The following is a 72,089-nucleotide window of genomic DNA, read 5'->3' as shown; positions in this document are numbered from 1 at the left end:
AAAAATGTTTGTTTATTTATTTATTTATTTATTTATTTTGAGAGAGAGAGAGAGAGAGAGCGTGAGCGGGGGGAGTGGCATGTTGGGGTGGGGGTGGGGGGGAGAGAATGTCAAACAGGCTCCATGCTGGCAGTGCAAAGCCCAATGCGGGGCTCGATCCTACGAACTGTGAGATCATGGCCTGAGCCAAAACCAAGAGTCGAGGGCTTAACCGACAGCCACCCAGGTACTCCACATTTAAAAAAAAAAAAAAATTGAACAGTAATCATTCCCAAAATGCCAGGCTCATCAGTTCTTAGAAACAATTTTAAAATTGGGCTTTGAATCTGACAAAGCCTTAATAGCAGCTCCAATGGCACTGGTTTAATTTAAACTGACAATACGTTTTTTTTTTTTTTTTTAAGTTGAACATTGATTCTCATTTCAGCTCTGTTTTTACGAAAAGAGTAAACATTTTGAATATACTAGAAGAAAAATACATCAGTGCAAGCAAAAACAGGCTTTGCTTAAAAAGTAGTGTGAGACACCATCACCCAGAAAGATATTTGTCAGAGTAGTAAATATTCTTGGAAGATAATTTTGTGAGGGCTGACGCTATTATTTTAAATGCTTTTAATGAACATGCCTATAGAAAATTAGGGGAGGATCGTGGAAAGAGGTAGACAGACAAGGTCAAGGCTTTCTCCTATCACCCACTAGTCATTTGACTTTTGGTGAATCACTGTGTACTTCCTCGTGAGTAAAATCAAGTACGCCACGCCCTATTTTGTGAGGAGTTGTAAGAGATTTAAGTAAAATAATTCACAAAAATCATTTATCACAGAACTTAGTATACAGCTAACCCAAATAGATCATGTATAGTTGCTTTTATTATTTTTTATATATCATGTCCTAATAAATACAAATTTGCTTTTTTGTGAATTTTAGAAATGATAAGACAATTGGAGCTATTTTCTTCTATGATAATACAAAGGAGTGAGTTGCTTCTATGTATTTGACTTTTTAAAATTCCACCTAGAAGTGTGATCATGCAGTGTTTTCTTTCTGTGTCTGGCTTTTCTTGCTTAGCATAAGGTTTGTCTTCCAGGTTCATCCATGGGGTAGCAAATGGCAGAAACTCCCTTTTTTAGAGGCTGGATAATATATCATTATTTATACGTTTGTACTTATAGACGTGTAAAATCTCACAATTTCTTTTTCCATTCACCTACTGGTGGACACACGGTGTTTTCCCCCGATCCCTTGACTACTCGGAATAATGTTGCAATGAATGTAGGACCACAGATATCTCTATGAAGTACTGATTTTATTTACTTGGGGATTATACGGAGAAGGGTTGCGGGATCCTATGGTAGTTCTAATTTAGTTTTTTTTGAGGAACCTCAGACTGCTGTGTTAATTTACATTCTAACCAACAGCGTGCAAGGAGGCCAACTTTTCTATATACTTGCCAATAAGTGTTATCTTTTATTTTCTTGATAAAGGCCATCTTAACAGGTATGAGGTGATATCTCATTGTGGTTTTGATGTGCATTTCTGTGATGGTTAGTGATGCTGAGTACCTTTTCTTATTCCTGTTACCCATTTTTTATGTCTTCTTTGGAAAAATGTCTATTCAGGTCCTTTGACTATTCATCCATAAACACACTTCTTTGGAGAGTAATTGCTTCTAAACCTATTTTGGTTATGCTGGAGTCCTTTTGATTACTTCTACACTAGTGGCTTCTCTGGATGATATCAGTTAATATTCCTTCCTCCTGTTTGTTAAAAAACAAACAACCACAAAAAACACCCCAAATCCCACCATTTTACCTTTAGTGCTACCTGTTTAAAATATTTTAACTAGAAATCACCTCAGATATTTACACAATTTAAAAAATACTAAAATGTCATATATATACATGTATATATATATATATATACACATATATATATATACATATATATATATACTAGAAAAAGTCAGGCTAGAATTAATATCTCTTAAATATTATATAGCAAGATCTTTCCTAGAACTTCTCCCCAGGAATAATATTTTTGATTGAATGATTTGGGAGAAAACATTAGAAAGAAAAAATACAATCTATGTAATATGCTATGCTAAAGTAAAATTATTATATGAACCTACAGCATTATAAAAATTGGTGTTAGTTTGCAAAATGTGTTTAGTAAAACTGAGGCAGATGTTTTTTGCATTGTGAAATTATTACAACAGTAACCAAAAGTTTGTAGGAGTTCTGGTAACTGAATTTGTAGAATCAAACAGAAAGCAAAAAAACCCTGGAAAATTAATAATATGAATTAATTCTAACATTTAGCGCAAATATGTGTTTGGGAAAATTATTCTCTTAGCAATCTTTATTATCAACTTTTGTCCACAAAAATTGAAAGACACAGAGATTTCAAATATAAATAACTTCTAAGTGATACGAAAAGCAAAAACAAAAGCTCATGGAAAACTGAAAATCTTCTGATTTTATCTTTTAAGTTCTAGTGTTGAACATTTTCATGTTTTTGATTCTATTGTACAGTGTTTTCACATTTTTAAAACACCCTACCATTCATTACATTGACAGCACCTTTAGATAGTTTATTTTCAGGAAAAAAATTTACCTTATGCACACATTATGTGAAATTTCTGCTGCTTACAAGTAACAGGTGTTACCTTTCATTATTCCCACTTTGTTTCACAATTTTTAATTCTATAAACAATGTTTTACCAACTGTCTTATAACATAGAAGACATAGGTATGTCTTTTACAAAAAACAGCACTTTAAAGAAGCCTACTGATCTGCTATTTCTCTCCTTTGAACAAGAGCCTGAAAAACCAAATTCGAAATTTTGAAAAATCACATTCTTTCATCCATGTAATGAAAACAATTATGTAAGCCATCCTTACTAGGGCTTCAAAAACTGAAATTCAGCACTTAGATCTGAGATTCATTACCTTATAGACCTAAAGGGACCTTTGATGTTACACTGCTCTATTTACGAATGTCTTGGGGCACTTTTGAATTAAAACAAAACAGCCAACTCACTTAGTTGTCTTTTCAAAAAAATAAGAGTAATGTTATCTCCAAGAGAAGGAAGTTTTTTTAGTTACTACACACAGATCAAGAAAATATTTTTGGTGGATTTAGGCATGTTTCAACCAAACAAAACATGAATATTAGACATTTGGCTTTGTCTGTTGATGATTGCCTTTTAATTTTAGAAATCAGAAATCTTTTGGAAAAAAGAAATCAGAAATCTCCTTTTTTTATCATTATAAGGGTGATTTATTATGTTTGTTTAATGATAATATTGTATATTTCTGTTTTAATTATTGTTATTCTTCTTTTCACTATTTTTCTTAATAAACCACAATTTCTTTTACTTTCATAACTTCTAATATTTTGAGATGTAATATTAATTTATATTAAAAGCTGATTTATATGTTTTAAAAATGTCTTAGGCTTATATTTCTGTATTTTTAAGCTCAAATATAAAATAGTTACTTTTTAAAATTTAAATTCAAGTTAGTTAACATACAGTGTACTGTTGGTTTCAAGAGTAGAGCCCAGTGATTAATCACTTCCATATAACACCCAATGCTTATCCCAACAAGTGCTCTCCTTAATGTCCATCACCCATTTAGCCCATCTCTCCCACCTCTCCTCTAGCAACTCTCAGTTTGTTCTCTGTATTTAAGAGTCTCTTATAGTTTGCCTCTCTCTCTGTTTTTATCTTATTTTTCCTTCCCTTCTCCTATGCTCATCTGTTTTGTTTCTTAAATTACACATATGAGTGAAATCACATGTTGTCTTTCTCTGACTGACTTATTTTGCCTAGCATAATACACTCAAGTTCCATCTATGTTGCTGCAAATGGCAAGATTTCATTCTTTTTGATTGCCAAGTAATATTCCATTACATAGATACAGATATAGAGATAGATATATAGATATAGATATAGATATAGATATAGATATAGATATAGATATAGATATAGATATACAACATCTTCTTTGTCCATTTGTCAGTTGATGGAAATTTGAGCTCTTTCCATAATTTGGCTATTGTTGATAGTGCTTCTATAAACATCAGGGTGAATGTGCCCCTTTGAATCAGCATTTTTGTATCTTTTGGATAAAAATGTCCCAACAAACAAGACTCCTGGGCCAGATGGCTTCCCAGAGGAATTCTACAAGACATTTAAAGAAGAGTTAATACCTATTCTCAAACTGTTACAAAAAAATAGAAATGGAAGGCAAGCTTCCAAACTCATTCTATGAAGCCAGCATTGCCTTGTGTCCAAAACCAGAAAAAGACCCCACTAAAAAGGAAACTTATAAGCCAATATCCCTGCTGAAACTTGATGCAAAAATTCTCAACAAGACACTAGCAAATTGAATTCAAGAGTACATTAAATGAATTATTCACCATGATCAAGTGGGATTTATTTATGGCTGCAGGGCTGGTTCAATATTTGCAAATCAATCAAAGTGATATACCACATTAATAAAAGAAAGAACAAGAACTGTATGATCCTCTCAATACATGCAGCAAAATCATTTGACAAAATATAGCATCCTTTTTCAATAAAAACCCTCAAAAAAGTAAGGATACAGGGAACATACCTCAACATCAGAAAGGCCTTATATATGAAAGACCCATAGCTAATATCATCAATGGGGAAGGATTGAAGGCTTTCCCCCTTAGGTCAGAAACACAACAGGGATGTCCACTCTCACCACTGTTTTTCAACATAGTACTGGAAGTCCTAGCCTCAACAACCAGACAACAAAAATAAAAAAAAAAAAAGCATACAAATTGGCAAGAAAGAAGTCAAACTTTCACTCTTCACAGGTGATGTGGTACTCCACGTGGAAAACCCAAAAGACTCCACCAAAAAACCATGAGTACTGATACATGAGTTCAGCAGACTCGCAGGATATAAAATCAATGTAGAAAAATTGGTTGCATTTCTATACACCGATAATGATGCAGCAGAAAGAGAAATCAAGGAATCGATCCCATTTACAGTTGGACCAAAACCCATAAGACCTAGGAATAAACCTAACCAAAGAGGTAAAGATCTGTACACTGAAAACTATGGAAAGCTTATGAAAGAAAGTGAAGAAGACACAAAGAAATAAGGAAACATCCATGCTTGTGGACTGTAAGAACAAATATTGTTGAGATGTCTATACTACCCAAACGATCTACACGTTCAATGCAATCTCTATCAAATAACACCATCATTCTTCACAGAGCCAGAAAAGAGTCTCCTTAATGTTCCATTCTCCTACTTATACTAAAATCAAAGATTAACATGACTTTCACCAGATTTACACAACTCAAGATTAAATTGAGGAAAGATGGCTATAATTATATTTCTATAGTGAAGGAACTTATCCTGATATTTTTGAAAAATCCTTAAATTCTACCAGAACCTAACATAAAGGCATAGAATACATTTCTCCCTCAAAGCTCTCAAAAGGAACTAAGACAAATTATATCTTGATATCTCATTTCTAGGTTCCTGGCTGTGAGACAATAAATTCCTATTGGTCTAAACCACTCAGTTTGTGGTACTTTGTCCTCACTGGTCCACATTAGTCCATCAAAGCGAGAAGTTAGAGTCTTGCTTTGTTAGATATTTTAAGAGATCTTATAATTTGGTTTATGAGTTCATCTCATATTTAGACAAGAGTTATAGATTTATTTTCTAAATTGTGTTAATATTGATAAAGTTTTATCAATTCTTATGGAAGCTAGGGAAGCCAATTTTATAGAGCAATAGAAATGGAATTGTCAACATGTATTAAGAGTTGTCAATCATTTAAAAATATAAAAAGCATTAATTACTCCCATTAGGTCTTTAGAAAAGTGTAGTTGAATGTCCAAGTGATTTTGTGACTTTTTTAAATTTAGTGGAACAGGCTTTTCATGTTTTTCTTTATTTTTTCCTTAAAGTTGTAGCAATCACCTATCTTTACCCTTATTTAAAAAGATCCGAAGAGACACTAATTTTGAGTCATTTTATCATTGAAAGTGTTTCAATCTACAAAAGTTAACCATTGCATACTAGAAATTTGGTTTCTTTCTATTCAAAAGCTTCTCTTGAAAGAGAAATTTATATAGGTAAAAAGACAAACCATATAACCAGAGAAGATTCTACCAATGATTAAAAAAACAACAAAAAACATGTTACTTCTTTGTTCTCATATGTCAGGAAATATCAGAAATTTAAGACAAACACAGATACACAAATTAAATAAAGACTAATAAGAAAATGGGTCCAGATTTCTTGTCCAGCTGACAGAGACTCAATTTCTGACATCTACCACATGTCAACTGCATAATTCAAAAATCAGATTTCACCATGGTTGTCACCAGAAACAGACTTGATTATAAATAGAGTTACTGAGTAGAGCTAAAAAAAAAAACTCAGTTCTCATTCATGATATTTGCCAAAGGACCTAAACAAAACAAAGCCTAAGGCTTAGCTGGCATAGGTCCAGACAAGGTAAACCATCAAATTTCACATTTCTCTTGGCTTTCATGGCAGAACAGAGGTATACTATCACCTATGGAACCTATAAGAATGACTGTCAAAGACGATTCAGAGACAAGTGCAATTAGAAAAAAACATCTTATGAAGAACACAAGGGAATCAGATTGCAAAAGATTTGTCAAATATAAAACACAACAAAGAAGAAATATAAATTAAGATGATTAATGAATGTACATTCATCAGCTCATGTTGACAAACAGTAATTTTTCAAATTATCATATATTCATAAATAATGTGTCTTCAAATATCAGGACATCAAGAATTAATGATAAACTTGTCTTTGTTAGGAAGTCCAGTGTAAAGGAAATATTCAAGATTTTATTATTGTGGGGACAAGAACCAATCAGAATGACTTCTTTATTTTTAGCTGATCATAGATATCCACACCCCCCCCCCTTGATTGTGGTTTGTAAAGTATACAGTAGTTATATTAAGTGCAGGACAAAGTATTGGATTTTATTACCTCACAACCCACTACCTCTACTCCTTAGGCAAGTTTCTAACCTTCTCTGTGCTCCAGGTTTTTCACCTGCAAAAGTGAATGGCAAAAAGATTATCTTTCTCAGTGAGTTGTTATAAGGATTAAATTAGTGTTCAGCAAGGACTGCAATATAGTAAGCAATATAAGAATGTATGTCCTTATTGCTATTATGTGGATGGAAATGAGCCAATGGAGAAGAGAAACTGATGATGCAGGAGAGGACAACTTCTGCGGTGATGTCCTTAAGTAGATGAAGATCGGCAGATGGGATCTAGTGCCCAAGTAGAAACAGGGCGGCGTGGATAGGGACATAGAAGATATGTCCATATAAGCATGAAACAAAGCACGATACGTGGGTGCAAAGTATACAGGAGATGTGGTAGAGGGGACTTTTCTCCAGACTGCTTGCATTTTCTCCACCAACTAAGAAGCATCTGGAAGTGAAAATAAGGAAGGCTGTATTAGAGGAGGGGAAGGTGTAATACTGCCATCTCAGAGACTAGAGTAAACTGACAGTGTAGTAGGACTCTGAAGGCAGAATCTGAAATACCAAGGATTGTGGCAGAGAAAACATTATTGACATAGTCTGAATATGTTATTTTTATGTTTTTTATGAGGTTTTAGATTCAAGACCAAATTCCACTTTATGTTGGACTTAAATCCTGTAAACCTTATAGAATTCCACCTTATAGAAGTGGCTATTATAATTTCTATTCTTTCTTGTATAGCATTATCCATTGGAAGATTTTGGCTACATTTCTAAAACTTCAAAAAAATTTCAGTGGATAAAAGCACATTATTTTATACGTATACCTGCTTTATGGATATCCATGAATTTGGTTTTAATGGTAAAATACAACAATAAAGAAATTTAGCAACAGTGAGGGGCCCACCTGAGCTTACTGGTTATTAATGAAAAATGAAACCAGTCACACAGGTTCTATGAATAAGAAGACATTAGATACTTGGACCAAGATAGAGCTGAGAAAGTTAAAGTTACATACAAGAAGTTCACATAGAGGTGAATTATATAATCTCAGCTGGATAGAAGAGGAAGCAGGAATATAAGTGGGTAAAGTTCAAATATGTTAGGATCAACGGATGATAGAAAGGGCTTAGTTATTGACAATGGCCTGTTCTGGAAGTAAGAAGCTGAGCTAAGTTAGGGGATGATATTATGGAGAAAAGAAGGCAGGATCTGGGAGAACTGTATGTTGGATGAGTTATCCATATACATGTGGGAATATCGCCATCTTTATTTCAAAATAAAAATATGCAGGTGTTGGTGGAATCACATCTTTATGCATCCCTAACCTTAGAAAATGCGGTTCGGCTTATATTTTTATTTGTTTTTATTACTATCAGCTCCAGCTATGCCAGTCTTTTGAAAAGGAAAATTCATAGTGAGGTAGCCTTTTCACTCTTAAGATGGTACAGAGATAATAGTTTTTGATGTAATGAAGACTATAGGATGGAAATGAGTTCTGGATATTTCCCTCTTAACACTCAAGTCGTTCATTCTCAATGTACCCTGTATCTGTTGTCAAGTGTCTTCTTCAATCAGACAGTCAAGTGTCTTATTCCCTCTGAGAATAGTAATTCATTAATTTATTCTCCCTAAAGAATAAATTGTGAGGAGTTTGATATTTTTTAAGGACAGTAATTTGAAATTGCCATTAATAGCAGAAAAGCACTGAAAACCATAGGAGAATAGTAGAAAAAATAGTGATAAATCTCCTTGGGCTTTAATTTAAATTATTTAAAATGTTAAAAACAGATTTCATAAAATTCCTCTTTTCTTATATGAAATAGTATTTGGTAGGTCACTGATTATTTAGTTTGTAAAATAAAAGCTATGTAAAGCATTTCTAAACTTGACTAATGAAAAGAAATATTATAGACTCTTATAAGAAAAATATTGTTTGAACAAGATCATTTTACCTATCTGTAGTGGTATTCTTCTCTCTACTTTGCTAAAGAATGACAGAAGAGAAGCCTGCACTCTTATTAGATTTTGTACTTTCATGTTCAAGAACCTATTCTTTGAAGCTGAATCTGAAATATAAAGTATTACTGCCAAGAGCATCATTGGCATAGCTTGGACATTTTGTTTATATTTTCAGAGTGGATTAGATTTGTGCCCAGTTTCCACTTGGTATTGAAAATAAATCCTGCCAACAGCTTCGAAGAACTGACTGTAGTGGATTTTTATTCTTTGTTTTCTTGTCTATATTTAATTAAAAACAAAGCAGTTATTTATCTACTGGGGCGTATTTATCCAGTGATAGTCTTTAAAAAAATTTTTAACCTTTATTTAGTTTTGAGAGAGAGAGAGACAGAGCATGAGCAGGGGAGGGTCAGAGAGAGAGGGAGACACAGAATTTGAAACAGGCTCCAGGCTCTGAGCTGCCAGCGCAGAGCCTGACGCGGGGCTCGAACTCATGAACCTCAAAATCGTGACCTGAGCTGAAGTCCGATGACTTAACCGACTGAGCCACTGAGGCGACCCCAGTGCCTTTTACTCTTCTTTTCTTTTAAGTTTTTATTTATTGGTCTTTTATTCTTCTTTTCTTTTAAGTTTTTATTTAAATTCCACTTAGTTAACATACAGTGTAATATTAGTTTCAGGTGTACAATATAGTGACTCAACACTTCTATACATCACTCGGTGCTCATCACAAGTGCCCTCCTTAATCCCCAATGCTTATTTAACCCATCCCCCCCCCCCATCTCCCCTCTGGTAACTACAGTTTGTTCTCTATAGTTAAGAGTCTGTTTCTTAATCTGCTTCCTTCTCTGTTTTCCCCCCCCCCTTTTCTTGTTTGTTTTGTTTCTTAAGTCCCAAATATGAGTGAAATCATATGGTATTTATCTTTGATTGACTTATTTCACTTAGCGTAATATTCTCTAGTTCCATTCATGTTGTTACAAGTGGCAAAATTTCCTTCTTTTTTATGGCCGAGTAATATGCCATTGTCTATATGTACCTGACCTTCTTCATCCATTCATTAGTCGATGGGCAGCTGGGCTGTTTCCGTAATTTGGTTATTGTAGATAATGCTGCTATAAACACTGGGGTGAATGTATCCCTTTGAATTAGTATTTTTGTATTCTTTGGGTAAATACCCAGTAGTGCAATTGCTGGATCATAGGGTAGTTCCCTCACACGATATTTTAACTACAAACTTAAGCTCTTTAAAAGTAATTGTATCTGGGGGCGCCTGGGTGGCTGAGTCAGTTAAACGTCCAACTTCGGCCCAGGTCATGATCTCACAGTTGGTGAGTTTGAGTCCCGCGTTGGGCTCTGTGCCAACAGCTCGGAGCCTGGAGCCTGCTTTGGATTCTGTGTCTCATTCTCTCTCTGCCCTTCCCCCACTTGTGCTCTGTCTCTCTGTCTCTAAAAAATAAATGTAAAAATATTTAAAAATATATAAAAAAATAAATAAAAGTAATCATATCTGGCAACAAACACAGTACTTTCCATATGTACCTAATTAATATGCTGTAATTTGTGTCAGTGCTGAAAAAAAGGTAGAGGAAATGTTGGCAGAACTATAAGAATTTCTGTAAACAATGACAGTTTATAGAACATTGTAACATTATAACTTCTTCATGCATAAACGTATAACATTTAAAATTAAACTGAGCTGGGGCGCCTGGGTGGCTCAGTCGGTTAAGCGTCCGACTTCGGCTCAGGTCATGATCTTGCGGTCCGCGGGTTCAAGCCCCACGCCGGGCTCTGTGCTGACAGCTCAGAGGCTGGAGCCTGCTTTCGATTCTGTGTCTCCCTTTCTATGCCCCTCCCCTGCTCATGCTCTCTCTCTCTCTGTCTCTCAAATATAAAATAAAACATAAAAAAATTAAAGTAAATTAAACTGAGCTACTCGTAAGCCATGAAACTGTTCCAATACCATTATGATGTTGCAGATGTTATTTTACTTTAATAATGGTGAAGTAATGTGAGTCATGATTTCATAACTAACTAAGCAACTTTATTAAGATAGCATTTACTGGATCTTCATATGCGTTTAAAACAAAGTCCATTATCTGGGGGTGCCTGGATGGTTCAGTTGGTTGAGCATCCGACTTTGGCTCAGGTCATGATCTTGTGGTTGACAAGTTCGAGCCCTATGTCCAGCTCTGTGCTGACAGCTCAGGGTCTGGAGCCTGCTTCGGATTCTGTCTCCCTCTCTCTCTTCCCCTTCCCCACTCATGCTCTATCTCTCTCTGTCTCAAAAAATAAATGCATATTAAGAAAAATTTTTTTAAATAAAGTTCATTATCTTGACAAAAAGGCAAAATTAATTCTTGTCTGCATCCCCATATCATAATGGGCTTGACCTTTTGGGTCTTGTTTGATTAGAAAGAACTAGGGGCATCTCAGTGACTCAGTGGGTTGAGAGTGCACTTCCGGCTGAGGTCATAATCTCACGGTATGTGAGGTTGAGCTCCTGGTGACAGCATGGAGCCTGCTTGGGATGCTCTCTCCCTCTCTCTCCTCTCCTTGCTCTCTCTCTCTCTCTCTCTCTCTCTCTCTCAAACTAAATAAATAAAAACTTACAATAAAAGAATAGCAAGCATGTTTTAAGTGTTAAATGGTATTATTAATTCTTTTAAATAAGTGAAGTAGTTGATAAAGTTTTCAACAGGCTAGTGAAACAATCACTGACTTTATTCACGTTTACTCCTTCTCCGATGTGTCAATCAGTCTGGTTACACAGAGTTAAAGAAGATGCGACACTTCCTCCCATGCAAAGAGTCCTTTATAGGAATGCATGATTTGCGTAAGTATGCTCTTTTCACAAGGAAGTAAGGCATTTTGCCTCTTGAAATCTCTGTGAAATGTCATGGATTAAGTTTGCCTACAGCAAGGACAAAAACCTAAAATAAAAAGAGTTTTATTTCATGAAATGGCCCTGTCTGGACAATAATTTTCTCTTCCATATTCACTGTATATAAGGAATCTCTTTTATGCATTTTATTTCTTCTTTCATCTTCTGTATGAAGCCAGGATTGGCTACCATATGTTCACTTTCTGTAGGTAATGGGCCAACCCTCTCAGCAGGTCCTTGAGTATATTTGAGCCCCTTTCTTGGTTTCTTATGGCACACTCTGGGCTGTGGACAGAGAACCACATTTTCCCAAGATCTTCAGGAGTCTTTGACATAATCTGAAAAGGTGGCTTTCCCTTTTCTGGTGAGAGCTTAGAAGAAATTCCTCTTCTATCTCATTAAAAAAGTGGACATCTACTCTCTTGCTGGAGGTAGAGAAACATTCACATTTCCTTAAACACAGTCAAATCTGTGAATTCAAATCTGCTTAGTTATCTTTTTAAGGAGGCTGATGAAATTAGTTGTTATATGAGAATCACGGTTGGCGACAGGTTGATAGCGATAAGGACTGGAGGGAAAGTATGACTTGCTTCTTAATTTCTACTTTTGATCACCATGAAGGAAGACGCTGTAATCCATATTACACTTTGAAATCACGGCAGACAGAAATTCATAAGAGGCCTCAAATAGTACTTTCACTTGATATCAAGTGTTATACAGGAGGAAAACATTAGCTAATACAATAACTTCCTAAGTTTGTTCGTTCCATTTTTCACACACCAGTTCTCTACCTACATAGCACAGTACTGTTTTAATGGCTCAGTTCAACTTTTAACAGCTCTCACCAGCGTCATGAGCAGCTAGAATTAGAAGAATAGAGGCAAGAAACAAAAATATGTTTGTACTGCTTTCATTTTTACCTATGTTACCTCTACTGGTGCTTTTTATTTCTGCACGTGAATTTGAGTTACTATCCAGTTTCATCTTATTTCAGTCTGAATGTGAACAAAACTGGTGTTGCGGGCTGAATCATATTTCTCCAAAATTTGTATATGGAAGTCCTAGCCCCCAGAATGTACCTCAGAATGTAACCATATTTGGAGATAAGTTATTTAAAGAGGTAATACAGTGGGTCTTAATCCCATATAACTGGTGTTCTCATAAGAGGACACTTTGACATTAATCCAGTGTTCCTATTGCTTTTATGGAGGGGAGGATTTTAATATGAATGCCAGCTTGGGATTTAAATTGTCTCTTCAATGATTTTAATTCTGCTTTCTCCCCAGCACCAAGGCCAAGACAGGCTGTATGTGTGTGTGTTTGTGTGTGTGTGTGTGTGTGTGTGTGTGTGTGTGTAGGTTTTATTTACTGTTTGCATTCACTTTTAAAAGAAGGCTATAACTCATGAGATCCACATGTATGCATGTATATTCGTTTATCTGCATTTTCAGGAGGGAGCACTAGGCTTTATCACATCTTCCCTTTTTCCCTCAAAGCCAGAAAAATGGAAGGTCAATGCCACAATGATTGGGCCCCTCAACACTTGCTTTTTTCTCTAAGCTTTCCATTGATTTGACTTCTGTCCTTTATTCATCCTTCAAATTCTTGCCATTTATGCAATCCTCTTACTAGGTAAAGGGCACTTTTTCCAGGTTCAGAGTTGACTTGTTTAGAGCTGTTCAAACTTTCTCATGCACCAAACTGTCAGAAGTAGAAGTCAGAAGTAGACCTTTATTTTTAATGAACAATATTCCCTAAAACTTCTCCTCTCTTGTTTCATCTCCCAGTAGCAATAAAACTTTAAAATCAAAGTCTATAAATTAATTTTGCAGTGATACTTCTTTTTCACTTGGCATAGTGTTTATGCCAATGCTACTGTTCAGAAGCACCAAGCATTTTCCATTTACATTTAGTTATTTCCTCTAATCTTTAGAAGAAAATCACTTAAGTAAGGAAGGTGTCCTTGACTTGATCGGTTGCATAGTGATAAGTAGCTATGACTAGTAGAAAGCAATCTTGGTCAGAGATTAAATGTGGCCATCGTCACTTACATGTGTACATTAATATATTCATGTATATTATACTTTTTGCTCACTAGACAAAGATAAGCCAATATTACATTTAGATATTCGTCTAGTCCAGAGGTATAAAATTTTATTTATTATACATATCTTGCCACTTTTGCTTTTCACGGACATTGCAATTATAATAGATCAATCTTGACTGTTTTACCTTCTATATTCAGGCATGGCCTTCTAAGCCTTCTTAACATGGTATACCGGGTGGTCTCTGGTAATTGATCATAGTTGGCACAACATGTGAAACTGCCATCCATAATTGTTGACTACCATGTTAGCATTTAGATTTTAAAATTCTGCAGAGAATGGCTCCTGGGTGGCTCAGTCGGTTAAGTATTCGACTTTTGATTTCAGCTGAGGTCATGATCTCAGGGTTCATGAGATCAAGTCCTGACAGCACAGAGCCTGCTTGGAATTCTCTTTCTCCCTCACTCTCTGCTCATCCCCTGCTCACTCTCACTCTCTCAAAATAAATAAATAAACATTTAAAAAAATTCTACAGAGAAATAACCAACTCTGTTAAGGTATCTAAAAACAAAGTCATCTCAAATTGTTAAAACCAGAACTATTTTATAAAGGTATTTTTACTCCTATTGATTTGTCATATTTTGTCATCATTTTTTAAGATTTATTTGTTTTTGAGAGAGACATAAGTATTTAAAAATTATATGATATAGTCTAGCTCTTTCACTTGTAATCACATATAATGAAAACTTCTTGGTTCAAGTTCCTAAAGAATGAACCCTGGGTGACAGGTGTTGGAATAGCTTGGCAATGAAGGTCCAATGCATATTGTTGCCAAGTCTGGGAAAACTACAAATTGGCACAGAGTTGAGTCTGAGATGAGAGAATTGGTATTATAAGAGGCACCTAAGATAGATTGCCAAGATTTCATTTGAAGATGCTGTAAACTTTGCAAAAGAGATCCTAAATATAGAATTGTAAAGTTAAGCATGGGTCAGGATTTAGGAAAATAGCCAAGGTAGGAGGAGATCAGATTTTCTGCACTGCCTTTGTAGGGTGACTGGACTTACCTAAATGATACCTCTCTTAATGGAGATATGCTTTTAAAAAACCATGAGGCACTTCATAGCTTTTGTCCTGTAGAATCTTATCTTAGGCAACATTTAGAATATCCTTCATAACATATCTCATATATAATGTGTAAAAACTCTTTGACAGTACAAAATATCATCATTTTGGAGGCACCTGGGTGGCTCAGTCGGTTAAGGGTCTGACTTCAGCTAAGGTCACAATCTCACGGTCTGTGAGTTCGAGCCCCACATCGGGCTCTGTGCTGACAGCTCAGAGCCTGGAGCCTGTTTCAGATTTTGTGTCTCCCTCTCTCTCTGACCCTCCCCCATTCATGCTCTGTCTCTCTCTGTCTCAAAAATAAATAAACGTTAAAAAAATATCATTTTTATTTTACAAGTTTATCCGAGTAGCTCTGCTACATGAGCAACAAACATCTCATCACATTGATGGATGTGTTAAATAGAAACACGTTTGAGAGCTTAATTACTCTTCTTCTCATATGTAATTAACTAAAAGTTATTTTCAATTTTGGCTCCTGAAGTATTTACATTTTTTTAAATGTTTCTTTATTTTTGAGAGAGAGAATACGAGTGGGGAAGGGGCAGAGAGAGACACACACACACACACATAGAATCCAAAGTAGACTCCAACTCACTAACCATGAGATCATGACCTGAGCCAAAGTTGGACGCTAAACCAACTGAGCCACCCAGGTGCCCCCAGAAGTATTTTGGCTTGTCAAGATTCTATATGGTATCACTATGGAAGGCATTGCCTCTTCTTTTTGACATTTTAAAATTAATTATTCTCCCTCTGGTTGGTTGTGTTCCAAACTGTGGTCCTGAATCTCAAAATAAAAAATATATTATTGAATTAAAATATTAGATATATGAGATCAAATCCAGATAATATTCAATTATAGATAAGTCAGTCAGATAAAGACAAATACCATATGATTTTATTCATGTGGAATAAAATAAAAACAAAACAAAGAACAAAGAAACAAACAAACCAAAACCAGACTCTTAAATACAGAGAACAAACTGGTAGCAGAGGGGAGAGGAGAGGGAAACATATCAGTGAAGAGAAATAGAAAATTATTGAGTGTTTCCATGATGGAGCATTGTGATGGACTCATTTAATTGTGAAAAAAAGAGACATTTTCCCTGCCTTCGCAGAGTTTATAATCTAGTAAAGAATACGGAAAATAAAACAGATAATTACAATAAAGGTTGATGTCAAAGAAAAACAAATCTGGATTCAAGTAAGTAGAGTCTTTATTAAAAGGATAATTGCAATAATAGGACAGAAATACTGTAATAGATGTAGGGAGACTTTGGCAATAGGGAGAGACTTCTGACCGTAAGAGCTAAAATTGTTTCAAAGGGCGGGCAGAAAATGGCTTTTCTTTTATTCAGAGGAGTAGTAAATAAGGCAAGAAAGAGCCAGGTAGGGGGATGGGAGTGAGGAGGCATGATTGCAAAGTAGATGTTTTTTCCCTAGGATCAGTGATTCTATCCTCGGGAATTCTTTAGAGATCCTTTAGAAAGGACTGTTGTGTGTTCCAATGCTCTAGGGCGGGCCAAAGTTCAGGAGTCTGGGGTAAGGAGAGAAACGATTAAAATTTGGTCAAGTTACTGGACATTTTGTTCTGACTGATCAGTACAAACAATTGAGTTCCTTGGTTTTGAAACAAAGAATGGGCATTTGGAGGGGCTGTGTCTGGCCTTTCCCTATGTAAACAAGAGGGGCTCTCCATGAGTTTTAAATAACTCATATGGGTATGTGTAGTTCTTTGCACTAAATCATTTTCCAGAACACAAAGGGTGGGAGGATTTATTTAACGGTCCCTGCTTTCCAGGAACACGGTACTCAGGTAAATTTGTTCCTATCATTCTACATGGTCCATAATAAAAACTACACTGGCAGAATTGCAGAGTGCTATGGGAACACAAAGAGGAAGTCTGGGAGGAAGTGAGTCTAAACTCTGATTCTAAGAATCAGTAGGACTTAAAAAGGACAGAGGGATCAATGAATTAAAAGGCAAAGTGCAGGGGTGCCTGGGTGGCTCAGTCAGTTAAGCTTCCTACTTCAGCTCAGGTCATGATCTCGTGGTTTGTGGGTTCGAGCCCCGCGTCTGGCTCTGTGCTGACAGCTTGGAACCTGGAGCCTGCTTTGGATTCTGTGTCTCCTTCTCTCTCTGCCCCTACCCCACATGTGCTCTGTCTCTCTTTGTCTCTCAAAAGTAAATAAATGTAAAAAAAATTGTTTTTTAAAAAGGCAAAGTGCATATCATTTACAGGCAGAATAAATGACCTTGTAGATGGCCTGTTTGAAAGAATGAAAAATACTTTCTCCATAGATTCATGAACTTGCACAGTTAGGTTTCCAGTTTGTGTGTGTGTCCTTGCAAATATAGCTTGATGTAACCAGAGGCATTTGGGAACCAAGGAGTATTTGATGCTCATCCAGAGGATGTAGTCAACGGCAGGACTTCAGGCCCTGGTAATGAGGCTGACATGAATTATATGGGCACCAAGGCTGAACATCAAAACACAGCCCTGTGTTAGGTAAAGCGAGGAGCATATGCATGGCTGAGACACAGGCAGTAAAGGCAGAAAGTAATGGAATTTGGCTTCTCCAGCATCTTAACTCCTGAATCTGGGTGGGAAGAGTGTTGGGGAGAAGAGCACGCAGTTTGGATCAGCAGATCCCAAGCCTGGGGAAAACAGCAACAACAACATTTATTTCAAGACATTTATTGTACTGTTAGGACTCTATCTCCTAAATGGTTTCCCACTTCACTCGGATTTAACCCAGGATTCGAGGCAGCATTTTGCCATCAGTGATGATGGTTAAGCAGAGTGGTGGACAGTTTGTATGTATTATACTCATTCAATCCTCCTGCCAACTTTTTGCATAAGCACCATCGTTACCTTCCTGTATTTAGTGGTAAAGAAAGTGGGAACGGAGAGATTTAATGACTTGCTCAGTGTCTCTGGGTCACTAATGATGGAGCTGGGCTTACAAACTCAGGCAATCTTGCTCCTGACTCAGCTCTTTAGTGCCACAACCATGTTGCAACTGGCATCCACACGCCGTGTTGACCAAAATCAGACAGACAAAGGGATTTACTCTGGGCTTGTAGAGATGTGATCTAGTCTAAAGATGAGAGCGCGCCTTGACTCAGGTCCTGGGGCTCTTTCCCGAGGTCTGTGACTCAAAATACACTTACTAGAACGGAGGAGAGAAGACATCAATCCTTTCCAAATGCAAATGGTTCTTGATTGATTTCTATGTCATCAAATCTTCAATGCTCATTTTTCAACTCTTTTCTGGCACCAAGACGAAGATAGAAAACCTTAAATACCCCTAAAGAGAAGATAAAAAGCACTGGGAAGAGAAGAATGCAACAAGGAAGGACTTTCCCCTCTCCCAAGTACAGTCTAAGTTGGGCTCAGTTCGACGAGTGAGTCTGTAGTCAGTTTGCTGTATGTCACAGCTGCTGCTGCTATGAGGGATGGGATGGATGGCCCTATCTCTGATTCTCACAGTGTCTCCAGAGTAGTAAATCTGCACTGATATGTGTTATCTGCATTCAGTTCCAACAAACCTTCAACCTTTTAGAACTCTGAAATAGTACTTTGTGTCTGAAGACAAAATGTCTTAGAATACTCTTTCCCTTTGGATTTTTATGGAAGTCAAGTTTTGAAACACCTGATCCTTCAGGAATTACAAGGAGATGCATCGTCAGTCAACTGACTGAGCTACCGACTCAGTTTGTTTTTCTCTTTCCATGAGACTCTTGATTTGAGAATGCTTGAACACAGTCCATAGAGTTCTAGTGCATTTACTTTGATTTCATAGCAACTTTGATCTGGGGGCATAACAAGAGGGATTCTGTCAAAACTTTAAGAACTCCTTCATCTAGCAACCATTATATCCCTTTTTCCCACAAACATTGTTTTAATATTTTTCTACTGAACCTACTTTTTATTTAGGTCTTAGAAAAATATGATGTCTGACCTTAAAAACCAATATAAAAATGTGATTTTGCCCATAGAAGAGCCATAGAATGCACGATCACAGGGAGGCTATGTTTGTGCCAGGTAACTCTTTTATACTTTGAACTTATTTCTGGCCCTCATAGGCATAGCAAAAATGCTTTACTGTGTCTTTTAGGTGACTTTACCATTCTCACAGAGCTTGTTAAATATCTCTGCCTTTAACAGCACCCTGCCTCAGGAAGTTAAAAAAAAAAAAAAAGTACAACCAAGTCTGGCAAAATTACAGTGTTGTTGCAGGTGAAGCAGTCCTCAGCTGTCAGCAGCTCAAATTTTTTAAAAAATTTTTTAACGTTTATTCATTTTTGAGAGACAGAGTGTGAGTGGGAGAGGGGCAGAGACAGAGAGGGAGACACAGATTGGAAGCAGGCTCCGGGCTCTGAGCCATCAGCACAGAGTCCGATGCGGGGCTCAAATTCACAGACAGAGAGATCATGACCCGAGCTGAAGTGGGACTCTTACCCAACTGAGCCACCCAGGCACCCCTCAACTGTGTTTTAAAACTAATATTTATTTGCAGAATTACAGAAAAATATACGAAAGAATGTAATACACATTTAGCGACTGTACCTAAATGAACAGTTGTTAGGATTATATTATGTTTGCTTCATGTCTTTAAATAAAAATTATATTTACACATGCACATATATTTATATAAGGTTGAAATTTCATATATCCTCGATTTCCAAAATTTCCCTTCATCTCCATATCCCCAGTCCCCTGGTAACCACTGTCAAAAATATCATGAGTTTCCTGTGAAGCCAGTTTTTATACGCTTTCATATCCCTACAGGTGACTATAAACAAGGCATATTTTTGCACGTTTTGGCTTAAAAAAAAACCCAATACATAAATTGTATATATCATTCTATAATATTCTTTTTCTTTCAACATTTTGTTTGTGAAATCTGTAAAATACTCCAATCTTTTTACAATTACTAATCTCTTTAAAACAAGCACCGATAGTAGTGTTAATAAATGGGCTCTGCAATATTATTATTACAAATCGCATTAAGCGGGTAGATTTTCTGCAGGTAAGAATTATAAAAAGAACATAACGGGAAGTGTGGCCGAACCACGGAGCCAAGATGGAGGGGTACAGATGCAGTGTTCCATACTAATGCTAATCATTATAGAAATGCTGACTTGAAGGATATTTTAGAGGCCAGCTGCTCAAGAAAATGTTACTATGCTCTAATGGAGGGAATCTCCTGGGGTAGTGATCTCAATTTGTCATCTCCTGAGGCTGGCTTTGCCCAAGTTTTGAAATGAGAAAGACATAATTGAGAGTGGCTGTAGCCATCTTGAGACCACCACGGGGCACGTTGTATGAGCCCCCAGTTGGCCACCCTGTTTCGGATGCTGTCCTTTGGAAAGCATGGTGTTAATGGATGCAGTTTTAATGTGAATACTATTAGACAAGGCTGGGGGCTGTGCAACCCCCTGTGAAAAAAGGATGTCAGGCCATCTCAAAATATCAAGTATTTGTGAAAACTTACATGTACATATTATTTTTACCAGCTGCAAATGTATTTCTACAGATATAATAGGGGATCTCCGTTTGCCTGAAGTTCCATTTTCTGCCAAAATGTTGAGAGATGCACCACTCGAAGCAGTGATAGGTGAATGACCCACGTCTCATGTCTCAGATGACCTTAAGAACTCGAAATTGAACTTTATCCTTTCTTGGCCTTTTATAAGAATTATCTACTCAGATTGTATTCTCCTTGAATTTGAATTGCTGAAATGCGGGAGAAACAATAAACCTAAATCATTTACTACAGTTAAAATTTCAGGAACTAAAATTTTTCGTTTGAATACGGACAGACAAGAGGGTACCCCATCCTTTTTCACAGCCCTACAAATTTCTATCCACCCTTCAATACAACATCTCACATCTAAACTCTTTCCTAAGAGCTGCTGAAGTCTCTCCTGCCCATATGATGTGTGTGCTACTTCCTTTGGGCTCCTGTTGCATTATGTTATCTTGTGAAATTTTTATCTCCTAACAGTTTTGTTTTCTGTCTTCAAGTTATTTACATATTGTGTATAAAATATGCATCTTATTCTACTTTAAATTACTTGTGGGAAGGAACCCCATCCATTAATCTTTGTATCCTTTACAGTGTTTAGCATAATACTAGACAAGTAGTAATGACCTGGTAAATAGGAATCAAATGTACGAATGAGCAAGTGAATGCCTGAGGATAGGTACTTTAACAACAGTAATCTTTAAATACATGCAAAGTATTTAGTCTTCTTAAATAAATAATTTTATTCAAATTGATTACCAGGTTAAATATACTATTAGACACTCCTAAAAATTAAAAAAAATTTTTTAGATGTATTTATTTTTGATAGAGAGACAGAGCACAAGTGGGGGAGGGGCAGAGAGAGAAGGAGACACAGAATCCAAAGCAGGCTCCAGGCTCCGAGCTGTCAGCACAGAGCCCGACGTGGGGCTCGAACTCACAAATTGAGAGATCATGATCTGAGCCGAAGTCGGACGCTTAACTGACTGAGCCACCCAGGCGCCCCAACGCTTCTAAAAATTTTAAAGTATAGACAACATGCTTTTTTAATGTCACTTATAAATATATAGTAGTTAATATCAAGAATATATATGTATGTGTATATATATATATACACATATATATGTGGAAAGAGAGACATGAAATAGCAATTAAAATCTAAAGTTAATTAATAATGAATGTAGTGCTTATTGTATGCTAGTTGCTTAATTAAGCACTTTTGCTACATCATTTATTCTATACTTAAAACATTTTATATGGGACACCAGGGTGGCTCAGTTGGTTAGGCGTCAGACTTTAGCTCAGGTCATGATCTCACAGTCTGTGAGTTCCAGCCCCACCATGGGGCTCTGTGCTGACAGCTCAGAGCCTGGAGCCTGCTTCGGATTCTTTGTCTCCCTCCCTCTCTGCCTCTCCCCACTCATGCTCTGTCTGTCTGTCTGTCTCTCTCTCAAAAATAATACATAAACATTAAAAAATTAAAAAATATTTTATACGAAAACTTTATTCGTCTCATGTTTTCTTTGTAGAAACAACTACATAAACCTCAGTACCATGTTTGAGATTATACGTCTGAAACAGCAGAAGACATATGCAAAATAAGCATAAACAAATTAAATATCAGTCATTTCCGTTATGATTTCATTTATCAGAAGACCATTTATTTTATAGTTAGAAAAATGCTAACAAAAACAACTTGTCAGCACTCCCAGAGGGTGAAATTTTCAAAACAATACTTTGAAAAGTCTGAAGACAAATTGAACTTATGTTAATTGAAGATATGTATTCATTCTCTTTGTCAATTTCTTTTTTTTAAGACCTGTTTCTTCATAAGCCACAATCCTTCCATTCCACACCAGGTTTTTTTTATTATTGTTATTGAGAAGTGATTGTGATTGCTAGATTATGCTAAGTCCCAATACATATGAGAGCAAGTTCAGGGCATTTCACTGTAGGTCATAGTAACTTTAGCAGAAATATCAGTTTTATGGCATGTTTGTTGCATGGGTTATCTGAATTGACTTATGAGCTAGTCTCTGTTAACCATAGAATTGCATACTCATTCAGATTTTTCTGAATTACAAGACCGATCTTGTTTATTTGTTGACATTATAGATGAATTTGCACATCTGCACCTGAAAAGTTTGCACAATTTCTAGGGCCCATGTAAATGGGTGAAATAATTGGTTAAGGAGAAGCCCAGAACAATGAATAAATCATTCCATACAGTCACTTTTTGGCTTTGATTAGCATTGTTTTTTCAAGCACATACATGAATAGTCTATCCTTGAATGGATAATGGTGCAATGTGTTAATGATACTAATTGTACACCCCTGGGGCTGGAAGAACATTTTTTACGGCTCCCATAAAAGAGCAATATGGAGTACTTTGTGGAATTTGCAACCAATCCCAGTCCACGAGCCACCTAAGACCAGTCTACTAGCCATCATCTTCTCAGCTGGTGACAGTAATGGTTTCTACTTCATCAGACTATTGTGAGGATTACAGAAGATGACACATGGGAAATGTACAGCATAGTACCAAGAAAACACTAGTTATATTAAAGGATATTACTCATCAGTGTTCTATGTTTAAAGAATTTTAAAAAGCTGATCATTTTTAATAGTATGATGATGTAATTTAAAAATTGCTCATCAGTTATAAGCTATATCAGTATAAGAATGAATTATAAAGTGAATGATATCTATTCAGAATGCTAGGAGGGCAGTAATAATTTATTATTTTTTTTAACTGTTTATCCATAGCCATGATTCACACCTTATATCCATGACATTGAAGGGGCATAAAATTTTTCACCCCAAAATATATCTCTGGCATAAGGATTATTTTAGGCTGATTATTTTTAAGAAATAGTAGACATGGAAAAGCTATGAAAACAGTAGAATTACCCTTTTGGAAGAAATGTTTACGCTCATGAGGAAAAAATCTCCATTTGCAAGAGCATCTCCCTCTCTGTACCAGGAAGAGAGAGATGGCTAAATTTCTAGAAACTCTTATCAACGGAGGAGGCCATCACTAAATCTGCATACCAAACTTAACCCTCATTTACTGCGCTTTTCCTGATAGCCTCTCATAACTGGTTCCCCAACTCCTCAACATTTTCTTTCATCTTTAGCTGGAGATGTTAAGGTAATGGCCTGGACCATTTCTGAGAGTTACTCCGTTTTCCTGGGTATTTTCCATGTATACAAGAGACATACATATTATTAAACTTCTTATTATAGGAGTATGGGGGGCGTCTTAGCCAAGGATCTAGAATAGTAAAGGGAAAATTATTTTTCCTCCCCTTCAATATCCAGCTGATAGGCTGTTTGATTTCTTTTTTTTTTAATTTTTTAATGTTTATTTATTTTTGAGAGAGACAGAGAGAGAGAGAGAGATAAAGCATGAGCGAAGAAGGGACAGAAAGAGAGGGAGACACAGAATCCGAAGCAGGCTCCAGGCTCTGAGCTATCAGCACAGAGCCCGACGCAGGGCCCAAACTCACGGACCCCAAGATCATGACCTGAGCCGATGCTTAACGGACTGTGCCTCAGGCGCCCTATAGACTGAATTCTTAAACATTGTTTTCTTTTGCCTTTTAGAAAAAAAAATTCCATCTCATCTGATGCCAAGTTTTCTCTCCTATTTTTTCTGTTTTCTCTTCTTCCCCCAGAGACTACATTATGTTCCCATTTTTTAAATTCTCTTATTTTCCCATTTTCTTTGCCTTTATATCTCTCTCAATGTATTATCACATTCCCCCCCCCCCCGCCGAATTAAGCCATCAACTTTAACCGTATAAGCATTTAATAAATTAGTTGCACCCTAAGTTGTATCATCCTCTTTTGTGGGTATCTTTTTTTACCCCTTACATGTAGGTAAGTCCAAAACCTTATTTGTGTTTCTCGTTCTTCTAATTCTGTGAGTGTGTCCTGAGAAATCTTACACACTGATTTAACATCTGTTTTTCTGACTGTGATTTTTAGCCCTGTCTTCTCTGTGAGGACAACAGCTTTTTCTTTCCAACTGCCCTTTCCATCTCAACATCTCAAACACATTTTAAACTTAATATTTTGGAAACCTCCTATACTCACAAAGTTAGTAACATTGCTTAGTTACCCAAGCTGTAATCATGGTAGTTACACTTGACTCTTCCTTCTCTTAAATCACTCATATAATTGGGTTCAGCTAAATTGTTCTTAGAATTTTCTCCACCTCTCTATGATAACTATCAGATTCAGTTTCTCTCAAAGACGAGTAACATATAATTTCAGGCCTATGTGGAATTTAAGGAACAAAACAAATGAACATGGGGGGGAAGAAGAGAGGCAAAGCAAGAAACAGACTCTTAACTATAGAGAACAAACTGATGGTTGTTGGAGGGGAGGTCGGCGGAGAGACAGGTTAAATAGGTGATGGGGATTAAAGAGGGCACTTGTGTTGAGCACCCTGTGTTGAATAACTAAATTCTACGCTGCATTTTAATAACATTAATAATATATTAGTAATATTACATTGTATGTTAACTAACTGTAGTTCAAATAAAAACTTGAAAAAAAAGATTCAATTTCTTTCTTATTTACACTTTATCAGTTACAATTCTTAAGACTGGGAGAAACAGGAAATGTTTTGTGCCAACTTGAGCATCTCGTGAAAAATATGGATTGCTTAACAGCCTGTGAAAAAGCAGGGACAAGGAGAACTCCAGAAGCCCTGGGGATTCATAGCTTTTCTCTTCAGTTATGTTATTTGGAAAAGTTTAACCGTTGTAACGACCAATGACATCCTAATGACTAACGCACGAGAGAAGTTTATTTCCCACTCACAGACAGTCCAGAATGAATACTGCTCGTTAGCAGGGGACTCTGCTCCTAGTCAAGTTTCAGGGATCCGAGACTTTTACTACGTGTGGCATCTGGTATAGCTGGGCTAATTTGCATCAAACAGTAAAATGGGAAAGAACACGGAGGGTTGTACATGGCAGATTTTTGTGAGTAAACCCGCAAGTGGCACATATAATCATTCACATTCTGTTGGCTCAAAAGCAGTCTCATGGCCACATCCGTCAGCAAGAGAAGCTGGGAAGAAAGAATAGGTTTTGTAACTAGCTTAGTAGTCCCTCTAGAGCCCAACTTTCAGTCACTAAATACCGAATTCATCCTTCCTTCCTCAGCTAGAACAAAGCATTTCCAACAAATTCTTCCAGCTCAGTTTCTCGGCTCCCTGGTTGGTGCACAAGCCTTTGCACCAGGACCTAAAATGGCAATTTATTTAACCCTGCCACATGCACCCAATATGCAATGATGACGCACGGACAGGAAAAACACAATAAGAACACCCCTTAGGAAAAGAATGAAATGTACACGATACCCATGCTCGCTTATGGTGATAAATTCCTTCGGGGCAGAATTCTGAAGGCCTGTACATTGGTTGGGAGCCTCCTTGATTAGGCTCCAATTCTGTTTCCTTTGAGGAGCACCATTATTTGTTATCTGTGGAACCTGACTCCATTCCTTTGGAGTTTCTTTTTTGGTCCTAGTTTGAATGGGCCTTGAGACTTATGTTCTCCTGGGAATTTTGTTCTTTCTGCAGTCTATTTCCTGGTTATATAGTTGAGGAGGCACTAAGGACTGTGTTAAGGGTAAATGGTCAAAAACTTTTTTAGTCCAGGGGCACAGTTTCTTTCCAATGTAATATGACTCCCCCAAAACTCTATATTGTTCCCCATCTATTCTAGAAGTCCTATATGCTACTAAATACCTCCTGTTTTTTTCCCAGCAATTTCCCAGTCTAATATATTTCTTGGTTTCTTAGCTCCCATTTTTCTGCCCTCTTAATGTAATAGTTGCCACATCGTGGCCATCTAAGATAACAGGTGGGCAAGTCCTTAAACCTGATTTTTTGCCTCACAGTTGTCACTTGGTTGATTGAGAAGTTTTGGGGGTTTTCCTAACTAACTACCTTGCCAAGTCTTACCTTTTACAGTTAGAGGTACAAATGCAGTTGGAATTTCTAACCCTGTAGGACTCATGATCTCTGGACAGTCTCTATTCTATTTAATCTTTATTTAGAAAACCTACGTTCTTGCCTAAGCTTGTGAATGTTTTTTTTTTCTTGTAAAACCTTACTGCAGGTGGTCAAGAACAGACAACATATACTTACCCCTACTCCCAGAATGCAGGCTTAAGAGTCTTCCAGGTAACTGTGGACATCTGACCAATCGCATTGCCTCTGCGTCATCTGATTCTTCAGAGTTCCAGCCTGTGCTGTACTAAATTCTGGGACTGTGGGTCTTTCACCCCTGCCTCGGGTGCCCAGACTGTGAATTTCCTAATTAGAGGGACTAGATTTTATTCATCTTCATGTCTCCAGTGCCTAGCCTGTGAGCTCAGGGTGTAAGTGCTTAATAAATTTTTTTTTGTGTAAATGAATCATCTTAAGTTAAAGAAGTAGCCATTAGATAGCTGGGTGGGTTATTAGGAAGATTCTTATTTACTTATCCATTCTGTGTGTTTTTTTCCTCTCTCTCATCTGTACAATGGAGATGTTGGATGAGTAGCCTCCCAGCTCCCCGTGTTCTACTTTCCTAATGATCTATGCTTGCTGTCTCCTCTCTCTTTTCACATTCAGATAACTTCCTCGCAGGATAGGAAACAAAAAGTAAGGAAGCTAAATTCTGCAAAAAAAAAAAAAAAAAACTTTCAAGGATGAGTAAAACATCATTCATGTCTTCAGTGCATGCTGATGGGATCTGTGAATATAGTCTTATTACCAAATTAGTATGTTCTAACATTTTATGTGCTATTATAGTGATTAGTGCATAGCGCTAGGGTAAGAAAGAGTTTACCTTCCGAATGGAGATCCGGTAAAAAGTCAAACAGAAAGAGAACATCCGAGCTGAGCATTGGAACATAAGTGAAAATCTAACAGGAATAAAGGAACAAAGCAGGGTGTCCCAGACAAAGGAGCAGCTTGCACAGAAGACATGAAACATTCAGATGAAAGGCTTTGTTTCAGGATTGAAAATCCATGTTGGGTGTGGAAAGACTTTTTTGCTGGTCAAGAGTGATAGCAGGTAAAATGAAAAAGACAGGGGTATCTGGGTGGCTCAGTCTGTTAATCATCCGACTCTTGATTTCAGCTCAGATCAAGATCTGAAAGTTGTGAGATTGAGCCCTGCATTGGACTCTTAACATTCTCTCCTTCCCTCTACCCCCCTTTCCTTCTGCCAACCCCTGCTTGCACTCTTTCTCTCTCTCTCTCAAAAAATAGATAACTAAATTTTTTTTAAAAGATGGAAAAGACAACATAAAGTTAGTTTTAGTCCTTGTTGGGAGAGAAAAATTATCTATGCCTTGAAAATTGCTTTTTTCTAAATAGTTTTGTTGACCTGTTTTTATCCATTCCTTTCACATTTTCTATCCTTAGTCAAATAAACGCTTGTGGCTCATGAAATTCCTAAACACAGGGACTTGTTTTCACATAACTCCTCCATGATCTTTGACTTGACTTCTTGGCATATAGGACGTATAAACAAAAATTCTTGCAGGCTAATTCCAAGATTAAAATCTAAGGTACTAATACACGGTAAGGAAGGCAAAATTCATAAATCCAGCTTTCTTATTGTTTTGCCCCTCAAGTGAATTTATTGTCCCTCAGCCAGTACTTCTGTAAGAAGGGAAGGAGGAGTGGGGAATAGGTCAGCATTTCCGAGGAAAAACAATGTAAATGTTTCCTCCCAGAAGGCCCATTTTAGAAGTAGCATGGTCAGAGAAATGATTCAAGAATAGAGGTATGATTTGAAAATTGGGTATGGGTGTTCAGAATGGTTGCCACAAAAAAACGTTTGTTAAAGAAGGATCAAAGTTCTTAGCTCTGATGTAAACAACCAGGGGTTAAAAGACTAGTATAAGTGCTTCACAGGGGCTGATGATCCTTTTTCCCCACCTTTGTCCTATTCTATTTTTGGTGTGTCACAATCATTGATCTTGCAGACCTGCCTCCTCCTTCTAATTAATTCCAGACTCCAATCTCAAGAGCCCATTTCCTTCCAACCTTCAAAGAGACTGATAAATATCAGAAGACATTTGGCCACCCCTTAGTCTGTGACCGTTGAAGGAAAACCCTCTGGGATGCATGGATGCTGCTGGCTGCCAGGAGCCAGATGGGAAATAGATGTGTTCAGAGGCTCTGAGGTAAGCAGTGGAACTGCATTCTCAGAGCATAGAGCAAAGAAACAGCCAAATACCAGGCTTTGGTATTTGGTTTGTACTTTTAAGCAGTGACCCGGTGGGAGTGGCTGAGGGGTAGGACAGGAAGTGTGTGAAAACGTAAAATAGAAAAACTATCCTTGGGGCACCTGGGTGGCTCAGTTGATTGAGCATCTGACTTTGGCTCAGGTCATGATCTCATAGTTCACAGATAAAGGCCCCGGTCGGGCTGTGTGCTGACAGCTCAGAGCCCGGAGCCTGCTTTGGATTCTGTGTCGCCCTCTCTCTCCCCCCTCCCCCACTAGCACTCTGTCTCTCTCTCTCTCAAAAATAAATAAACATTAAGAAAAAGAAAAGAAAAAAAAGAAAAACTATCCTCAATTTGCTCTGCATGGGCAGTCTCTGTTAGATGTCAGGCATTTCCTAACCTAATATGCATTTTCTCTAATGCCACATTCTTCTTGGCTCCATTTTTCCAGATTTTGAGCTTCTGCAGTATGAATCTGCCTCGCATTTCTTATTTGCAAAATGAGGGCCTAGGATAGTCTGGTTTTAAGATCCTGTCGACAAATGTAAGGACAGTCTTCCAGCAAACACGTGTTTCTGGCAATCTAGTGGAAGAGAGGAAACCTTATCTCTCTCAGAAGTTTCTGGAAAGTTTTATTTCCAGTTTCTTATGCTTGAAGAAAAACAATGGTCCCCCAAAATCAATTTCTTTAATCAAAGACACCTACAAGAGTAGTATCGAGCAAACAACAACAAAAATAACCTCTGTATATATTCATTCTCTGTTCTGTAGGAAAAGGAGTTCAAACTGAGTAGATTGTCATGTAAGCTCATAGCATTCTTAGTACTTTCCATGACCTCACTTATGGTCTTCCTTGTTCTCATGCGGTTACACACATTCACATACCCTCTGCACGTACGTGCGTGCGCGCGTGCGCACGCTCACGCGCGCGCACACACACACACACACACACACACACACATATGGCTGTTCAAGGGAGGAGGAAAATAGCAATGACCAATTCAAATAATAAAATAGTAGCAGATATATTCATACATACATATATCAGAACTGATTCAGTGTTTCCTGTTACAAATCTCTGCGTTGTACCTAGACGAACTTCGATGAATTCACCTGTTAGGCTCATAAGAACTTTAAGAAAATTGGACAATGAGTTAGTATTTTCAGTAGTTTCTTATGGTTTGAATTTATCTTACGGTTTGAATTTTCTGTTTAACAGAAACAGGTATCTGTTCACGATAAAATTTCATCTCTAATTTGCTAACCTTTTGGAACAGTTAATTTCATTAGAAATAACATTCTAATTGTAGCTCATCATTTACAACTGAGTACTTAATGGCAGACACCAAGAAAAAAATTTAGTTGTCTAATGTGAAGAGAACAAGGTAAACAGAAATGAAGAAAAAAGATTCAACTTGCTGATTTGTTTGAAGAAGGCGAAAAGAAAACAACCACAAATGAGGGGGAAAGGGAGAAAAACCAGAAAGTCAGTATTTAAATAGGAAAAAGCATAAGTTGTATTTCAGGGCTAAATTCAGAAAGATCAAAATTCAAAATGAGACAAAATTAATAAAGGAGGAGAAGAAGGAGGGGAGAAGAAAACATTACAAATTGGCAGAAGTAACAGAAAAGAGGTAAGAAAGGAGAATAAATGGACTCTGTATATATTAAATTGAATAAAGCAGGTAAATGAGGAAATGGCAAGACAAACACTAAACCTGCATAGATGCTGACATCATCAACACCCATCCAGATAATTTATATTATATCTTCTAGACTTTAAATATAGTCAGTATGGACTTTTTAGGTTGAGAAATCAACTTTGATTCTGCTGCAAGCTCTACATGATAAATACAGTAAGAAAAAACCTGGAAGTGCAATATACAAAGAATGTGTTTTAGGCAATACTGGATGCTATGGTCTGAATGTTTGTGCTCCCCAAAGTTCATGTATTGAAAACGTAAAGCCTGATGTGATGGTATTAGCTGGTGGGGCCTTGGGGAGGTGATTAGGTCATAAGGGTGAAGCCCGCATTAATGGAAATTGTGCCTTTTTAAGAGAGGTCTGAGAAAGCCTTTTGCCATGTGAGGACACAGCAAAAAACGGCCAGCTATAAAGTGAGTCCTCACCAGATACTGAATTTGCCTGCACCTTGATCATGGACTGCCCAGCCTCCAGAAGTGTGAGAGATAAATCCCTGTTGTTTATAAGCCACTCAACCTCTGGCATTTTGTTAGAGCAGCCCAAACAGACTAAGACACTGGATACATTTTTGGGGGGTAGTTTGTTGATATTTTACTAGTCACCGAGGAATGCTTAAATCTCATTCTTTCTTCACTCCTCTTCGTGCACAGGTAACCCCCGATGAATATATCTGGTGAAGACTGTATTAGAAATTGGGAATCAAGTGTAAGTGAGACAGTCTGCTGACAGCATCTTGCGAGATTACGCCGTTTAACGCTTGATTTTAGCAGATGAACACCCAGCTGCTGTCACGGGAATGGTGTAATGCCTGACTCTTTTGTGACCTGTGCAGAGAGGTTCTACCTCGCTTGCCTACTTAGGGGCACTGAGAGCAAAAACAATAGTAAACATAATAGTAAAATGGCACCTCCATCCTCAACCCCAATTTTCTAACCTCATAGTGGCTATAAACTTCTTCTCTCTCTGCACTGGGGTTAAGGCACAGGGAAAAGATAGTCAGCATATTTTACCTATGTAGTAAGTCTGAAAAAAGAGATTGAAAATACTAAATGGAGAGAAACAGTAGAGACCAAGGTGTGAGAATGAAAACGGTATATTTAGGAAGCACCCAGAGGTCAAACTCCTGCAGGGCCCTAACTGATGATGAGGCAGATGATCAGACTTATAGGTGAACACACATTGTCTGTGCCAAGTGATTGCAAAACAGCCAGAAAAGGCTATTTGTCTCCCTAAAATTGTCTTTCGTGTTCAGTGAATTTTTGAGGCACGGTGAAGTACATCAAAGCCTGCCACAGTTAGAATTTTCCTGCGCACATATCAGTGGAGAAGTTGACACATTGCCTTAAATATAATGCGAAGTCCAGGTTAGCGTTTCCAAAACATTTAGATTAAAGGGTCGGGAAAAAAATCAACAACAAAATTATTGGAGGGTAATGACATAGGTGGTGCATGATATAGGAGGGTAAATGACATTTTATTATGCCAACTGAGTACATTAAAACAAACAAAAACTTACATGTCGTAATAATGTAATTATGGAATGGACATTTTATTGTGGATAAAATTAGTCCATGAATTTATATAAGGCCCAGTTGACAAAGTTTTCCTTAGATGGTTGGACTTTGCTTTGATACATATCATAAGTAGTAGATTTCTTCTTCTCCTCCTCCTCCTCCTCCTCCTTCTTCTTCTTCTCCCTCTTCTATCTGAGAGGTAAAATATGATCAACAGGAAACCATGAGTAAAATAAATGTCAACTAGAATAAAAACGCTTTAATCAAAGAAGGAGTTTTTTCCTTACAAGATCTAGCCAAATACTTCCCTGACTATTTAGGAAATAAAATGAAATCTCAAAGATACTCATGATGTTTAAATATCAATGGTAGATTGATGAGTGGTCTCTTGATGCTAAAGAATGAAAATCTGGCAGAAAAAAACTTTTTAAAAACCATAAATTAAACAGTACTTGAGAATCAGAAAACAGTTGGTCAAATTTCATGCTTCTGGAAAAATTTATTTTAAGAAAAAATCAATCTGGGAGCACCTGGAGCACCAAATGTTAAGGAGCAGTCAATACAGATTTGTCAGGAACAATTCTTCTCAAGCAACTCTAATTTTTGTCTCCGTCTAAGTAATTTGTAAACTGCAAAAAATTGGCACAAGTAAATAGCATCTACTTTTATGTTAATCAGACATAATTACAATATATCAAAATAATTACAGAAAAAATATGACCAAATTGAACAGAATGACACTATTGGAAAAGTTTCCAACTGCATCTTACACGTGTAGAAATCATCAAAATTTATCCAAGATACATACAAAAAGTGATGTCAGTATCTTTAACAATGTGCAATATTGGACAAAGTTTACAGATTTCTTTAAACTTCATTTCAATAGATTGGTAAAATACTAAATTTTTAAATAATATTTTGATATTTATAATTCTTTCCTTTCCCTGAAAAAAATTTAAATCAAAGTTTAATTGCAAATTGCTTTTGAACTTCACAAATCTATTATTTTAGTATCCATTGGTGAACAGTACTGATGAATTGGGGTGCATAGATGTTGATATTATTCTGGAGGTAGAACCCTGGGAGAAACATAGATGATACTACACGTTGTAATTTTTATTAATTTTTTTAAATTTAGTGCTGTTATTTGAATATTTCAGTCCTTAAAATTCTCCTATATATTTTATTTGTTCTATCCACTGGTCTTAAAATCAATCCATATTTCACCTCCTGTGATCCTGTCTCCCACTGGTAATGGTTTTTATTTGAATAGAAATCTAACACTTGAAAAGTGCAAAAAACCATTCCTGTATGCAGTCTGCCCAACCTTCCTGCTGTTCTCTCCATTTTACAGATTTTTAAATAAATGAGACTCAGGTTGAACCGGCTTGGCCAAATTCACACTGTCATAATGAGATATGGGCATTTATTTTGGGTCTTCTTCCTGGAACCTGGTTGCCTTCCAGTTTATCTTGTTGAGCGTTAAGCCCTGCTCTTGGAGGTGGACGAGGGGAAGCAAGTAGGTTTCCTTCCAAATGGAATTTGGGGGTCTGGAGGAACCCTCTCAGTCCATATTTTATCAGTTCACAGGTGCCACCTAGAGGTAAAGAGAAGGAAAGAAAAATAAAACCATTGTTTCCACTTTTGTCTTAAAAGAAATATTTGTTTTAGAGAGAAAAGAAAGAACTATTCTCCAAATACTTTTGACGTGTAAAATATCACAATTAAAATGAACATTATAGAAAGAAATAAATTATTGAATAGATTACTATTAACTGTTAAATTCTCTTCACTGAATGTTTACTTTTAAGTTTTCTTTCACCCGAGCATGTGTTTACCTGGTCCATTTTCTTATATCTCCGATCCAAAAGTTCTAACCAATTGTTTTTTCTCCAATTGAAAGTTCTCTCCCTGTTTGTTGAAATGTCTACCCTCTGTGTCATTTATCTCCGTTCTGTCCCCTGAAGTTTGCCTTGAGGTCCCTTTTAAAAGAATCATCTACCGTTTCATCATATACATATTTTGAATCGACTCGTCATAAGCCCAAACTCTTTTAAACATATGGCTTTTTTGGTGCCCAAACTTGTATTTTTAACAGTGTAAAAGTGTGAGCATTACAGAACATAGAATCGAAAAAAAGAGAGAATTTTATCACCTCTTCAGGATTTGCCATTCAATGTCTACTGACTTTACCTTCCCGTGTGTGTTATTAGAATGCTTAGATACTAACACGAATATCCTTTACTTTGAAATAAAATTGAAATTTTAAAACTTAAGTAAAATTCTGATTAGAAGAGTTGGGATGTGAGCAAACGGTTTTTCAAAATAGTAACTCAACATTTCTTTCTTCTCTTTTTAAACTGAAGAATAACTTGCATACAGTAACGAATGAAAAGTGCACTGATCACAGCAGCATTTGGTGAGTTTTTCAGATGTTTGCTCCTGTGTCAACAATGCAGATCAAGGCATAGACCACTTCTAGCACCCCAAAAGTTTCCTGTACTCTCCCCCTTTCAATAACTTCTGTCAGAGGGAACTACGTTTTGACTTCTAGTGTCATACATTAGTTTTGCTAATTAGTGAACTTCATAAAAATTGGATCCTGATGGATGGCTTCTGTTGAGTCTGAGTTCTGTTGCTCAATATTTTACATGTGAGATGTAACCATTTTGCTTCATGTGGTTGTGGACAGTGCATTCTTATAGTGTGCAATATTTTGAAAACAGAAATCATGAGTCAACATTTACATTATTTATAGCAAAACATTAGGAAGATCATATATTTCTATGCTAATATACATACTAAAGAGTTTATGACAAATCCTGGAATTAAGAAAACATATTTTACAAAAGCAGTTTTAACATGGTTCACTTGCTTTGTACTTCACTTTCTGTTGTTTTATAATCCTCTTTGTATTTATTGTGATAAAGTACCTCCTGTTTTGTTTACTTTCTCATGACTAAAGTTATTCCATTTCTCTAGAAGAAACTATGAAAGAATTTTTTGTTCCTATGAGTTCTATTTAAGATGTACATTCATTTGTAAAATCAGATGTGTCCTTTATACATTGTTGATGTAGTAGTTACAACACATGAAATTATCAATAATTAGTTAAATAAAGGATGAAAGAAAATAATTACATCTAGTTTTCACAGTTGGATTATAACTGAATGCTGAACATGCATTATGAGTATTATTTAACATACTTTTTGAGACCATAAAAAATACCAATATTCAAAAAGATCATTCTGATATAATATGACAATAATAAACACTGCAGACAACACACATGAGGGGCGTCTGGGTGGCTCAGTCGGTTGAGAGTCTGACTTTGGCTCAGGTCATGACCTCATAGTTCGTGGGTTCAAGTCCCAGGTCGAGCTGTGTGCCGACAGCTCAGAACCTGGAGCCTGCTTCGGATTCTGTGTCTGCCTCTCTCTCTGCTCCTCCCCTGCTCTCACCCTCTCTGTCTCTCTCTCTCTCAAAAACAAACATTAAAAGAAAACTGCACGCTGTTCAAACGTTGTCCCAGGAAAATTACACTATGCATAAAAATGTTCCCAAAAGGAAACTCGAAATGGGAGATGTTATATTTGATAAAAATCAGATGTTATTTAATAAATTGATAAGTGTTTTAATGCAAAACACATTTGGACAATAATTTATCCAGAAGAATGTTTTATAAACTTCAAATAAAAATTGGAAAAGATGTAGGTTATCAGTCAAAAATTACTTCCATAGCAAACAAGTAAAACCTGCTTATAATCAGCATAACTGATGAAATGTTGATTTGTTTCATGCAACTTTAAGTATAAGTTTAGTCTGAGTTTGGTTTGCACAGCAGTACTGAAAAGACCGAGCCTCCTTTTACATTCATGCTCCAAGATTTCTAATAGTTGTATATTTTATTCTTCAAGATGATAAAATAGCTGCTGCTTCTCCAGTAATCCCAGCTATACACAAGGTAGTAAAAATAGAGAAGGAAAAAGGCAAAGGGGACAAAAACCAAAGTGGCATTCTAGCTAAGTCTGTCCCTTGAAAATGGCTCTCCCCATATCCCCCTTTGTGTATCTTCCTCTTACATTTCATTGGCCGGAACTGGATCACGTGGCCACACTTAGCTGCAAGACCAGCTGGACAAGTGAGTGGTACAGTTTTCTACTTGGATAGTAGAGGAATACAGAGGAAAAGGGGACTCTAAATGATTTGGAACAAGCAATTCAGGGTCTACCACATGGTTCCACTGTTCTCTTTGGAAATCTGAACAAAGAAGTAAATCGGCTTGTTTTTTACATTCAAAATTGTATGGAGGCACCTTGGTGGCTCAGTTGGTTAAGCATCCGATTTTGGCTCATGTCATGATCTCACATTCATGGGTTCGAGCCCCACGTTGGGCTCTGTGCTGACAGCTCAGAACCTGGAGCCTACTTCTGATTCTGTGTCTCCTTCTCTTCTGTCCCTCCCTGGCTCATGTTCTGTCTCTCTCTCCCTCCCTCTCTCTCTCTCTCTCTCTCTCAAAAATAAACATTAAAAAAAAAACAGAATAAAAATATATTCATATTGCAAAGTGGCAGACAATCACTTCTGCGGGTTCAAATGATGGGCATGAAATGGGGACAATTTTCTAAAATTTGCTAACTAAAAAAAAGAACAGGATCTTAAACTTGTTTAGTGATAATTCATGCAATTACACTGAGTATAGTAACAACTCTTTAGTTTCATATCCACGAAAACAGAGTATTTAGAGAAATACTGGAAGCCATGGTAGATTGTCTTCCCACAATAATGCATCAAATATTGTGCGAAGGTTACTGATTTCTCCTGAATGCTAATTATCTTTTAATTTTGTACCTGTTTAGTGCCCTGTATCTTGAGTACATGGAGGTAATATTTTGCTTAGTTCACTTGTTTGTGATAAATTCAACTCAAGCTTGTATTACTTATTTTGTTGACTTTCTCCATGTTGACCTGCTCCTTTGCTATCTCAGTTTTATTTTATTTTATTTGTTTTGCTTTAGTGGCATCTTGCCAAAGAATGAGCATAGAAAGATGATAATTTTACTTCCTTAAATTTTTCATCACCTTTATATTTATCCTATTAATTCAATTTTCCTTTGTTAAGGACATGATATTCTGGACTAATCTATTTCTAGCTCATGTTTTTATTTTAGAGTCTCTTGGGATTCCTTTCTGCTGCTAGCACCATGGAGAGAAACAGAGTTTTTCTTTACCTAATTTCATAGCAAGTCATTAAACCTTTTTGAGATAGTTTTGAAGGATGTATTATTTCCTATAGTTGTATTCATAGATGTGCACTATTGATATTGAATTTCATAACGTTTGAAAAAGCTTATGATGAAATATCCTTTTTTTAAATTCTAGTGACACTTAATAAAAAGCACATGTATGCATAATAGCAGTATTCAATTTAAATAATCACTATTTTATTTATTAAAAATTTTTTTCTTACATTTATTTATTTTTGAGAGAGAGAGACAGAGCACGAGTGGGGGAGGGGCAGAGAGAGAGAGGGAGACACAGAATCCGAAGCAGGCTCCAGTCTCTGAGCTGTCGTCAGCACAGAGCCTGACGCAGGGCCCGAACCCACAAACCATGAGATCATGACCTGAGCCAAAGTCAAGCGCTCAAATGACTGAGCCACACAGGTGCCCCAAAGAATCACTATTTTAAAGGATCATTGAGCTCATAGAGTCAAATGGACTTTACAAAAATTTCTTTTTTTACTACTGATGGATTTTTTTTCACTCCGAGTAATGAGGGCCCTTATTAGATATAAAGGAGTTTTCTCCCTAAAGCATTAATTAGAGGAAAGATGCATTAAATAATGTGTTTTTTATATTACCACTCATTTGAAGGTTTGTAAAAATGGCATTCCATGTATAAAGGTTTATGTTTCTACCAAAGGTCAATGAGTCCAGAACCTGGAGAGTATGAAGGAATTTTAACAAAGGCTATTAATATATGCTTTGCCATTTCCATGATTTATTCTGTACCTGGGGCAGCATTAAATACCAGGTGATCTCTTTTAATAAATCCAGTAGGAAATTAACATGGGGAAAAAAAAGTAAAAAAAAAAAAAAAAAAAAAGCTAAAACTGGACTTGTTCCAGGCACTCTAGGGTTCCAGCTTAATCCTTGAATGAAAATTCCCAAATGTCCTGCTTACATGAAGAGTCCTTAGAATGTGTATCAGGAATGTTTCTATGTGCCCATATGTGCTTGTGTCCATGCATGTGGTGTGTGTACATGTATTTGAGAGCATGCGGGTGGTAGGCATAGGGATTTTGTATGCATAAAGGACCTGGGGTTCCCCCCCAAAAAGAGTGGTTGGATATACATGGGAAGATGGTCATCCTCCAGTGCCAGGCTGTCAAGATGTATAAATCATCTGTTAAGCCTTCAAATAATAGTTGGTTAAGACCCACAATTTTGGAATTCATAATAGGAAGAAAGATCAGTAGGATAATAGCGGTTCATTCCTCCATTTAGTCAACAAGTAGCTTCAAGAGTATAGCAAGGAAAAAGTTGGCAAAATTTCTACTATCCTGGGCTTATATTCTAGTGGGGGTACAATCATTAAGATAAACAATCAAATATATTGTGTACTAGATGGTGATAAATTCTATAAAAGAAAATAAGGCAGAAAAGGGAAGAAAGGAGAGTGGACTGAGGAAAAGTAGTTGTAACTTTAGTTAGGGTGATTATATATGTCTGCAATGAAAAGATGGCATCTGAGTAATGGTCTGAAAGAGGAAAGGGAGTAGACCTAGCTGGTACCTGGGGAAGAGAATTCCAATAGGAAGAAAGAGTAGGAGCGAAGGCCCTGATGTAGAAGCATGCCTTGAATAACAGCTAGACGGTCAGTGTGGTTAAGAGAGGAAATAGGAAAGGCATTGGGTGGTTTTGAGTAGAGAAGTAAAATGATTTGATATAATACATCATGTTCACTCCTTTCTTAGATTATTCTGAAGGGAGGTGAGGACATAATAAAAGGAATGGCCTAGGATAGGAGACTACTATAATTATCCCGGCCAGAGACGATGATGGCTTGCACCAAAGTGGTAGCAGTAAGAATCGTTGCACTCTGAAACTAAAGTAACAGGATTGCCTAACTGAATACGCGTGTAGTCCAAGAGGACACCAAAGTTTCTGGTCTGAGAAAATGGCAGGATTTTGTCATTTACTGAAATTGATAGTTTGTAGGAGTCATAGATTTGGGGACAAAGATCAGAGGTTCAGTTTTGGACATACTTTATTTGAATGCTTATTAGACATTCAAGGAAAGATTAATTATCAGTTATGTATGTGGTCAAGACTTTGAAGGAAAGATAGATATAGTGACTGGAAATATTTACTTGGAATCTAAATATCAATTATATAGATACCATCAAAGCCTTGAGGTAGGGAGAGTCATTAAGATTGCTAAAAGTCAAAAGAGAGGAAAATTTGGACACTAAATGATGTTTGACATTTATTTGTGCCCATAGTTTCAGGTTAGAGAGACATACATAAATAGTAAATAATATACTGATAAAATAATAAATAACAGATAATAATAATGAATAATATAGTAATATGTAAATAAATAATAAATCAAGTAAAAAATCTCTATATGATAATACATTCAATGTTCCTATCACAGTTGTTTGATATACAGCAGTCATACATTAGTGGTTTGTTTTTTTTTTTAATTTTTTTTTTAACGTTTATTTATTTTTGAGACAGAGAGAGACAGAGCATGAACGGGGGAGGGGCAGAGAGAGAGGGAGACACAGAATCGGAAGCAGGTTCCAGGCTCTGAGCCGTCAGCCCAGAGCCCGACGTGGGGCTCGAACTCACCGACCGTGAGATCATGACCTGAGCTGAAGTCGGACGCTCAACCGACTGAGCCACCCAGGCGCCCCCCATTAGTTGTTATTTTTATTGTTTAAAAATATTTTTTATTGAGGGGCGCCTGGGTGGCTCAATTGGTTGAGCATCTGACTTCGGCTCAGGTGATGATCTCACCATCTGTGAGTTCGAGCCCCGCGTCAGGCTCTGTGCTGACAGCTCGGAGCCTGGAGCCTGCTTCAGATTCTGTGTCTCCCTCTCTCTCTGTCCCTCCCTGCTCATGCTGTCTCTCTGTCTCTCAAAAATAAATAAACATTTAAAAATATATTTTTTATTGAAGTATTGACACACAATGTTATATTAGTTTCAGGTGTACAACATAGTGATTGAGCAACTCTATACTTTATTCTCTGTTCACCACAAGTGTAGTTACCATCTGCCAGCAAGCATACAACACTACTTTAATACTATTAACTATATTCCTTATGCTGTAGTTTTCTTCTCCATGACATATTCATTCTATAACTGGAAGCCTGTATCTACCACTCCCCTTCACCCCTTTTGCCTTTGCCCATCTCTCCAACAACCTCCCCTCTGGCCACCACCAGTTTGTTGTTTTTAGGAGGCAAAAAACATTCTGAGGAGATTTTTCGAAACACTAGAAATAGAACTACATGTGATCAAATAATCCGACTTCTGGGTTTATCAAAAAAAAAAATCAAAGGAGGATATTGAAGGCATATCTGCATTCCCATGTTCATTGCAGCATTATTCACAATTACCAAGACAAAGAAACAACCTCAGTGTCCATCAATGAATGGATGAATGGATGAATGAATGAACGTTTTATATACATATACATACATATATATATATATATAATGTCAAAGTTATGTATAAATAATAATATATACAATACATGCTATATGCAATAGAATATTATTCAGCCATGAAGAAAAAAGGAAATCCTGTCATTTGCAACAACATGGATGGACTTTGAAGGTATTATGAAAAGTAAAATAATTATGCAAAGTGAAATAAGCCAGACAAGAAAACAGAGAAAGTTAAATACTGCATGGTATCACTTGTATGTGGATTTTTTTTTAATTCAAAGCCATAGAGAAAGAGAGGATAAAAGTGATTACCAGGAGCTAGGGGTGGGGGACGTTGGGACAGGTTGGTAAAAAGGTATAAACTTTCAACTATAAAGTAAATGAGATCTGAGATAAACATATGATTGTGATTGATAAGACCATCCTGTAGAATTTAAATTGGCTAAGAGAGTAGAATGTAGTTGTTCCCCACCCCCCCCCAAATTAAATATTTAAGGTGATAATTGTATTAACTAGATGAGGGAAATCCTTTCATAATGCTTTGTATGTATACTTTAAATGTCTTACAATTTTCATTCCCATGACTTACCTGTTTTATAACTGAAAGTCTGTACCTCTTAATGCACTTCACCTATTTCACCTGTGCCTAGAACCCCTCCCCTATCTCTGGCAACTACCAATTTGTTCTCTATATTTATGAGTCTCTTTTTTATAATTTGCTTGTTGGTGTGTTCATTTGTTTTGTTTTTAAGATTCCACACATAAATGAAATCATATAGTATTTAACTTTCTCGGTCTGACTTATTTCACTTAGCATAGTACCCTGTAGGTCCATCCATTTTATCATGAATGGTAAGATTTTATTCTATTTTATGACCAAGTAATATTCCATTGTGTAAATACACCACATCTTGTTTATCCATTCATCTATGGATGGACACTTAGGTTGCTTCCATGGTTAGCGTTTCATAATGTATGTTATATAATTTCTTTATTTTTGAGAGTGAGAGAGAGAGACAGAGAGAGAGACAGAGAGAGAGAGAGTGCACCAGAGCCCAATGTGGGGCTCGATCTCATGAACTGTGAGATCATGACCTGAGCTGAAATCAAGAGCTGGATGCTTACCAACTGAGCCACCCAGGTGCCCCAAATCACTATGTTTTACACCAGAAACTAATATATTGTATGTCAACATATTTCAATATAAAATTAAAAAATTAAATGAAATTAATTAAAAAAATAAATGTCTTAAAATTTTGTCAGTTGTATCACAATAAAGCTGAAAGTCTAAAAGTGGAAACAATTTTAAATAAACAAAACATGATACATCTATACAATGGGATTCTACTCAGCAATGAAAAAGAAAGGAGTACTCATGTGCTACAACATGGATAAAAACATCATATTAAGCAAAGATGTCAGACACAAAGGAGGACACACCGTATCGTTAGGTTTAGATGAAAAGTACAGAAAAGACAAATCTATAGGAGTAAAAAGTAGATTAGTGTCTTCCTGGTGGTGGCGGTGGGAATGAGAAGTGTCTAAAAGTAAACAAGAGGTTCATTTTTGAGATGATGTAAATGTTCTGAAATTAGGTTATAGTGACGGTTGCTTAATTCTATAATATTAAGAAGTATTATTGAATTGTACACTTAATACAAGTGAATTTTATGGCATGTAAGTCATATGTCAATAAAGCTGTTTTGTAGAAAAGAAAACCATACATAAAAAAATTTAAAAATGCCTCTGTGAATCATTAAAATCCAGGATTAATGCAATTGTCCAAATGATGCTGTGCTTTAAGAGAAATGGACTTTTTTTGGGGGGCAGAAAATGTCTTCTCTAAGGAAAGTGATATTTTTTTTAGATAAATAGGAGGCATGGCATCTTAGCAGGATTACTCTAGCTAGTTCCTCAAAAGGAGGACTAATCTAAATGTCAAACACAGATGCTTATCAGTACTCTTATCACTAGGAGTCCATCAGGAGAAGTATTTGTTTTAAAGATTTGAACAAATAAAATTAGCTATTACAAAATTTACTTCATTGATTAAAGTGATTTGTTGCTTCCTCATTATTATCGATCTGAGGTGCTCACTGGAAAGGATATGCAATTGCTATCCATTAATTTCATGGATGAGAAATATTGTCTTGGGACTATAACTAGGAACTTGGAGGTTGGCATGTGTGTACTGGAGAGGGAAAGAGAACTGAATTCTCCCAATTCCCTGTTCATTAACTTGCCAGTTAAAGTTGGCTATAGGCATGTTTTCCTGGGGCAAGTTTAATTAAAGACCTGATTTTTCAACTTAGGGTCAGTAACACCCAATTGATTCCTTTCTTTTCTTTTAAAATGAGCCGCTGTTTTTCATAGCAGTATTATTATTGTTGTTATCAGTAGCCATGGAAGTACAGTAGTCAATGTTTAAGAGACTGGATACAATACATGCAGAAGAGGAAACTTTAAAAAGAAAAAAAAAAAAGTTGTCCATATTGATCCACAGAATGAGGTTGCATGAATTTATTCTTATCTTACAACTTTCAGGTAAAATTAAAGTCTAATCCAATTCTGCTCTCAGAATATGGTCCACAGAGCAATAGTTAAGTTTGATGGAATGATTCATAAATTTAAGGGAAAATAATCTTTTAAAAATTGGGAAACACTGGGATAAACAAACTTATAAAGTTTTTTTTTAACCATATGACTTCCCAGAGTTTAATTTATAAAAACGCATGGTAAATCCCTATGGAAAAAGTAGCCTGCAATGATCCCAAAACTCATTTGACTGTGACAACATTTTACTTCTAAGGGACTCTCATGGGGATAGTTTCTTATTTGAGAAACTACTGCTTTATTATGGACCCAGATAGTCCTAGTACGAGCTGGGATGCTGACTGAAATTCTAAAATGTGCCATAGTTGCAAGATGCTTAATATTAATTTCATTCTTCTGGGCAAATGAGAAGATTACATTTTTGAGACACTTCGCATTCCAGCTGGGACCAGCCAGGCTCTGGTCAAGGGAAGTGAATTGGAAGTGATGTATTTGCCTGTCCATACAAAATCCTGCCTGATGTCTCCCATTTTCTCTTCTCTTGTCATCATGACCGTGAAGGCTACACCGAGGCTGGTGGCATCACAGGATGATATGAGTCTGGATTGCAGAATCTCTTGCTAGTAAATCTGCCTGCTCAGAACAATGGTTTAACCTGATTGGTACTGAGTGAGAAACTTCAGGTCATAAACAGTGGGATGATGGGGTCTAATGTAACTGTGTATTTATCTGGCCAATATGACAATTCTATTTAATTCAACTCAGTGAACACATACCATGTTCCTAATACGGGAATGGTTCCAAGGCATTCTGCTAGTAACACAGCTGTTCTCACAGTAAAGGAATGAGCCAATGTTCTGGCCTTCAAGGCTCAGCAAACACAGATGGCTCCCACTCTCCGGCTCAATCTAGCGTTTTAAAACATTCTAGCCTTTTGTTTTGGCTGAGTTGACTTCAGACTGCATTCTGATCCTTCTCCCCTCTTGTAATAGTCTTAAGTAAGGCTTATTCCTTAACTGTTTAACTCTTCTTGTGCGATTTTTGCTCAGCAAGACTAACTACTAATATCACACTCTAAATAGGGTAAGCGTTCTTCTTGTCCCAAGGTGTCTGTAGGTTTTGCTGAACAGTATTAATGGGAAGATATCTCAGATTCACAATCTGGCTTTGTGTGCTTATTATCATGGTGGGAAACACACAATTTATGGCTTTCAGTATTTTCTACACACTGTTCAGGAGACCTGATGGTTGGGCATAGGAGACCAACAGAATTGTTCCGAGTCCTTTGTCTAGACTGTCACCCAGATAAGGCAAAGCCTAGATAATTCCCCTGGAATTATTTTGTGAGAAATTGGGATAGAAACTGGAGTTGGGCAGGATAGATTATCAGTATACAGATTATGGGGATGAGATGGGATACAATAACATTGGAAGTTAAAAGCAAATTCAGGCATATAGCATTAGGACTGATGTCTGAGCAGAGAAAGAAAATAGAAGTGGAATTTGGAGAAATTTGCTGACCCTGTAGGCTTATTTGTAATGTCTCCACATCTTGGGTCTGGGTAGACAGCCCTTTGGGCAGCCATAAGCTATAATAGCCTTTTTTCTCTTCTGTGCATCTCACTGCAGACCCACTTTTTTTGTTTCTGCATAGTGGCTTCTCTGCTGGAAAAATCCAAATAGCATGGTGGATAAGTACTGCCGGAATAAACTTAGCACTTTTCCGCTTAGTTTCACCTTTAGTACTGCTTAATTAATCTTAACTGTTGTCAAGTGTTAGTAGGTTTAGTTATTTTCCCAGTTTTATAGTGTAGTTCATCTAAATCTTTAATTTTTTTCTTTTGCTTTTCTCATTTTCAGTAAGATATAAAGGCTAAAAGGAAGAAAGTCACAACATGCTCCTCACCTCTCCCTATTAAATTTATTTTTATGTGAACATATTTTCCCATTTTTTTCTCCTCCAGTCCCAAAGCACTCCTCGTCTCCTACCTTCTCTGAGAACTTATTTAATACTTTTATTTCTTCTCTTTAATATTTTAATTTATCACCTGATTCTTTACAATCAGTATATTTCTCTTTTTTTCCCCCTCCGGCCCCTTTCCATGCTTCCTTTCTACCTCCGTATTTAAGCGTTTACACACACACACACACACACACACACACACACACACACTGGAACTTTAGTCACCTTGTTACTCATAATCATAATTGACTGTCATTTTGCTTCTGTCCCAAGTCCACTGAAACTACTATTGTTATCAGCGCAAATGACATTCTTTGTACGAAAGCCAAGTTTTTAAATTAAATTAAATTTTATTATTATTATTTTTTTATTTTTGAGGCTTTGCTCCTTTTGGTCTTTCTCTTCTTTAAACTCTCTCCTTCCTTGATTTTGTGCTGTAGCACCAAATCTTCATTCCCTTCCAATCTGTCCTTTGTTTTTAAATAATTGTTGTAGTAATTTCCTCTACATCTACTGTTTACTTAAGTACTAAATTTCTTCAGAGTTCTTTCTTTAGCCCTGTTTACCTTTTCAACTTCATACTTTCTGTTGGCCACATACCCACTCCTTATGTACATTTTTGAAATTTGTTCTTTCTTTTATGTGCCTTACCTGGGACTGACATGTTTATTTGCAACCCAAACAAGAAAACTAGGAAGGATTAGAAACCCAGCATATCCTTGTGGATATTGTGATCTTTTAAAAAAATGTATATTTATTTTGAGAGAGATAGAGACAGCACAAGCAGGGGAGGAGCAGAGAGAGAGGGAGAGAGAGAATCCCAAACCCGCTCCACACTGTCAGCACTGAGCCTGATGTGGGGCTAGATCCCAGGAACGGTGAGATCATGACCTGAGCCCAACCAAGAGTCAGATGCTTAACCGACTAAACCACTCAGGCACCCTGATATTGTGATTTCTAATAAGAAATATGTAATTGGTCCTCATCATGGTTCCTAGCATAGAGCTTTTATAATTTTCAATATGAGTCATAGAAGCATCTTTTGTGACAATACTTAGTTTGTTCCCAGTTCCTGAAATAGCTCCAGAGCAGTACAAGTGAAATGGATGTTTTTTTTCTTTTTAATTCATAACGAGCTTCTTTCAAGCACTCTTGTTTATGCTAATGCTGCGACTATTAGAAAGTCACTAAGGAGGGACGCTGGTTGCCAGGGGAACCTACCACGTGGATTAGAGTGTTGGGCTTAGGAGACATTCCAGGTTGGTGAATACCTGGAGGTGATGGAAGAGTAGTGTGCCCAGAAGGTGCAGGGAAGCTTCGAGCTGTTACCATAGATGTTAAAGTTTGCCCTACACACCTTTTCCATCTGACTCTAGGTTATATCTTCTCATAATAAACTGGCGATTTAGTAAGTAAAATGTTTGAGTTCTGTGAGCCACTCTAGGAAATTAATTGGACCCAAGGAATGGGTTATGGGGCCCTTTGACTTATAGCCAGAAGCACAGGTAACAACAGCCTCGACTTGCTCTCTGCATCTGAAGGGGGTCAGGGATCAGTCTTATAAAACAGAACCTTTAACCTGTATGCGGTGACTCTGTCTCCAGGTAGATAGTGTCAGACAGATTTGAGTTAAATTGTGTCACAATTGCTGGCAACATGTACTCCCAAGTGTCTTCTTTTAATATCCCTTATTTCAATGACAGAGCCCTTTTGCACAGAGCAATCCAAACATAAAATCTGAAGAGTATTGAGAAATCTATTATTTGTATTTTTACAACTCCTACATCTTCTAGGTGAGACTTGCTTAAAACTGAAACTCCTCCTGCACACCCAGTCTCTCTTATGCTGCTTTATTTATTTTCCAACATAAAGTGTAATTTACTTGTTATTTTTATTATTTGTTGTTTACAAAGTGTAAGCTTCCCAAGGACTGGGGACTTTTGGACTTGTTTTAGTCACTGAGGTATCCTAAGCATCTAGAACATTTTGGTCACTCAATAAATACTTGTAGAGTATAGAGTGAATTTGTAGAGTGAATAAATATTTGCAGAGTGTAGAATTTGTAGTGTAAATAATTTTTTTCTCGGTTTCTCTCACAACCTACACAATTCTTGGAGATCATGGGTGCTTATCAAATATTTGTTGGGGCGCCTGGGTGTCTCAGTAGGTTGAGTGTCCGACTTCAGCTCAGGTCATGATCTCAGTTTGTGAGTTCGAGCCCCACGTTGGGCTCTGTGCTAATGGCTCAGAGCATGGAGCCTGCTTCGGATTCTGTGTCTCCCTCTCTCTCTGCTCCTCCCCTGCTCACGTGCTGTCTCTCTCTCAAAAATAAAGATTAAAAAAAAATTTAATATCTGTTGAATTAATTGATGACAAATAAACAACTCAATTTCTATAAACAACAAAATTTTCATGAACTCCTCAGGGTCATGGATTTATAGTGAGAGGAACTGAGTGGACATAATATCCATCATAAAATACAGAAATTATACTACGAATTGTAGATTGTGTCCTTTCCACTTGAGTTTTGCTTTCTATTGATAAGCAACAGATACTCTGTCATCAGTAAATGTCTCATCCCCAAATAGTTTTATAGAAAACTTAGATATGTAATTCCTGTCTATCCTTTGACCTGGATTACCAATGAAGTCTTATTTTGTTAAATATGCACCAACTTTGGTTTTACAAACTTCATCCATAAATTGGCCAGATGTGTTTTATTCTGAGTGTTCAAAGGTTTGGATATGAGAAATTATTTTTTGACACATTCTTCATTATATTTGGGACAATAAACCTTATTTAAATTTACAACTTATATGACCTTTCTAAATCTGCTAAGTTATTTATCACAAGTATTTGTTACCTAGAGTGGTCATATGATCTATTATCCAATTTGGGACATGTCTAAAAGTGAAAGAAGACGCAACTAATTATTTTGAGGTTCTGGGTTTATTTCAACCATCTTGAGAGAACAGGAATGTCAGATAACCTACTGTTAACTCATTTCATTTGCATTTTGGTCCCTGATAAGATAATAGCACAGTTCAATAACACAATGGTTTTCATATAAACCATTATAAGCAGGAAGAGCAATTGATAATTTTCATGTTTTACTTCAACAAAAATGTAATAAAAATGGTCTTCTCTAAACATCTTACCATACTGTATCAAAATATTAAAATACACATATGCATTTTCTTAACAAACAATATAAATTAATGTATAATAATTTATCTGATGATCATTATATTCAAGTTATGATAGATAATTCAGGACCAAAAAATATCAAGGGACTACTAAGACACAATGTTTTGTGATGAAGGTAATATTTTATTGCCTTTACTTTGGTCTGAGTGGCAGAAATCAAACTCTGATGAAATGAATAAGTTTTCAGAGGACAGATATGTTTGAACAGAAGTGAGTCCATTTACAATATATGAGCAGAGAACAGTGTTTCAGAGCAATGGAGAAGAATAGAGGAAGGGAAGGAAAAAATAAGATAAAAACAGAGAGGGAGGGGAACCATAAGAGACTCTTAATGATAGAAAACAAGCTGAGGGTTGCTGGAGGGGAGGTGGGTGGGGGGTTGGGCTAAATGGGTGATGGGCCTTAAGGAAGGCACTTGTGATGAGCACTGGGTCTTATGTGTAACTGATGAATCACTAAAATCTACTCCTGAAACCAATACTACACTATATGTTAACTCACTTGAGTTTAATTAAAATCTTGGAAGAAAAAACAATAGAGGACCTTCATATCATTTGATATACAAAGGGAAAAAGTGACAAGGACAGTTCTTGATTTCATAGTTTTCTAGTTCTTAGCTCTGTCTATGGGTTTAATGCCATTAATCTTTAAGAAAGACATTCTTTATAACTCATTTCTCTTCTTACTTAGACAAAACTCACTTTGAAGAGCAAAAAGTCACCTGTATTCAATTCTTTAAATTTTAACATACTGATTTTTTTCCACAGGTTTCATTGCCTTTATCTTCATGTGTCAGTTCTATCGATGGTCAAAGAAATAAGTGCTAGATAATGGAAATAAAATGGAATGACTCCATTTGATCTGCTTATGCCTGATCAGATTACATTAGGGGTTCTTAAGTAGTTGTCTTTCAAGAACATGCTTGATCAACAATTAAAGAGATAATGAAAATTCATATTCTTACCTCTATTTATTATAATCAGTAAGTTAAAAGTGGATTTCTTCCCTAAAGAATCCCTACTTTTTAGTTCCTTAATATCACAAAGTGCAACACAGTCTAAAGGACATTTATTTTTCTAGGTCAAAGCTATACCACATATGTGAGTCAAGTTAAGAAAAATGTACACAAAAGCCTTCAAAAACAATATAATTAAAATAGAATTATATTGATTTGAGTTAAAAGCATTTAGTTGCAGGCATACTCAAGACTAATAGAGAGATACTGAAGCCGGCAAAAGCACATACGTCATTTAAGATGGAAACATCTATGGCATGTTAATATTAAAAGAATGACCTATAAAAGAATAGTATCCAATGTTCATAAAAAATCTTTATCCGATGTTCCAATAAATCCAATCCAATGTTCCAATAAATCTTTATACATCAATAATAAAATAAATGTGAAGAGACCAAATTGGCTTATAAAATGATAGTGTTTGTCTGGTTAGATTTTTAAAACCAAGCTATAGGCTCTTAATACAGAGGCACTGAAAACTTTAAAACAAAATAATACAGGAAGATACAGCAGGAAAATAATCATCAACAGAAAATTGGTTGAGCCACAGTAGAAACAAATTAAACTTTGAAAGAAAAGGAAAATTTGGGGTTAAAGATATTTAGTACATATTTTAAAAGAACAATTCATTAGAAAGACAATAAAATTATAAATATGTGTGAACCTAATATCACTGTGTTAATTAAGCAAAAATTATTTGTATTACGAGGTGTTGTTGAAAAATCATAACCAGGGGATTTTGTGATAAAATTTTTTGAAATGTCAAGTAAACAAATATATAAGCAAGGTATAGAAAGTTTGTAAAATACAATTAATGAACTGTCTCATGACCATATACGTCCTACATACAGTAATCAGAATAAACACATTCTTTGCAAGCAATGGTATATTTGCAAAATTTAAATGTGTACTGAGCCCTGGAGCGCCTGGGTGGCTCAGTTGGTTGGGCGACCAGCTTCCACTCAGGTCATCTCACAGTTTGTGAGTTGGAGCCCCGTGAAGGGCTCTGTGCTGACAGCTCAGAGCTGGAGCCTATTTCAGATTCTATGTCTCCCCCTCTCTCTGCCCCTCCCCTGCTCATGCTCATTCTGTCTCTGTCTCTCAATAATAAATAAATGCTAAAAAAAAATTTTTTTTTAATGGGTACTGAGCCAAAAGACTTATTGTATAATGGCTGATATAATTTTAAATCCACTTGTTCATGAAAAAAATTAAATTTTTCTTAGGAGTATACTTTTTCTGGGAGTGCCTGGGTGACTCAGTCCGTTAAGCCTCCGACTAGCAGTTGGTGGGTTCCAGCCCTGCCTCAGGCTTTGCACTGACAGCGCGGAGCCTGCTTGGGATTCTCTCTCTTCCTCTCTCTCTGTCTCTCCCTGACTTGTGCTTTCTCTCTCTCTCTCTCAAAACAAACTTTAAAAAAATTTTTTAAAGGTAAAGCTGTTCTGATTAGGAGTAAACTAAGCTGTGACAGGGTAGCATCATCTCATTCGTTGTACATTAATAAGCTCTCAGTAGTTCAGCAGCTGAGGGTCCCTGCTAGGCTTATCAATAAAAAACACAGTGAAGCATCTATGGCAAGGAAATATTTGGACTGTAAAAACCCAGAGTTTGTGAGAACTGTTTGAGGTTGGGTCTGGGCAAGGAGGCTCTTTGCTGATCTAAACAGCTCTCCTGAAGACCTTGGGGGCAATTAGCTCCTGCACAGTAAAATGGAACTCTTTTACTGGCAGTGATCAAAACCTGCCCACTAAAGAGATCCTTTTCCTGTCAACAACCGGTGGTTGTTTCCTAGCAACAGAGGACTTTTACTTTGTGCTGGCAACCGGAGGTCAGCTTTTAATGGCTCAGCCTCTCCCCAGTACCTACTCCTATAAATATAGACCTCAACCATATTTGGACTTTATTCCTTTCATTTCCTCTTGCCTGGAACCACAGTGTGATTAATCTATCTTTGGTGTGGAGTATGTTATTTCTGTATTGGCTTATGAAGAGGCATTATGCTGTATGCTGTTGGCTTGTGAAGTTCCCAAAGTAAACATGTGTTAATCAATTCCTGGCAAAGACAAAGCCTGAGCCTTAATTTGCCTCTTGAAACAAACACATATCTTAGTAACTATTAAGGCATTGTAACGGCTCAGAGTTTATTCTATGATCTAAAATCAAAGTAGAAATGAATTACAAAATATCAGACCTTTGGGATTTCTAAAACTGATAAACAGCCATACTCATAAAAAGCCAATTGGTCAAAGATGACATCAAAATGTAAATAAGAAATGTAGAGCTAGGTTCCGGAAGATGGCGGCGTAGGAGGATGCGGGGCTCACAGCGCGTCCGGCCGATCACTTAGATTCCACCTACACCTGCCTAAAGAACCCAGAAAACCGCCAGAGGATTAGCAGAACGGAGTCTCCGGAGTCAAGCGCAGACGAGAGGCCCACGGAAGAGGGTAGGAAGGGCGGCGAGGCGGTGCGCGCTCCACGGACTGGCGGGAGGGAGCCGGGGCGGAGGGGCGGCTCGCCGGCCAAGCGGAGCCCCCGAGTCTGGCTGGCAAGAGCGGAGGGGCCGGTCGGACTGTGTTCCGACAGCAAGCGCGACTTAGCGTCTGGGAGGTCAGAAGTTAACAGCTCTGCGCGGAAAGCGGGAAGGCTGGGGGACAAAGGGAGGGAGAGCTGCTGAGCCCCCGGACGGCAGAGCTCAGCTTGGCGGGGAACAAAGGCGCCAGCGCCATCTCCCCCGCCCATCCCCCAGCCAAAATCCCAAAGGGAACCAGTTCCTGCCAGGGAACTTGCTCGAGCAGCGCAAACACCCAACTCTGTGCTCCTGCGGAGCCAAACCTCCGGCAGCGGATCTGACTCCCTCCCGCTGCCACAGGGCTCCTCCTGAAGTGGATCACCTAAGGAGAAGCGAGCTAAGCCTGCCCCTCCCGCCCCCGTGCACCTTGCCTACCCACCCCAGCTAATACGCCAGATCCCCAGCAACACAAGCCTGGCAGTGGGCAAGTAGCCCAGACGGGACACGCCACCCCACAGTGAATCCCGCCCCTAGGAGAGGGGAAGAGAAGGCACACACCAGTCTGACTGTGGCCCCAGCAGTGGGCTGGGGGCAGACATCGGGTCGGACTGCGGCCCCGCCCACTAACTCCAGTTATACACCACAGCACAGGGGAAGTGCCCTGCAGGTCCTCACCACGCAAGGGACTCTCCAAAATGACCAAACGGAAGAATTCCCCTCAGAAGAATCTCCAGGAAATAACAACAGCTAATGAACTGATCAAAAAGGATTTAAATAATATAACAGAAAGTGAATTTAGAATAATAGTCATAAAATTAATCGCTGGGCTTGAAAACAGTATACAGGACAGCAGAGAATCTCTTGCCACAAAGATCGAGGGACTAAGGAACAGTCACGAGGAGTTGAAAAACGCTTTAAACGAAATGCAAAACAAAATGGAAACCACCATGGCTCGGCTTGAAGAGGCAGAGGAGAGAATAGGTGAACTAGAAGATAAAGTTATGGAGAAAGAGGAAGCTGAAAGAAAGAGAGATAAAAAAAATCCAGGAGTATGAGGGGAAAATTAGAGAACTAAGTGATACACTAAAAAAAAATAATATACGCATAATTGGTATCCCAGAGGAGGAAGAGAGAGGGAAAGGTGCTGAAGGGGTACTTGAACAAATTATAGCTGAGAACTTCCCTGAACTGGGGAAGGAAAAAGGCATTGAAATCCAAGAGGCACAGAGAACTCCCTTCAGACGTAACTTGAATCGATCTTCTGCACGACATATCATAGTGAAACTGGCAAAATACAAGGATAAAGAGAGAATTCTGAAAGCAGCAAGGGATAAACGTGCCCTCACATATAAAGGGAGACCTATAAGACCCGTGACTGATCTCTCCTTTGAAACTTGGCAGGCCAGAAAGGCTTGGCACGATATCTACAGTGTGCTAAACAGAAAAAATATGCAGCCGAGAATCCTTTATCCAGCAAGTCTGTCATTTAGAATAGAAGGAGAGATAAAGGTCTTCCCAAACAAACAAAAACTGAAGGAATTTGTCACCACGAAACCAGCCCTACAAGAGATCCTAAGGGGGATCCTGTGAGACAAAGTACCAGAGACATCACTACAAGCATAAAACATACAGACATCACAATGACTCTAAACCCATATCTTTCTATAATAACACTGAATGTAAATGGATTAAATGCGCCAACTAAAAGACATAGGGTATCAGAATGGATAAAAAAACAAGACCCATCTATTTGCTGTCTACAAGAGACTCATTTTAGATCTGAGGACACCTTTAGATTGAGAGTGAGGGGATGGAGAACTATTTATCATGCTCCTGGAAGCCAAAAGAAAGCTGGAGTAGCCATACTTATATCAGACAAACTAGACTTTAAATTAAAGGCTGTAACAAGAGATGAAGAAGGACATTATATAATAATCACAGGGTCTATCCACCAGGAAGAGCTAACTATTATAAATGTCTATGCACCAAATACCCGAGCCCCCAGATATATAAAACAATTACTCATAAACATAAGCAACCTTATTGATAAGAATGTGGTCATTGCAGGGGACTTTAACACCCCACTTACAGAAATGGATAGATCATCTAGACACACGGTCAATAAAGAAACAAGGGCCCTGAATGATACATTGGATCAGATGGACTTGACAGATATATTTAGAACTCTGCACCCCAAAGCAACAGAATATACTTTCTTCTCGAGTGCACATGGAACATTCTCCAAGATAGATCATATACTGGGTCACAAAACAGCCCTTCATAAGTTTACAAGAATTGAAATTATACCATGCATACTTTCAGACCACAATGCTATGAAGCTTGAAATCAACCACAGGAAAAAGTCTGGAAAACCTCCAAAAGCATGGAGGTTAAAGAACACCCTACTAACGAATGAGTGGGTCAACCAGGCAATTAGAGAAGAAATTAAAATATATATGGAAACAAACGAAAATGAAAATACAACAATCCAAACGCTTTGGGATGCAGCGAAGGCAGTCCTGAGAGGAAAATACATTGCAATCCAGGCCTATCTCAAGAAACAAGAAAAATCCCAAATACAAAATCTAACAGCACACCTAAAGGAAATAGAAGCAGAACAGCAAAGGCAGCCTAAGCCCAGCAGAAGAAGAGAAATAATAAAGATCAGAGCAGAAATAAACAATATAGAATCTAAAAAAACTGTAGAGCAGATCAACGAAACCAAGAGTTGGTTTTTTGAAAAAATAAACAAAATTGACAAACCTCTAGCCAGGCTTCTCAAAAAGAAAAGGGAGATGACCCAAATAGATAAAATCATGAATGAAAATGGAATGATTACAACCAATCCCTCAGAGATACAAACAATTATCAGGGAATACTATGAAAAATTATATGCCAGCAAATTGGACAACCTGGAAGAAATGGACAAATTTCTAAACACCCACACTCTTCCAAAACTCAATCAGGAGGAAATAGAAAGCTTGAACAGACCCATAACCAGCGAAGAAATTGAATCGGTTATCAAAAATCTCCCAACAAATAAGATTCCAGGACCAGATGGCTTCCCAGGGGAGTTCTACCAGACATTTAAAGCAGAGATAATACCTATCCTTCTCAAGCTATTCCAAGAAATAGAAAGGGAAGGAAAACTTCCAGACTCATTCTATGAAGCCAGTATTACTTTGATTCCTAAACCAGACAGAGACCCAGTAAAAAAAGAGAACTACAGGCCAATATCCCTGATGAATATGGATGCAAAAATTCTTAATAAGATACTAGCAAATCGAATTCAACAGCATATAAAAAGAATTATTCACCATGATCAAGTGGGATTCATTCCTGGGATGCAGGGCTGGTTCAACATTCGCAAATCGATCAACGTGATACATCACATTAACCAAAAAAAAAGAGAAGAACCATATGATCCTGTCAATCGATGCAGAAAAGGCCTTTGACAAAATCCAGCACCCTTTCTTAATAAAAACCCTTGAGAAAGTCGGGATAGAAGGAACATACTTAAAGATCATAAAGGCCATTTATGAAAAGCCCACAGCTAACATCATCCTCAACGGGGAAAAACTGAGAGCTTTTTCCCTGAGATCAGGAACACGACAGGGATGCCCACTGTCACCGCTGTTGTTTAATATAGTGCTGGAAGTTCTAGCATCAGCAATCAGACAACAAAAGGAAATCAAAGGCATCAAAATTGGCAAAGATGAAGTCAAGCTTTCGCTTTTTGCAGATGACATGATATTATACATGGAAAATCCGATAGACTCCACCAAAAGTCTGCTAGAACTGATACATGAATTCAGCAAAGTTGCAGGATACAAAATCAATGTGCAGAAATCAGTTGCATTCTTATACACTAACAATGAAGCAACAGAAAGACAAATGAAGAAACTGATCCCATTCACAATTGCACCAAGAAGCATAAAATACCTAGGAATAAATCTAACCAAAGATGTAAAAGATCTGTATGCTGAAAACTATAGAAAGCTTATGCAGGTAATTGAAGAAGATATAAAGAAATGGAAAGACATTCCCTGCTCATGGATTGGAAGAATAAATATTGTCAAAATGTCAATACTACCCAAAGCTATCTACACATTCAATGCAATCCCAATCAAAATTGCACCAGCATTCTTCTCGAAACTAGAACAAGCAATCCTAAAATTCATATGGAACCACAAAAGGCCCCGAATAGCCAAAGTAATTTTGAAGAAGAAGACCAAAGCAGGAGGCATCACAATCCCAGACTTTAGCCTCTACTACAAAGCTGTCATCATCAAGTCAGCATGGTATTGGCATAAAAACAGACACATAGACCAATGGAATAGAATAGAAACCCCAGAACTAGACCCACAAACGTATGGCCAACTCATCTTTGACAAAGCAGGAAAGAACATCCAGTGGAAAAAAGACAGTCTCTTTAACAAATGGTGCTGGGAGACCTGGACAGCAACATGCAGAAGGTTGAAACTAGACCACTTTCTCACACCATTCACAAAAATAAACTCAAAATGGATAAAGGACCTGAATGTGAGACAGGAAACCATCAAAACCTTAGAGGAGAAAGCAGGAAAAGACCTCTCTGACCTCAGCCGTAGCAATCTCTTACTCGGCACATCCCCAAAGGCAAGGGAATTAAAAGCAAAAGTGAATTACTGGGACCTTATGAAGATAAAAAGCTTCTGCACAGCAAAGGAAACAACCAACAAAACTAAAAGGCAACCAACGGAATGGGAAAAGATATTTGCAAATGACACATCGGACAAAGGGCTAGTATCCAAAATCTATAAAGAGCTCATCAAACTCCACACCTGAAAAACAAATAACCCAGTGAAGAAATGGGCAGAAAACATGAATAGACACTTCTCTAAAGAAGACATCCGGATGGCCAACAGGCACATGAAAAGATGTTCAACGTCGCTCCTTATCAGGGAAATACAAATCAAAACCACACTCAGATACCACCTCACGCCAGTCAGAGTGGCCAAAATGAAGAAATCAGGAGACTATAGATGCTGGAGAGGATGTGGAGAAACAGGAACCCTCTTGCACTGTTGGTGGGAATGCAAATTGGTGCAGCCGCTCTGGAAAGCAGTGTGGAGGTTCCTCAGAAAATTAAAAATAGACCTACCCTATGACCCAGCAATAGCACTGCTAGGAATTTATCCAAGGGATACAGGAGTACTGATGCATAGGGGCACCTGTACCCCAATGTTTATAGCGGCACTCTCAACAATAGCCAAATTATGGAAAGAGCCTAAATGTCCATCAACTGATGAATGGATAAAGAAATTGTGGTTTATATACACAATGGAATACTACGTGGCAATGAGAAAAAATGAAATATGGCCTTTTGTAGCAACATGGATGGAACTGGAGAGTGTGATGCTAAGTGAAATAAGCCATACAGAGAAAGACAGATACCATATGGTTTCACTCTTATGTGGATCCTGAGAAACATAACAGAAACCCATGGGGGAGGGAAAAAAATAAAAATAAAAAATAAAAGAGGTTAGAGTGGGAGAGAGCCAAAGCATAAGAGACTGTTAAAAACTGAGAACAAACTGAGGGTTGATGGGGGGTGGGAGGGAGGGCAGGGTGGGAGGGAGGGCAGGGTGGGTGATGGGTACTGAGGAGGGCACCTTTGGGGATGAGCACTGGGTGTTGTATGGAAACCAATTTGACAGTAAATTTCATATATTAAAAAATAAAAAAAATAAAAAAAAAAAGTAATCAAAAAGAAAAAAAAAAGAAAAAAAAAAAGAAATGTAGAGCTATGGGCAAGATTGCATTTAACTTAAATGTTTACACTATTTTTAAAAAATGAAAGAAAATTAATGAGCTATGTATGTGATTTAAGAGATTAGAAAAAGGACAATGAGATAAATCTCCAGGAAAATGAATGACAAAAATTATAATTCTAGTGTGCATAGATTTGAAACAGAAAACAGAGACATATTAAAGTATTAATAATCCCTTTAAAGCTGTTTTTTAAAATACTAATAAGATAGATAAAACTGTGAAAATTGATCAAAAAATAAATTCAGCAATGGTGAGATTCTTGATTATAGATATAAGATAAAATCCTGTAAAATCCTATAAAATTCATATCCCTTAAAAATCAGAAGAGAATTTAATGCCAATACATTTGGAAATGTACATGAAATGGACTTTGAATAAAGACACATGTCAAAACTAAGGAAGCAATAAAAGACCAAAATACACCAGTAACCGTTAAAAAAAATTATGTCAATATTTTAGAAAATCTCCACTGAGTCTAAAATATTATGCTGGCCTGTCAGCATACATAAGAAGAAATAATCTCAGTCTTAAGTGAAATGTTCCAGAGAGTAAAAGTAAAAATTCTTCTTATTTTTTTCTTATGAGTTAGTATAAACTTCATCCTTAAATCAGTTGGGTACAATACTTCTCTATGAGAATGGAGACATATTGACTAGTTTCTATTTGAACATGACACACAGTTCTATTAAAATCCTGGCAAATTAGGGGCACCTGGGTGGCTCAGTCAGTTAAGCGTCAGACTTTGGCTCAGGTCATGATCTCGCAGTTCCTGAGTTCGAGCCCGTCAGGCTCTGCCTGACAGCTCAGAGCCTGGAGCCTGCTAGCCTCCAGAATCCTGGAGGGATTCTGTGTCTCCCTCTCCATCTGCGCCTCCCCTGCTCATGCTCTGTGCCTCTCTCTGTCTCTCAATAATAATCTCAATAATAAATGTTAAAAAAATTAAAAAAAATAAAATCCTGGCAAATAAAATAAAATTATATATGAATATTCATGACACACACACACCTATATATAGCATAATTAAGTTTAATATATCCAGGAAATGAAAGCTGGTTGATTGTCATCCTTGAATTCCCCTTAATAATACAATTTTAAAAGGGAAATAATGTGTGGCCAGCCTCAAGGATGCATAAAAATATTTGATAAAATATATTATTTATAATGCTATAAGAATCAACATCTTAGCAAAACAGCAATAAAATGCAATTTCCTTAATTTAATAGGGGAAGGTTATTTTCGAAAAAAATTGCTAAAATGTCATAACAAATTGTGAAATTAAAAAGGCATTTTCTTTAAACTTAGGAATGATAAAAACAAATCTGCCTTTATGGCTATTGTCTGTTAGAATATTTAGGCAACAATATAATAAAAAAAGATTTAAAAGTTAAAAATAATTAGAATAACCAAAGCTGTCACTATTTAAAATTATAGGGATAAATTAATAAAAGTCCCTTCTCTGCTGTTTTTCCATGTCTGAAACCCACTCCGTTGAAATGGAGTCCACATCGTTTCAAAGTTAAAATTATTTTGAGAGCTTTAAGCTGGCCAGCTAAAAGTGTTACTGTAACTAGGGGCTGATCAATGAATCTCTTCCATTTCAAAGGCAAGATTCTCCAATGGGCAGGTTTCACCAATTAGTACCAAGCAACACCAATTTGGCCAGTCCTTGGCAATTCAAATTATACCTCATCAAAAACCACATAATGGGGCTCTTTACAGCTATCTGGACAATGAGTGATCCAATATCTGTCATTCACAGAGTCTATTTTCTAGAACCATTTTTGTTACTGATTCTCTTAGGTGCCAGAAATAGATCTTAAGGTGAGGATCCTGATGCAAGTGATTTATTAAAGACACATGGAAGCTAGCTGACTTGTATCTGCATATATTCTATCAGTTGTTTCTGAAATAGCTGGTATACAATTTAATAAAACACATAAATTAGTTAAATAATGGTATCCTTATGTGATGTACTTACGTACGTTCTCTTTTCTTTCTGCTAATACCATACTCATTCATTTGTAGAACCCCCTACTAACCACAGATATTAAATAAACATGTAACCAAGGCATATTCAACCGTAATGATTACCCCATCACTCTGGTCATAATGATTGAACCATGGATGGTCATGGAAACAAATAAAGTTGATCTAAGTCTTTCAGGATATTAGAGGAAAACAAGAAGGTTTTATCCATTATTGATGATGGAAATGTTGTAATCTGGTCCATCTATGAGCATACTTTGGTTTCATGCTGTATTAAGAAACAAACTTGGATAAACATAGAATCAAACCAGAGATAGAGAGTGACTCACTATGATATCAATTGTGCCCTGGATCCAGTCTCGTATTGTTGACTCCTTGGCAATCATGGGGGCCATAATATTCTAAGTTTTTTAGCTCATTGTTCTAGGTTTGAATTATGTGGAGGTGAAAGGACAAGATTACTACTTTTAATAAGCTAAAACTGTTAATAGAGTGAATTATAACTGAATGAAAAACGCAGCAAAATTCAGAAGAAAACTGAGTGACGTACTTAAAATGATGAAGGAAAATAGCTATTAACCTAGTATTATAAATCTAGCAAAAATATCCTTGCAAGATGGAGATGAAATTGAGATGTTTTCAGAAAAACAAAATTTGAGAAAGTTTGCAATGAGCAGAATTGAATTAAAGAAAATGCTTAAGGGAGTTGTTGAGAGAAAGGAAAATGATCCTAGTCATAAAGAGAGAAATACAGAAATGAATAAAGAACAGAATAAGGGGTGAACATGTAGATACATTTAAACGAATATTGACTGTGCAGAATAATAAAAAGTCTTTTATGATCTAAAATTAAATGAAACTACATGTCAAAAATGGTGCAAATGTGGGAGTAGGCAAGGGTACTTAAAGCGTTTTAAAATCTTTGTAAGTCTGTGAAGTAATAAAAGTACTAATTTATATTAGGAAGAAATAAGTCAAGATTTCATTTTGTAATCTTTAGAGAAACCACTAAGGAGTAGTAAAATATGTACAACTGACAAGCTAACAAAGGAAAAGATTTAATAATAATATTTCATTCAATTATTCCAAAAGAAAGCTAGATAAGAGAGAAAAAGAAGCATAGAATAAATTAGAAAATACAAGACACATTTTTAAACTTTTTAAATGTTTATTTTTGAGAGAGAGTGAGCGTGAGCAGGGGAGGGGTAGAGAGAGAGGCGGGGGACAGGGGATCTGAAGCGAGCAATGCACTGACATCAGAGAGCCTGATGTGGGGCTCAAACCCACCAACCACGGATCAGGACCTGAGCTGAAGTTGGACGCTTAACCAACTGAGCCACACAGGTGCCCCAAGACGCATTTTAATATGGTAGATTTAAACTCAAATATATCAGTAATCTCATTAAATATAATGGGCTACCTGCTTCAAGTAAAAGTAAAAAATTCACAGACCCATTAAGAAATGCAAAGCCAATTATATGCAGCGTATAAGAGTCACATTTTAAAATGACAGGGAAAAATGAGAGTGAAAAATTGAAATATACTCCATGCAAAACTGTATCACATCTCTCCCTACACTTTCAGAAAGATGTGGCTATATAATATCAGATAAATGTGACTTTAAGGTCAAAAACTTTACTAGGAATTTGTATGCTCTAATAATGTATACCAACAGCTGTAATACAGACCATATATGTTCCATAAACCATAAAATATTTATTAACTCACCCTTTGCCAAAAAAGGTTTGCCACCTCTCATGCAGACTCAAAATACGAAAATTATAAATGTAATGATTTAAATAGAAAAATAGATACATTCGCAGTTTGTGGGATTTTAATGTATCATAATTATACAAATCAAAGAATAACTAAGTATAAGTAAAATTCAAATTACAAAATAAAATTATGACACTTAAATTACAGAATTTTTTCAAGTGTACATAAAATATTTACTAATTTTTTTCATATTTTGGCCCATAAAATAAGTTTTCACAAATGTTGAGGATCAAACTAATATAGCATATATTTTAATCACAAATTAAGCTAACAAGAATAAGATAGTTATAAAATCCTCAAATGTTTGGAAATTAAGCAACATACTTCTAAATATACTATGTATCAAAGAAGTCACAAAAGCTAGTAATATATGTGCTAAATAATAATGTAAACATTACATATCAAAAGTTGTTGGATTCAGCTCAAACTGAATACTTCCTGGGTCTCACTTAAGTTCAAACACTCCTTGGAGCTCACTCAAGACAAGAAATAATTTATGTCCCCACCACTCTGAATGTAAAGACCTTGTTAATATAAGGAATTTGGGGAAAGACTTCAAAAGGGTAGTGGGTCTCAATTAACTTTGCTGTTCTAGATCCGTCATGAGGAAGCCTGAAGGCAAGTCTCAAAAGGATCAAACAGATGCAAGTAATTTAGCTGCATGCCAGGACAAATTCAAAGGGACATAACAAAACTTAGCATTCAGCAATGTAAAACTCATAATAATGGGATGCAATAAAAAAAAAATCAGCAGACTTGCAAAGAAAGAAAATAACATCTATAACAAAAAAATCATTGGTCAGCAGAAGGGGATTCATAAATAATAGAGATCATTTACATATTGGGCCTAAATAAAAAATAATGACAACAACAAATGCTGGTGAAGATATGGAGAAATTGGATTATATGGGAATGTAAAATGGTACAGCCACTCTGGAAAAGGGTTTGGTCATTTATCAAAGTAAACATGCAATTGCCATACAACCCAGTAATTGTGTCCTTGGGTATTTATGCCTGAGAAATTAAAGATTATGTTGCTTATGTGCTAAATGGCAGTGTTGAGTAGCTGTAACTACTCGAAATTCTGTGCACAAATGTTCATAGTAAATTTTTAGTAGCCAGAAACTGGAGTCAGTCCAGATGTTCTTCAAGTGAATGATGAAACAAAATGTGGTCTATACATACCATGAAATGCTATTCATCAATATAAAAGAATAGAATATGGATGTGAAAAGCTAATCATAAAATGTTACATAGTGTATTATTCCATTTATATAACATTTTTAAAATGTTATGTAAATTTATATAAATTTTGAAATGACAAAATTTCAGGAAAGTAGGACAGATTACTGGTTTTCAGGGATTAGAAACCAGTAATTTGTTGGGGGCAAATAGGTTAAGGTCAAACACTTCTTGGAGCTCGCTCAAGATAAGAAATAATTTATGTTCCCATCAGTAAAAAACAACGTGAGGGATTTTTTATTGATGGAGGTGTTCAATATCTTCACTATGGTGGTGAATATAGGAAGTATAGAGGTGATAAAGTAATGTAGAACTTAATACATGAACACACACACACACACACACACACACACACACACACATAAGTACAAGTAAAATCAAAATCTGAAAAAAAAAAAAATCAGTGGATTATATGAGTGCCAAAAGTCTGATTGTGATTTTACACCACAGTTTCGCAAAATGTTAGCATGTGGGTAAACTGAGTGAAGTGTATAAGGGATCTCTTTGTGTTATTCCTTATAACTGCATGTGAACAATTATTTCTATTCAAATTTCCATTAAAAGATTGGGCTGAGTCAAGATTTCTCACAGAGAACAAAAAAAACACTAATTCCCCAAATAATTGCCCAACTGGACCTCATCAATACTAAAAATTCTTTTATCACTAGACATTGTTAAGGAAATAATCAAATATTTCACTGGTGGTCACGAAACATGTATCTGACATAGATTTTACATCCAAAATATATGAAGAACTCTGCAAATCCAATAAAAACACAATAAAGTAAGTTCCCAAAAAATCACTCAGCATCATTAGTGATTAGAAAAAAGCAAATAAGCATGGGGTTCTTTGGTGACTCAGTTGGTTAAGCACCAGGCTTCAGCTCAGGTCATGATCTCATGGTTCGTGGGTTCGAGTCCTGCGTTGGGCTGTGTGCTGACAGCTTGGAGCCTGGAGACTGTCTCGGATTCTTTGTCTCCCTCTCTCCATGCCCCTCACCACTCGTGTTCTCTCTCTCTCAAAAATAAATAAATATTTAAGAAATTTTAAAAAAGAAAATAAGCAAATCAAAAATTCAACAAGATACACTTAGTACCCACTAGAGTAGCTTAAGTGCAAAAAATTGAAAACACCAAATATTAATGAGCATGTGGAACAATTGGAATCATCAGACATTTTCTAGGGGGAGTGTAAAAGAAATTAAGTTTTAGAGTGTCTTATAAAGTTGGCCAAAACCATGCCCTACGGTCCAGCTACTCCATCTATAACTATTCACTCAACAAAAATAGAAATATTCGTCCACAGAAAGTCTAATGCATGAGAATTTATAACAGATTTATTCATTAGAGTTAAAAGTTACAAATATCTGTCAAAATTCGAACGTACACATCACATTGGAATATATTCATACAATGAAATACTGCTCAGCAATGAAAAGGTATGAACTATGAATACAGACAACAGCATGAATAAACCTCAAAAAACATTATGTTGAAAATAATGTTACATGCAAAAAGAGAGCATTTATACAAAGTTTAAGAGCAGGCAGAACTAATTTGGGGTGATTGAAATCAAAAGTGTGGTGGATATGGTGATGAGGGTATACTTGAAGGGGACACAGGAAACCTTCTGAGTAGGTAAGAATGTTCTACATCTTGACGATGTGATGGTTACATGGTTGTATGTATTTGTCCAATTATATCCCCGAGGCTGTTTCATTTCACTATATATAAATTTGAATGCATTTTTATTATAAAATATATTTTTACATTAAAAAGAAAATATTCAGTAAGTTTTTAAAAACAGCTATTATAAAGATGGTCCATTTGTTTGAGAAGATAGAAGAAAGCATGATCATGAAGATGAGAAATGGAAAATAAAAAAGATCCAAATAAAACTTCCGGATATGGGGGTGCCTGGGTGGCTCAGTTGGTTAGGTGTCCAAATCTTGATTTCGGCTTAGGTCATGATCTCATGATCTATGAGTTCAAACCCCATGCTGGGCTCTGTGATGACAGTGCAAATCCTGCTTGGGATTCTCTCTCTGCCCCTCCCCTGCTTTCTCCCTTTCTCGAAATTAATCGATAAACTTAAAAAAAAATTCTAGATATGAAAAACTGTATTTGAAATAAAAAAAACACTCTTGGTGAGATTAACAACACATTAGATACTGCAGAAGAGAAGATGCATGAATTTGATTATATATTATTAGAAACTATTCAAAATAAATAAAGAAAAAAACAAAAAAAACCCCACAAAATGAATAAAGAAAAAGTGACTGAAAGAAAAAAAACTGAACAGAGTATCAGTAATGTATGGAACTATATAAAGTGTTCTAACATACATGTATTTGGAATAGGGAGAGGGAGCGAGAGAGGGAGAGAAAACAGAAAAACGTTTTTAAAATGATAACAAAATTTCCCCACATTGATGAACATAAACGTACAGACCCAATTTAGTTTACTTATCCCCAATAGAAGGGAAAAAAAAAGAAAAAAGAGAGAAAGAAAACCACATCAAAGCAAATCACAAGTAAATTGTTGAAAATCTTACATGCAGCCTAAGTAGTGATATATTGTTATTTGAAGGTGGACTTAATTGTTTAAACGTAAATTGTAGACACAAGAGAGGTCACTAAAAGATTAAAAAAAAAAAAAGAATTATAAATGCACTGACAAGGAGATAAAATTAAATAATCTAAAATTCCCATTAGAAACTAAAGACAGAAAAAGGAGGGGGGAATAAAGAACAAGTATGAGAAACAAAACAGAAAGGTGGTCGACACTAATCTAACTATATTAATAGTCACTATAGGTGTAAATGGCCTAAAGAGTAGTTCAAAGACCAAGATTGTCAAGGCGGATAAATAAATTAAGTGCAACTCTATGCTGTCTATAAGAAATCAACTTCAAATATGAAGATTTAGATAGGTTGAAGTAAAGAGATGGGTAAAGAATCAGTGCCAATACTAATCAAAAGAAAGTAGGGCAGGGAGCCGGCTTGGCTCTGTTGCTTAAGCCTCTGACTCTTGATTTCAGCTCAGGTCACGATCTCATGGTTGGTGAATTCGAGCCCTGCATGGGGCTCTGCACTGGCAATGTTGAGCCTGCTTGGGAATCTCTCTCTCTCTCTCTCTCTCTCTCTCTGTCTGCCTCTCTCTTTCCTTGTCTCTCTCTCTCTCTCTTTAAAGAAAGTTGGGCAGACTTTAGAAGAAGAGATGATCAGGGATAGAGGGCTATTCCATAATGATAAAGGGCTCAATTCTTAAAGAATAAAAATTCTAAACATACTTGTTTCTAAAACGAATCAAACTAAACACTGGAGGCAAAATTTGACAGAACTGGAAAGAGAAGTAGTTCAATACACGGTTACAGTGGAAGATTCAATGTCCTTCTCTTAGTAACTGATAAATTACACATCCAGAATCTAGTAAAGATACAGATGACCTGAATAATACTATCAAACTGATTTATTTGATATTTATGGAGTACTCCATCTTAAAATGACAGAGTGTATACATCTCAAGTTCACAAGGAATAGTCACCAAGATAGACCACACTGTGGGCCATAAAACATACTGTAACAAACTTTCAAGATTAGACATTATAAAAATTATACTGTCAAAACCCAATGCAGGGGCGCCTGGGTGGCTCATTCGGTTGAGCGACTGACTTCAGCTCAGGTCGTGATCTCACAGTTCGTGGGTTCGAGCCCCACGTCTGGCTCTGTGCTGACAGCTCAGAGCCTGGAGCCTGCTTCGGATTCTGTGTCTCCCCCATCTCTCTGTTCCTCCCTGTCTGTTCTCTGTCTCTCTCTGTCTCCCCAAAATAAATAAACATTAAAAAAATGAAAAAAAAAACCAATGCAATTAAACTGGAAATCAATAACATAATGTTAGATGGAAAAATCCGCAAATATTTGGGGATTAAACCACATACTTCTAAAAAGCACATATGTCAAACAGAAAATTTTAATAGGAATTTCAAGAAATATTTTGAACTAAAAGAAAATAAAAATAAAATTTATGAAAATTTTAAGGATGCAGCTAAAAACAAAGCTTAGAGAAATTTTATAGTATCAAATGCATCTATATTAGAAAAAAATAAAGATCTCAAATCAGTAACCTAAGCTTCCACCTTAGGACATTAGAGAAAAACTGTAATTTATGCATCAAGCAAACAGAAAAAAAGGGAAATAATGAAAACTAGAGCAGAAGTTATTTAAAATGACAAGGAAACAATAGATAAAATGAAAAAAATTGAAAAAAACTGACTCTTTGAAAAGGTCAGTGAAATTGATTAACCTCTAACCAGGTTAGCCAAGAAAAAAGAGAGAAAACATAAATTACCAATACAGGAAATGAAAGTGGAAGCTTCACTATTGAACCCATGTATTTTACAAAGATAATAACTCTTACGTCTACAAGTTTGGTAAATGAATGAAATGATCTGAAAACATTTTTCTACGTTTTCTGAAACCAAACCGTACGGCTGTATGCAAATTTTTACAACAGAAGTGAGAGAGGAAATTCAATAACAAAGTAGCTTAGTAGCAATGGGCTCTTGAATGTGATTCCCTGGCCTTGAATCGGAACTCGGACACTGCCAAGCTTTTTACCTTGAATGAAATATTAAACTCTGAACCTTTGCTTTCATGGCATATAAAACAGCAATAAAATGGTGTTTTTTAGATAAAGTTAGAATTAAATATAAGAATGCACAAAAACATTGAATGTATGCTTGAATCATGGTAGGCAATCCATAAATATGAGTATTAAGAATAGTAATAAAAGAATACCAAAGCTCATACACAGGGTGAAAAAGTAATTACTATTTGTTATTATATCAAATCTAAATGTACTTGCTCTATCATGCAAATCAAATTTAAAATTAAGTTTTCTAGTACAAGTATCACAGACACTCCAATTTTTCTGAGATACATTCATCAATTCCACTCAAAAAAACTAAGCACATTTTTCAGTAGATTAGTTTAAACTCTATATTTTTTAACGACTTAGTTGAAAATTGATATTTTTCATAGAATGCCAACGCAAGTGGTATATCTTCACAAATGTATGTGATGTTCAACATACTTAATCATACAAGAGCATGGCACCAACTAATCAAAATGATGCCAGGTCTTAGAGGCATCTTGCTTTATTAGGACCTCACCTCCAAGATGGGAGGTCATAGAATCTATAAATAATCTCTGATTATTTATAGAAAAGGTAGCTGTGTAAAAGTTGCATTGATAAATTTTAGTTATGCAGATAAATGTGAAAGGACAACTTTTACTTATAGTCACATCAAGCCAGAATTAGACAAATTTAAAAAACTTGATCCAACTTTTTATACTTGAAGAAATGTTGACCTAGAAAGGTTTCCCACAAGGCATTTAGTTTGGCAAGAGAACAAGTATGAGGGTACATATCTTCAGACGTATTGACCTTATTTCTCTGATACCAAGTTGTAATTAATATTATTCCTATTTTCAGTGACTGATGCCTTGTGAAAACAAGGTGGATTATACAGAACACCTTTCTACTATTAAGGAATTTATGTTTATGATCCCTTGTTTATCAAAGAAACATATGCTTTGGATTGTTAAATATCCTTTTGCAGAAACTCAAAGGAGAAGCTTAATAGCATTCTTCAGTTTTTGGAAGTTGCAAATTTGTTGCTAGACACATGCCAAATATCTACTATAGAAGCCAATAAAAACTAGAGGAAAATATTCATGATTAATGTGAAATATTCCTAAAATTCTCATCCTTCCCTTCCTAACACTTTCTCAAAAACACACACGTTTTTCTTTTTTTGTTGTTGTTGACATGGAATTTTGTAAGTAACCCTTGGCAAAACACATTTTCTTCTATTCAGTTGTAATCACTAGATGACCAAAATGTTCAAATGCTATTCTCCCACAGGATTTATTTTCATTTGAAATGATGGTCAGTATCCTCCTGCTATTATAATATTGTACTTAATCAATGTCCTCTGATTTTAAAGTGTCCCTATTATAGTCTATTACAGGCTAAGTGAGACAAAATTATAAGAATTTTGTTCTTCCTTCTTTGCCCCTTTAACTTTCTGGCAAATGATGTAAACAAAAGGACAATAAGTGATCTTACTATTTAAGTGTAACTTAATGAATGCTACTTTATGACTGGTCTCGCTAAGCAGCATTTAGCGATACCGGCTGCCCCATCAGTAAGTGATCTGCTCTGTAACCTTGGCGCTAGGCTACAATACTGGGAATGTTTATAGGTGCCAAAGGATCCTCTTTCTTTGGACACAAGGCAAAATGTTAAAGCAATAATGTGTTTTCACTGTAGCTCTTCTTATCATGAAATCACTTGGTTCTCATTTTTTCAATTTAAAAATACTGAGTATTGAAAAACGCACTCCAAATTTCCTAAGCATGTAATGACTAATAATGGCCGTGTGTGTGATTTGGGAGAGCCACATTCTATTGGGACATTTCTGAGGTTTGTCAGGATTTAATCTCCTTTCGTTACAGAGGGAAATGCCTGTTTTCTCTTGGATCCTAAAACAGGACCATCTTCAGACACAAGCAGGATCAATCATTATTTCTACTGCACAGGTTAAATAATTTAAACGAATAGATTGAAATCTCAGTTTTGATTACCTATAACAATTTGATCTCTTATTATTCTAATTTATTAGGAAAATGTATATAGAATTATTTGCATTTAAGGAATGAATAAGGAAGTGGAGTTAAGGTACGTCTGTGAAGTTAAGCCACAAAGAAGGCAGGAATAGAATAATGAACATCTATAGAGAATAATTTTTTAGAATATATGAGCATATCTTTATATGTAGTAAAAAGAGCCTGTTAAGAGGAGGAGATAAAAATGCAAATAAGATAGAGCTAATGCTGTGAAGAAGGATAAGGTCCTATAGCGAGGCTGGTGCCATCTTGGAGCACCAGCTCCTCCCAGTGTCCCTCTGGTTCCTCATCCTTTGTTGCTAATGGCTCCCATCTGTGACCTTCAGAGGATAACTTTTAATAACTACAGCTGGAAATGGACTTCTGGGAAAAAAAGAAAACTCCATATTCCTTGGCTCTAGCAGAGAGATATTTGGAGGTATAATTTATTCTCCTAAGCTCCCCAGAAGACCATCCGAGGCTGCAACCGCACCCGACATTGTTCCTTTGCCTAGTTTCTTTCCCTTTTCAGTTCTGCTCTCTCCAGACCTATTGGTTTTTCCTGAAAGCGCTTTAACAAATACTATGTACAGATGTTTCATCTCAGGGTCTGCTTTTGGAAAAACCCAAACTAAGACTGATACACTTTATCATTTGATGCAAAACTGACACAAAAGAGACACGGTAAAGATGCAGAGTGCTTTGAATTTTAAGGGGCAGGGAAAGCATCATGTACACGAAAGGTGACCCTAATTTCATTAAAATAGCAAAGACATCCATAAAATTGTAGTAAAAGATGGTTTGAGGAGAACATTATTTTAAATATTCTTCCAATTAATAGTGGAAGGATTTCAGAACCACTGTTAGAACCCAGTGGGAGTTTTGGATAATTGGATTCTTTATAAGGGTTGGGAAGTTTGTGTCAAGAATGTGATGTGGTGGCAAATGTAGAAGTAATTTAGAGCATGGATAGAACAGAGGGCAGGACCTCATGGTGCAGTGTGATGTGAGGTTCAGGGAGTAGAATGTACCATAAGGCAGTGGGGTAGCTGGAACTAGGTAGAAAGTAGGACATTCAGTGATTGTACATAGAAATGCAGAGACGATATGTGGAAGTGTCCAGTAAATGGTTATCCTAAAGTTAAGTTTTTAAACTAGACTTGACTTTCCCCTCCCAAGTATGGCTACTTATTCTTAAATGGAATACACATAGTAATGTGGAGTGTGAGTGGCTCATTTTTTACCTCACAACACAAGAATTAAGATGAACTACACAAGATATATTATTCCTTATGCATAAATGGCCAACAACAAATCAAAATGCATTTCCCTTCTGTTGAAACTTCAGTAACACCCATAACTTGTAGATTTGCTTATTCCCCCTTTGGGATCTACATTTATGAAAAGATATCCTTCACTTTGTGAAAGCAATACATCCACGTTTACTGAGGGAGATGATTCTGATGGTGTATGCATGTAACAGATACTAAATACATTTAATAAGTTGGTCACTTGATGAAAATATTTAGTTCCCCCACCCCACCAAAACACAAAGCTTCTCAATTTTTTGAACTACTTTCCAGCAGTATTCTAAAGACGTAAGAGCCCTCTCAGAAAATGTACACAAGAAAGGACATGGAATGAGGTTGAAGTGAAATAGAAATAAAAAGAATGAGGGATATGAGGACTTTAAGACCCAGAAAGGATGAACATAAGGGAAGGGAAGCAAAAATAATATAAAAATAGGGAGGGGGACAAAACATGAGACTCTTAAATATGGAGAACAGAGAGTTACTGGAGGGGTTGTGGGAGGGGGGATGGGCAAAATGGGTAAGGGGCATTAAGGAATCTACTCCTGAAATCATTGTTGCACTATATGCTAACTAATTTGGATGTGAATTTAAAAAATAAAAGTAAAAAAAAAAAAAAAAGAATGAGGGAGAATGAGCCTCAGCCATCATATTTTCTTTTTCCTACTAATCTCCCCATCCCAAATATCCATGAACAAGCTGTACTTTACTTTGTGAATAATGAACTCTGATCCTTAAGTCCTTAGCCATTTTCCAGGTCTGATTTGGGACAGACCATACCAAATACTTTTCTTTTAAATAAAGACATCATGTATGGAAACCAATTTGACAATAAATTTCATATATTGGAAAAAAAAAGACATCAGGCTTTCATTCATAGGATTTGAGTTATTTCACTGGCAACACAGGTTACAAAAGAAACAATGATCAAAAATTATCAGCTTCTATTCAACTCCTTTTATAATTAGCTTCTGGCATCTTGAACACTCAATGCAAGATATTACTGAGAAGGGCAGGTTTTCTTTTTTCCTAGAAAACCCCTTTGAGTTATATATATATATATATATATATATATATATATAATCAATCAAGAGTTCCCAAGTGATCAAAAGTGTCATACCCTTTATCTGTATCTCTACCACTATTAAATTTAGATAACATAACATGGTGGGAAGAACACTCAACTTAGAGGGATAAGCTCAGAACGAGAGGCTAAATTCTGCCATTCATTGGCCCTGGGAGAATGACAAAAACTCTTAAGCCTCTATTCTTATCTGTAGAATGTGTTTTTTCTTGTCTGGAAAAAAATATTGCCTATT

This window comes from Panthera tigris, chromosome B2, assembly GCF_018350195.1.
Source record: "Panthera tigris isolate Pti1 chromosome B2, P.tigris_Pti1_mat1.1, whole genome shotgun sequence".
In the NCBI taxonomy this organism is placed as follows: Eukaryota; Metazoa; Chordata; class Mammalia; order Carnivora; family Felidae; genus Panthera; species Panthera tigris.
The sequence above is the reverse complement of the archived record's forward strand: the minus strand, read 5'-3'. Positions refer to the sequence as shown.